Source organism: Lactuca saligna, chromosome 2 (genome assembly GCF_052625555.1).
Source record: "Lactuca saligna cultivar CGN05327 chromosome 2, ASM5262555v1, whole genome shotgun sequence".
Taxonomy (NCBI): Eukaryota; Viridiplantae; Streptophyta; class Magnoliopsida; order Asterales; family Asteraceae; genus Lactuca; species Lactuca saligna.
Window position 1 is genome coordinate 89,583,331 of NC_136418.1, and position 69,023 is coordinate 89,652,353.

Below are 69,023 nucleotides of genomic sequence, written 5' to 3' on the forward strand. Positions count from 1 at the left end.
AAAAGATAAGTTTAAGGGTATGAACTCACCTGTAGTGAGTGATTCGAATGAAAGATCGATATAGGATGCTAAGTATGTCAAGTGATGTCTTGAGCACAAACGGATACTATTAATCATATAATGACACATATATGTATATAATTAATGTATGTAACAACTAATCATGTATTGGAAACATCCCTAGGAACTAGGAATCACTCAAAATGGAGTTTATCAATGACCTATGATTGATTTAAGAGAGTTTACGGCCACACTACAAGTGTTCACAGCCATAAGGGTGTTTACGGCCAAGAGTACTTGACTTTAAGAAGGTTTTGCGGCCCTTACTTGAATCTATGAAGTGTTTGCGGCAATGTGATGAAGGGTTCACGGCCACCTCATGAGCTAAGAAGGGTTTACGGCCCCAAGAAGGGTTCACAACCGTAAACTCTTGAAGTTTATGCATTTTGGTCCTTGATTCATGCTAAAAGGCTATTTGTTTCATGAGGCTTCAAGAGTTTCTAGTGGGTTCCAAGAATATGGAAAGGATACTTATGATTTGGAAGCCTTTATGGGTTCACGGCCACCAAGAACAAGTATGTGTTCTTGGTGTTCTTGGTGAAAGATGATGATCTTGAAGATCTAAGCCAAAAATGATGAATTCATGGATGAAATTAGGGCTGTAAACGAACCAAACGAACACGAACAAGGTCTTGTTCATGTTCGTTCGTTTATGTTAGCCGAACAACAAACGAACACAAATGGATAAACGAACGAGATTTTCTTGTTCATGTTCGTTCGTTTAACAAATTACTTTGTTCATGTTCGTTCATTTATGTTCATGAACATGCTAAACGAACATAAACGAACAAAGATTTAAAAAAAAAAACACACACACACACAATTGAACATATATGAACATAAACGAACATATAATATAGCAATATAATAAAAAATAATTGAATATAGATTAATATAAATAAACTTAAACGAACCAACATAAACGAAAGTAAACAAACATCATAAACGAACGTTCACGAACATAAATGAACGAACGAGACCATTGTTCATGTTCGTTCATTTAACTAAACGAACGATAATTTTTGTTCATGTTCGTTCATTTATTAAATAAACGAACATAAACGAACTTCCCGCCGAATAGTTCACGAACGGTTCGCCGAACGTTTAGTTCATTTACAGCCCTAGATGAAATCAAAGGGTTTTACTAGATCAAGAAGGATATCAACTAATAAAGAAAGAATCACTTACAACTTTCAAGAGAAATGGAAGTGTTCTTGATGATACTTGAGAGAGAAATGAGTGTTCTTGACTTGAAGATGTGAGAAGGGAAGAAATAATAAAGGAAATTGATACTTAAGGGAAGGGGTTCACAACCAACATGGATTTAACGGCCGTAAACTCTATTTTGCGGCCGTGAACTCCTTGTGATGGAGTTTCCGGCTCGATTGCAACACATCAGACTTAAGTTAACACATCCCTAGACACAATCCTTGAATGTACTAGGCTTAGAATACTCAAACAGACCCTTAACAATGCTAAAAAGATAGCAGAAACACGTCCGACTTTTGATTGAATTGATTGGCTTTACAAGATACTTATAGTGATGTGTTTATTCATATAGAGTGATAAATGTTTACTTACGGTGACCGTGTATAAATATTATCGCGGCCATTGTTGACTTTTGGAGAAACAAATGTAATTAAGATGTAAGGATAAGTTATGTTTCCGAACATGTGTAATCGTTTATCATTACTATTGCTTATATACATCGACAAATAAAGAAATTAAGACGTCATAAAAATGATATATACTAAAATGTTATTTCATTTATTATGATTATTGATCACTTTTAGTGACATGTTTAATATTATATCGTGAATAATGTGAACGTTTACTCACTCACAAGCAATTAAACGGTGAGCATAAAATACTTACAGTGATGTGTTTTTTCATATAAAGTGATAAATTTTTACTTACGATAACCATTTATAAATATTACCGCGGCCAATGTTGACTTTTGGAGACACTAAAGTAATTAAGCTGTAAGGATAAGTTATATTTCCTAATATTTTTTATTCATTTATCATTACTATTGTTTACGTACACTGACATGTTTAAGTTATCACAATATATTTTTTATTATTTATATTGTAGAATGGTTTTTAAAATTTAATTGCACATATATTAGCCATCTTTCATTAGTATGAAGCGCAAAAACAGAAATATAAAATATACTGTAATAAAAAACTATTTTTAATAATAATAATTAAAAAGTTATTACATCAAAAACATACATACAAATATATAATGATTGTCACACCCCAAAACCAAGAACGGAGGAAACGTTCTGGGGTGGAGGACGTCATGTACAGTATCACAACAGTGTAAAATAGTAAACAAGCAACAACATCATCCATTGCATTATAAGTAAAGTTTTAATACATGTGTGTTCTTTCATTGTAATAAGACACCAAAAATATATAATCAAAATAAAAGACGAGTCTTGTCTGCTCCGTCTTCTCAAAACCTGGCCACCGTACCTGTCTACTGATGACCTGAGAATACAAGTTATTTTGAAAGAGAGTATCAGCTTTAAAGCTGGTGAATTCATAAGTATTTAAGTGTCATTGTCTTGCTTTGAAAACTTGTTTTTAAAAGTCATGTAAACCTTTAGATGATAATGTTGATATAAGTATGAAAAGCCCTAGAAAATCCCTTATTTTCTATTATTATGAAATGTAGTCTTCAAACAAGACCCGAATGTTTTGTAAGTAAAATGATAGTTTTTCCTTCTATTGACTAGTACTAAAGTACTTAGTCTAACTCATCGTTTATGTGAAAGTATCACAAAATAAAGAAAACAGGAAAATGTACTAATGTAAGTGTTGTCACTGGGTACTAGGACTAACACAACATCGCAATAAGAGAAACATAGAACCTAATGAACATACGAAGATTATCCAGAAAAAGTATTAATGTAAGTGTTATCACTGGGTACTAGGAGTAACACAACATCGCAATAAGAAAAAGGTATAACCTAATGAACATCCGAAGATTGTCCACTTGTCCTCTGTAGTAGCAGCAGGTAGGTGGGAGGGTTAGTCCCGATATCGATCTACCAAATATAAATAGTAACCTTAGACCTCCGTAGATGGTCATCGACCACTGGTGCTAATCAGTGGGATTCGGAATGGTTAGTCCCGCTTAGATATCCCATTGAACCAGGATAGGAAAGATAATTTACACAGAAAGTACTAATAAGTCATCCTTGCAAGTCGAGATACAAGTATCCAGGTAAGTGAATACAGGATAATGCATCTATGTAATAGTGTTCGTGTATGGTATTCATGTAAGTGTGTTCATGTATCAGGTAAGTATATGTAAACATATTCATGTATCAGGTAAGCATATGTATATATACTCATGTGTCAGGTAATGTACTGGTGTAGACTCATGAATGAATTGACTCTTGTGTGCTTCCTTGTAATAGGAATAATGTTTGATATCTTCAAATTATCCCTATGATAATTTACTGAAAGGTAATTGGTTGTTCAAGTAGTTTTATACACTCTTACTACTCAAGGGTGTGGGAAACTAAATGAAAGATGAAAACTATAACATCAATACATATATAAGAATATAAGTGTATATGCATAGTTTAGTTCAAGAATGAAAAATGGTTTTGTAAGACATCTAAGAGTTTTGAACAATAATTAACAATGACTTGATGTCATTTTAACAAACATTTCAAAAGTAATACATTTGATAACAAAGTATTTTTAAGATTTAAAACCATTTCATGCATCACATTTTGTAGTATGTGAAATTTGTTGCATGAAAACACAGTTATAAAATACATATACATGATTTAATAACACGTTGTTTTCTACTTGTATACCCCCCCCCCCATTAAAGCATTTAAAATCATTTAAAACATTGATTTAGGGGTATGAGCTCACCTGTAGATGGTGGTTTGGATGAACTGGACGGTGTAGGATTGTTAGGTGTCAAGTGAGGACTTGTACACACACTACGATCCTAATGAACATATAATCACACATATATGCACTCAATTAGTCTTAAATTACTAATTGATAATGTTAAGACATCCTAGAACATAATAAACACTTTATATAAGTGTTATAAGCCCTAAGGATTGCATCTAAGCTATTTTGGGATAAGGCACTTGGGTTTAGGGTTCCAAATGACCCTATACTTGAGTTTACTCTCCATATAACCTCACACATGCAGTTCACTCTCCATAAAACCTCACACATGGAGTTTACGGTTGTAAACTCTTGAGTTTACGGCCGTAAACTCCAAGACTTAATGTCCTTGGTTGTTTTGAGGTGTTAAATGATCCCTAGAAGTATTCCAACTTGGTGGTTTAATTCTTGGAAGAGTTTAGGGCATAGAAACACTCCTTTGAGGATTTTACGGCCCTAAGGCCATTTCCTTTGGAGTTTAATGCCGTAAACTCCCTTGGAATGATGTTTTTGATGCTTTCAAGTCCCTTGCACATGTGGTATAGGTCTTAGGCTTTTATCCCAAGCATATGAAGGCCTTAGGCACACTTTGGTGCCTTTGTTTGATGTTCACGGCCCAAGAACCTTATTAGGGCCGTGAACTCACTTTGAGGGGTGTTTTTGATGTGTTTTGGTCCTTGATTTAAGTGGAAACAATTCCTAGTAATTGTCTAAGGCTTTAGGTGCCTTAAAAGCACCCTCTGATCCAAGTTATTGGAGTTCACGGTCCAAGATCATCTTGGGCCGTGAACACCCATGTTTTTATGTTTCTTGGTTTTTTTCTTGTCCCTAACACACATATATATGAGTCTAAGGCAGTAGCATAACACAAGGGAAGGTCTAGGCATTGTTTCAGGAGTTTACCGCCCAAGAACACCTTGGGGAGTAAACTCCTAAATCTAGTTATTTAGCTATGTAATCTATGTTATGAACACATTTTAAGCTATATAACACTACTAGAGAGAGGTACTCACGATTTGGGATAAAAACCCGAAGATCCGTGAGAGAGAAAATGGCTTTTCTCTAGTTGAAAATGTGAATAATGAATGAAATTGGTTCAGAATTCTATTTATAGTCCTGAGATTTTTGGCAGAAAATATTTTATTCCCGAAATGATCTCTAATATAACAGAGTGTTGGAATAACAGTGTTGCACAAAACCCTAGTGTATCCACTCTCCTGATATTTCCTGAAGTGTAAACCCTAAATTACTCAAACTTATACGGAAAAGTCTGAAAGTTTACTGTGACTGATATAACTTCTATTGAAGTGATATTGTTTGTACATAATGGAAATTCTGGGTTGTCACAATTATAAACTTAACTCTACTTAAATTAAAATATGTGTTGCTCTCCTTAGCCTAGTTGTTGGGGAATAATTCATGGACTACTTTTAAACAGACTGTCTTTTCTTGGGCTTATGTATTTCATTATTTGCTTCAACTATATATATATATATATATATATATATATATATATATCAAGATCCTATAACAACATAAGTTAAAATAGGTGTTAAACATGCATTGAAGAAACATGCAAAATTAATGTATGTAATTAACTAATAAAATCCCATTAAAAATTTTTTATAGTGTTTAATTAATGAATATAAATATTAATATAACTTATGCAAATAAAGTATCTTTGGATCCAGGATTACAAAATGTTTTTCCCAAACCACAAAAGAACCTATTCCATATTCTTAAATGCTAACATACGTTTGTTATCTTCATTTGGTATACAGGCGGATGGCTTTATTGCTTCATCCACAGAAACTCTATAGTACCCATATGTCAATAGCTTTCCATATATTCTATGGTTTTCATCGGTAGAATACATTACAAAACTATTCACAACGACGTTTCTACATTGAGCCACTGGTAGTGAACATTTTATCATCTGCATCCACAGGCACATATTATTAATATTTGTATTAAAAATAAATTTTAATTACCTGACATGTATATATATATATATATATATATATATATATATATACATATATATATAAACTTTTGGAATATACATTCTTTGTCCAGTTGCTACAGTGTCTTGGGTTGAGGTGTTTCTATTCCTTTTTCAGTTGAATTCCCAGCTTGTGGCTCCTCACACGTAGCTGTAACATTTTCTTCACCCTCATTCAGACTTTCCCGAAAATAGTTTACCATGTTTAGTCTACGAAATTTAGTTAACAATATTGGAAAAGAATTGTACAAAACATATTACTGTATTAATTAACCTACATCGTGTTCGACCTGTTTGGGGGTATTTGAAATGTCGATTTACCCACAAAATTGTTTTTCCTTTTCTGGGATGTCAATATGCGATGAAAGCATTAATTAGCAACCCATTTTATTAACACTCACTTACTTACTTTTCCTGTAGGAGCCTTTTTTTGGAGTTGTAGTAGTAGTTATTAGAAATTCTGCATGATTAACGATAGGAGGAACTACCAACCTCATCAAATACTCAACTTGGCACCTCAGATCTTGATTTGCGTTTATTTGCTCATGTAGCCTTTGCTGAAGGACAAATTTTTTTTTTTTTTATTTTGATGAGGATTTGGCTCGAGGCAGACCCAATATTTGGTTGAACTGACTCCCGTGCCAACCCCTCTTACAAATCCACCATGATCTTTGTCAAAGACTAGTGAAAGGGCATATGTGGCTTGTTCAAGAGTGGTTTTTCCTTTATCAATTGCAGTTTCATGATTGATATAGAAAAAATGTATGTCAAATAAATATAGTATTAGGTGTGTTCTTTATTGGTTAGAATTAACAAACACCAAAACAAGATATATATATATATATATATATATATATATATATATAAAATATAGAAGCTGCTAGTTTGGCGATATATATACCAACTCTTTGGCAACAAGCTTTACTTCTTCCCAATCAAAACTTCCCTCTTTAATTGGGACATTAGATTGGGCGAATGTGGAAATTAGGTAAGAAGTTGGAGAATACAACTTTTTCCTTTTTGGTGCTTGAACCCTTTACGAAAGGGGAAGAGTTGAGGACAAGGTATTGTACAATTTATGCGATAATACTTGGTGTAAACACAAGAAATAACAACAAACTTTTGTTTATTTGTGTATTATAGCATAATACATTTATTTCTTTCTATTACAACATTGCACATATTTTTTTTTTCATATTAGGGCATTGTACTTTGACAATTACCTAACTACGGCATTGCACTTTCTTTATATATATATATATATATATATATATATATATATATATATATATATATATATATATATATATATATATATATATATATTAGAGTTAATGGTGAGGCAAATATTGTTGCAATAACTGCCACCAAGGAATATGGTAAGACAAATACCTAAAAAAACTACTGATTTTTTGTTTGTTACTGCAGTTCAGGTAAACCCAATAATAATAGATATCCGATTTTACCCTTGGGTTTGGAGCGACTTCAAGTGTTGCACAATTTTCTTTTCACCTGCTAGAATTTTGGGACTATAGTTATAATTAGATCATGCTTTGTTTCTTAAACTTCAAAGATGCAGTGTAGGAATTGTTTTATATATTTTTTAGCATTATACATGCCAAGAAATCTCAAACACAACAGGTAAGAGTTTGTTAACACATGCTCACCATGAACGCAATTAAAAATATTTGAATTTAGAACATTCAAATTGAATGTGTGGCCGGTACTATTCTAACCCCGCAAAGTGGGGATTCTTCACTAGTTTAATTGAAATGCGGAGATTGCATGTGTATATCAAACTTGTACATTATTATTTGCTATATATAAATTGGTGTGCCAATCGTATATGATACCTTAATGCTAAATTGGGAGCTTCATGTGACCATTAAATTCTTATGCTTCCTTATTAAAAGTTTAACTTATTGAAGAAGAAATTTATACGCATATGATTCTTGTATATGGTGCTTACAAGAAAATAAGTTTTGTTGTATATGCATGGCATGTGATTGGAGCAAGTAAGGAAAAGGAAAATTCAATACACTTCATGGCCTCTTCTTTGCAACAAACGTCATGATTACCAATATGAGATTCCAAATTCATATAAGGCTTGTACATCATGTTTAAAGAAAAATATATTTGTTTGGAAAAAGATTTATTACATTTGGTAAATAAAATGAAGTTGTGGGACTGTATATTTGTTTGGAAAAGGATTTATTATATTTGGAAAATAAAATGACGATGTGGGACTACATCTGCAATTATTATTGAACAATATATTTTTTTTGGATTTTTGGACTTTTGCCACTAAACTTTTTTATTATGGAGTTTTGCCACAAATTTTTTGGATATTTGTAGGCTTAATCCTTATAAGTTTGTAATTTACAAAAAATGTCGATGTGAAGTTTTTTTTTTTCAAAAACACTCCTTTAAATTTCTTAAGAAAAAACCTTGTCAGCATCCCTCACGAAACATGAGGGAACACTTTCAAGTTGTTACTAAACTAGGTGTGACAATCATGTATTACATGAGTTTATTTAAAAAAAAAAATATGAAATTTTAACCATTTGAAAAGTTTAAATTTAAAAGAAAAATAAGAAAAATTTTGAATTATTAAAATCAATGAGGCTTTAATGTATTGAATACATTACATATATAAACTCTTTCTAATAAATACCTTACATATATATTACCTTAAATATCAAATGTGGAATTTTAATTTAATAAAATGAAAAATACAATAAAATGACAAGTGGAAAATAGAAAATTCTAAAATTCTAAAAATGACGTCTGTCCAAATAAAGGAGAAGATGACATGTGGCAAAAAGTTCTTTATTTATTATGGAGAATTTCGAGTGTATAAGAAAATATCTTTTTTTATTATTATTTCTATTATCTTTTGTTTTTTAGCAATCACTATAATGACGCTTGTTAAGATCATATAATTTCATTTCTACTCACTACCCAAATTTAGCTTCAATAAGTTACATTTGCTTATTTAATATATAATCGTATATATGCTATGTGAAACAATGATTCAAATCAAAACATGTATTTTCTTAAATTATTAAATAAGTTATATGGGTATTGAAATCTAAACACAATTGTCCTCAACAAGTTCGTTTCAAGAATGTTAACTAGTTATTGCAAATTTTAATTTGTTCACCAATAAACCTTGTAAAGATTAATGATAAGACAAACATAACGTTGATAGTATTTATATATTATAAACCGATCAAATTTTAAACAATGGAATATGTAATACCAAAAGCATGAAATATAAATAAGTGATGGAAAAACAAGTACAACCTATGACTTGTTTTTTTTTTTTTAATCTTTATAGACAATTATTAATCAAGACACAACTGTAATAGGAGAAACTAATGCTTAACTGAATTAAAGCATAAGATTTACCATGATCCATCAACTACATTGTCACTGATTGTCACCAATGTTGATGTTGACTTACCATATATTGGTGATACCTCCTCATATTGCTTCACAAGGCCAACATTAGTTTGATCTATAAGGGAAACATGTGACAATCTAATGCATTCTAACTCAATTGAAACTTCTTTCATTGTTGGCCTATTTTTTCCATTGAAGTTCAAGCATCGCATTGCCAAATTAGCTATAGACAACAACTCGGTCCTAAAACCTTCCTTAACAATCATTGCATCAAAAACAGACATCGCACGACCTTCTTCCATGGCTAGCATAAAGTGTGTAGCTAAACTTCTATTTTCACCAAATCTAGTTAAGGAGATTGGCTTTTCTCTTGTCAAAAGTTCCAACAAAACAACTCCAAAACTATAGACATCACTTTTTTCAGTGAACTGGCTCGATTGAAAGTACTCTGGATCCAAATAACCAAAAGTCCCTTTAACTAATGTAGTCAAATGAGTTTGATCTATTGATACCAACCTTGAAGTACCAAAATCAGAAACTTTTGCTCGATACTTTTCATCCAAAAGTATATTAGTTGTCTTGATATCCCTATGGTATATCGGAATGGAGGTTGCTGAATGTAAGTAAGAAAGTGCTCCTGCGATCTCGGTAGCAATTTGTAATCTCATATATAAAGAGAATGAAAACTCATCAGTTTCATTTTGAATAAGGTCATATAAATTACCATTTGAGACGAACTCAGAGACAAGTAGTGGGACCTCGGTCTCTAGGCAACATCCTAATAATTTGACCACATTTCTATGGTTGACCTGTGAAAGAATGACTACCTCATTGATGAACTCTACTACTTGACTTTCATCAACCACCATTGATTTCTTGATTGCTACGATCCGTCCATCTGCTAACATACCTTTATATACAGTACCCTGACCACCTCGACCAAGAATTCTATTCTCATTAAAATGGTCAGTAGCCTTCTCCAATTCTTTAGAGGTGAAGAGTATGGTTTCATCAACATCAGTTGCTTGTTGTTGTTTAAGAAGGAGACCACCATTACGCTTAAAAAACCTTTGTTTCCTTCTCTTAGATTTAGTTTTCTTGATTATTTTGTATAATGCATAGCCGATCACCATTAGGAAAAGCAATCCCATGCTTATACTAACACCTAAAAGAAGAACATACAATACAATAATTAACATAAGTACCTAAACACATTCAACAATTAGCAGTATAGACTATTTAGTCTTTAAAACATAAATTTGATAGAATAGTTGCAAAGGTGTTAAATTTTGCAATATTTTGTGTCCAATGTGTTTGGAATATCCGAAGGTCATTAATCATGTGTTATGGAAGTGTGCCACTTCGGTGTTAGTTTGGGAGAGGGTTTTTCTTAGTTAGACTTTGAAGTCCCTTTGGTGGAAACTCTAGATGATGCGTTTGAATGGACTAAGCAGTTACATGTATGGGCTCTGAAAAAGAAAGTGTTAGAAGCTATTATGTGTGTGTTAATATGGGTCCAATAATGGTACAGGAATGATTTTGTGTTTGGCGTTTCTCCCGCGATGGAAGGTAGAGTTTTTGATATTGTAGTTGAGTATTTGTTTCTTTGAATTGCTAGTAGGACAAAAAAGTGTCGGTTAGTTGGAGTTTAAAATCCTCTTTTAGCTAGTTGATTTTAATTGGTTTGGTTTGCTAGTTGTTTGCTAGATTTTAATGAAGTATTTAGTTGTTCAAAAAAATTGATAGGATAACGAGTGTTCACAAAGTAAATATTTGGTGTTTTAAACTTTGTCATTGTTATGTTTGTTTGTTTTTTTTTAATAAAGATATATCAGTAATATAATTTACATTTTACAATAATAGCAAATATTTTATTGATTTTCTAAGCTTTATATCTATTTTTAACCTAAAGAGAAATAAAATAACCTTCTAATTTTTATTCAAACTATCTTCTTATGTATTTAAGATAATGACAAGTGTCATGCAATTTAATTTAACTTTGATTATAATGTTAAACTTGTAAACATATAATCATCTTAAATAAATAGAAAAAAATAAATAAAAACAAAAGATAATAAAAAATATATTTAATTTCTCTAACTTGAAATATCATAATCTTCTACCATTTCTTATTACCTTTTTGGAATATTTTGAATATATATATATATATATATATATATATATATATATATATATATATATATATATATATATATATATATATATATATATATTGGGTGTAGTAAAATTATTGGGTGTAGTGAAATTTCTTCATTTGTTACTACAACTTTTATCTTTGCTTTGTTATGTTTTTTATATTACTTATATTTCATAAAACTTAATGAATTTATTCATAATTATAAATTAAGGAATCAGAATCATATAATGTATCCTAAATACATATTAAATTCTACGTTTACCTTGCTATTTTTCATTTGACTAATTATTTTATTATTCGAGTAAATGATTTTTTTTTTAAATTATATAGCAAACCAAAAACATAAAATGTATCATAAAGAAATATAAACTCATAGGAAAATAATTTTATTAAGATTAATAATTAATTCAGTTTATATTACCTTGATACCTTTTTATAGTTTAAATGAAACTCGTTAAGTTTAAAAAAATAATAAATATTACAAAATATAAAGTAATAAACATGCGTTGAGTAATTTGAATTTAAAAACGAATTTACATTTTATCATAGTAAACAACACAAAATACATTAAGTTTATACTAAAATTCTAATTTAACACTGTTTTTTTTTATTTCAAATTTGTCAATATATTTTCTAATTTTTTATAACTCTGACAACTTAACCGGTCAACCCGTCGGGTACCTGCTAACATGACACGATGACGTGTCAGTTTGATAACGTGGCATGCTGACATTACATACCAACGTGTCAAAATTGATTTTTTTTCCACAAAAGATACTAAGTTTTCATTTTTTTTGTCGATTTTGATAGTAAGTTTAACTTTTTCTTTCAATTGACCATTTCCATTTGAAACCGCATAAATATTTTTAATACATTTTAAACCGTATATATATATATATATATATATATATATATATATATATATATATATATATATATATTCACTTAAAAATCATACTTTTGTATAAATAAAAGTTTTTTTTTTATTACACTCAAACCATAATAATATGTATAAATATGTATTAGTTATATGACAACCATATTTTATATTAAGTACACAAACTTAAAATGAGTTTGGTGGTTAGGAAGCATGTAGTCGATCAAGGCCCAGATGTTACGTTTGCAAAACGTGAAATTTTTACATCTTATTTGAAGCTTATGGTTAGTTTGGTTCTTATGATATAACTAATGCATATTTAGGCATAACATTATGCTTTGAATGTTTAAAAAAAAATGTATATAAATAAAAATATGGTTTTCAAACGAAAAATGTATTTATACGGTTGAAAATGTATATATATATATATATATATATATATATATATATATATATATATATATATATATATATATACGGTTTCAAATGGAAAATGGTAAACATTAAACAAAATTGGAAAAAATAATGTTCAATTTGGAACAAAAAAACTGAGTGTCCAAAAAAGAAAGAAAATTAAATTAAGTGTCAAAATCGAAAAAAATGAAAACTTAGTGTTTTTTATGAAAAAAAAAATTCAATTTTAACACATCAGCATGTTATGTCAGCATGACACGTCATCAAAATTGAAATGTCATCATGTCACCTCAGCTAGTAACCGGGATGACCGGTCCAGTGATCAAAATTGTAGAAAAATTGAAAAACAAAGTGTCAAATTTAAAACAAAAAAAAAAAAAAAAAATACACAATGTCAAATTAATTTTTAGTATAAACTTAGTGTTTTTTGTCCTATTTAGCCTACATTTTATAATTCCTATTCTATTTACAAACAAATAAAATTCAGCAAGTTTATCAAAAAATAACTAGGATATTGTTACTACGTGTAAGTTTTAAATTATATTAGCAATAGGGATGGCAAAAAAACCCGAAAAATTGGGGCGGGTCGGGTCACTCTTATCGGGTTTCGGGTCGGGTTTCAGGTCATTATCGGGTTTTTAGTTCGGGTTCGGGTCAGGGAGTGGGGTATGCATGCCCCGACCCGCCCCGACCCGAAAAATTATATATATATATATATATATATATATATATATATATATATATATATATATATATAAAATGAGATTTCATCCCTCTAACCCATTTCAGCCACCCGAAGACTCTAACCTTCAATCCCATCACGTATTCCCAATTTCTCACTATTGTGATGAATTTAGTTACGATATTAGACTTTAGTAATTTCTATTTGGTTCACTTATGTTAAGAATTTATTTGTATTTTAAGCATTTGTAAGGTTTTAATTTCTCAATTGTTTCATTGTAGTTTTCCTAATTTTTTCTGCCACCATTTTCGGGTCGGGTTTCGGGTCTATATCGGGTTTCGGGTTTCGGGTCGGGTTCGGGGATATTTTTAGCCCCGACGGGGCGCCCCGATAAGAAACCCGTCGGGTTTCGGGTCGGGTTCGGGGACAAATATAAATATCGGGTTCGGGTATGGGATATGCTGCCCCGCCCCGAACCCGCCCCGTTGCCATTCCTAATTAGCAATATATCGGAAGAAGAGCAAAATACATTTCTAATTTCTACAATTTTCACTTATAATTCCAACTCTTTTTGCAAGTATCAAGACGAATTCTAGAGAAGTTTTACAAGTATTGTGCTTCTATAAGAAGACTTATAATTGATAATTTTGAAATCAGTGTGTTTGAACGTTGGAAGGTTAAAACGATTATATATATATATATATATATATATATATATATATATATATATATATATATATATATATATATATATATATATGGAAAAGTGAATATACCTAACAACCTTATATAAGCTTAGGTACCTAACTCCATAATACTACATCGGTTTGTATCATATTTACATTGTAATTGTCTAAGGTTCTTAAACTTCAACCCCATAACTTTATTACTTCCAAAATCTTTGGACTTTCACCAATATCTTTCTTTTAAATAACGTATTTGTATTAAATACCGCCTGATAGGTTTCATATCCTACCGCTACAAATGAAATGACGTAGGAGAAATATAATGATGAATTTCCAATTTTTTTTTTGAAGTAAATCAAGTTTATGGATAAAGTTTAAGAACCTTTCATGATTGTAATGAAAATTTAATGCAAAATGACCTACTTTGATGAGGTTAGGTACCTAAGCTTATATAAGGTTGTTAGGTATATTCACTTTACCCATATATATATATATATATATATATATATATATATATATATATATATATATATATAAGGGTTCAATTGAGAAAAAAAAAATGTTGAGAATGAATGAATCATTCTAGCCACACATTTATTTTGCCGCAAAACACTTAGACGTACTGGCAGAATTTGAGACGGATACACATGTGTTTTTCCAACCAAACATATTTCTTTAAAGTATAGTAATCATTACCTTAATATACACAAAAATATATATTGTTTTTTATTTTTTTTATTTTTAGAATGCTATTTTCATCGAAAATTTATTTTAAATATATAAAAATTCATAATTTTTTATTTTCTATAAATAGACATTCATATTGATATATTTTTAAGAAAAAATAAAATAAAAATTTAGAGTTTCAGCTATCGTTATTCATAAGTGAATAAAAATGTATCAGATTTTTATTAAAGTATATTTGTTATTCATTTATGAATAAAACGCATGCTTAACTTTTTTACAGTTTAAGTATTGTTTATTTATGAATATAACACATTATAAAGTTTTGTTACATAAAATATTTTTTTTACATCATCTTTCGTCACATGTTGTATTTATATATGAATAAAATGTATATTAATTGTCGTAATATGTTATATTCATATAGTAATAAAACATTTTTAAGATTTTTGTTAAAGTTCATTTGTTATTCATATATAAATAAGTAGTATGTTAAAAAAAGATAAAGTGTTTTAAAAATATGAATTACTTATTTATATAGGAATAACAATTGAATTGTAACAAAATTATGATAAATGTGCTCTTCGTATATAAATATAACTTGTGAGGAAAGTCAATACAAGTTTTATTCATATGTAAATATAACATGTGACGAGAGTTGGTGTAAGTTGTAAAGAGTTTATTATATGTCATATTTATATATGAATGATACTTCATCTGTAAAAATAAAATTAATCATATTTTTTATTTATAATTGAATAACGAATGTGTCGTACTAAAAATATAATGCATTTTATTCACTTATGAATAACGATAGCTGAAAATATATATATAAAAAAATTATTTTATCTTAAAAGTATATATCAATATAGATGTCTATTTGTAGAGAAAAAAATCATGAATTTTGATATATTTATAATTATTTTTCGATAAAAATAGTTTCTTAAAAATAATAAAAAAAAAAACAAAAAAAACTGTGTTTTTATATATATTAAGGTAATAATTAGCATAGTTTAAGTAAGCATGTTTTGTTTGAAACACATCTGTATTCCTTTCACATTTCTGCTGGTAGGACGAAGGTTTTGCGGCAAAAATAAATGAGTGACTGAGAATGATTCCCCATTTTCAACCTTTTTTATTTTTTTCAATTGAACTTACCTATATATATATTAGCGATTTCATTGCTCACATAAAAGTCTAGTCATTAACTGAGATGATGAGATTGTTATGTTGGGTTATATAATATTATGTTTACCATAGTATGTGATATTATGATTTATTGTATATTTTTTTGGATATATAATAAATCCAACGAAGAGTGCAATAATTACATAAACTAGCAATAATTTTGTCATTTTTTAAATTTATAAGAAATTTCATATTATCTATCTAATCTTATTTAACTTAGTATATCCATCTCATCAACTCATTTTCCGCCAATTTTTCGGGAAACATACATTTTACTTATTCCATTGCTGACGTGGATACATAATCATAAATGAACCGATGAGATGTATCAAATTTTACGGTAAACATAACATTATATAACTCATAATATCCATCTTATTAACTCATTTAATGACTAGTAGTAGATGTCTAGGTTAAATATAAATTGGTAAAATGTATCTTACATAGAAAAATTGTCAAATCATCATTTAATTTTAGTTTGAGACGTATTCATAAATTATGGTAAAATAATGAGATTTTAATGGACGCGGGGAAGTAATAAAATCGAAAAACCTAAAAAAAAAAAAAAAAAAAAAAAACAGGTCAAATTGTCCTTTTTACCGGTAATTCATACTTTTTCGTAAATAAATTTCAGTTCGGTACTTATTCTTAAATTAATGTAAAATACAATGAATCTTAAGTGTATAATTGTTAATTACATAACTATATAAGGTTTGATACACATATAAAGTTAGCAAAATTTGATTTTTTTCTTCGGGTACTAAAATTTGAATTTTTTTCCAGCAAGTAATCTAAGGTGTGGTTGTTTCAAAATTCTAATGAACATTAACCCTCAAATTATTATTTTTCTTTGAATTTGAGCCAATATGTCATCCCAGATGGCTATACATAGTTTATGTAAATATGTGATCATTCTTTAATAAATAATATATAAGAAAATGCTGAACTAATTATTTTGAAATTTAACATGAAAAATATAGAAATTATTTAATATAATAGTAATACATGAAAGGTAGTTGATATTTAAAAATACGTGTTTAACAAACCTTGGTTAGTGAAGTGATTTTTATTTTTTTTACATTCAGGTACTTATTTTTTTTAAACAGCGGAACAGCACTTAACCTTTTCTTAAACAGATGAATGGTTGGGGTTATTGTTTATAAGCTATAATAAATAAATAAATGAGTTAGTAGTTGTTGAACCATGCCTAAACGAATTTGATGGGAAAGTAAGTAGAAAGGAATTTAAACGCATATAGTGGTTTAGAGAATAGCTTACCCAGAATGACACCTAAATTTCTCCCCTTATAAATATAACAACTTGTAGCCGAGTCCGCGTCAAGATTTAGCAGACAATACCCTCCATTAAGTTTACACTTTTTGCATTCTGGAGAAGTATTGCTGTCGTCTTGGGTATCTGTATACCACGAAAGTGTTATGGGAACGTAAGTGCTGTTCTTGTCAATTGGAAAGCCTGCTTTGAAGTATGAACTGTCCATCAGGAAGGCAGACCTACATATCTCGTCTCCAGCCGGCCCTTCCAAGCCTGTTACATTCAACCTAAACGTCTTGATATTCTGATGTTCTTTATAGTACCATCCACCATAATTACTATAAATCGTATCAGTACTATCAAACGTGGCTTGGCAACAACCAATGCCAAAGCAGTTGTTTCTATCGCTGACAGTATCATTACGACAAATCGTTGAACAACTAGCAACAATAGTCTTCTCCACCATCAAGTCAGCATTAATGCCACACCCCTCAACGAAGAGTTTGTTAGCAAAAGTGGAAATATAAAAGGGACTCTCGTTGCTTAGGACAGGAGTGCTATGCTGGACTGGTCTCACACAATCAAAAGTGGTGGAGACCTTAACAGTGACCGCTCCAGATCTGTAGCCGTCCTCTGAATTTACACTCAAGACCTCCGTGTTGTTGAGTGCAGACAGATACGGTGTCGAGGAGTTACAATCAATATTGTACCATTTGCTTAGAGAACAATTTGTTCCAATCCCGAAAGGGTATGGAATCGATATCTCTCCACACCTATCATTGCATCCTTTTTTGCTGATTCTCTCTGCTTTTGTTACTGTTGCTGTTAAAGAGATCAAGATAAGTAAATGTAAAACTTGAAAGAGCTGCATTCTGTTTACCAAAACGATAAAATGCATTGAAGCAAGAAAAATATAAGGATGGATATAAAAATCATAACCAAGTGAATTTATGTGCTCGAATGTGGTATCTGATTGGATTATTTAATGGAGAAATTTAATTCTAAGTTGACCTTGACTCAACGAAACCACCATTGCTCCAATTTTCTTCCCAAAACAAGGAATCAAAGTTTGTAGCAATAAACATATGCCAAGTGTAACACCCATATTTTCGACAACGATTAGCATGTTATATTTTACGACGTCAACCATACATATTACTATATAAAATTAGATGGGTTATAAAATAATACCTATTATATGATAATATTTTGTATTCCAATATTATATTGATTCGGAATTTCTCAAACATACATTTTATAACTTATTTTTTATATTATTTTGACCAAAAGATGTGTATAACTATAAGTAATCCTTTGTATACATTTGAAAATGATATTGATTTGTACACAGTACTTTACAACCATATGATTTAAATGATTATTGTGTAGGGATCATTGCTAATTTGATAAGCACATATATGTGTATTAATTAAAATGAATTAATCGTATCATATAATTTATTTTACTTTAGTTTTGTTTTTAACAAAAAGAACGGTATGTATACAATATAAAGATATATTTCACTACAAAAAAAAAATTATTTAGCGGCACATAAAAAGTGTCACTAAAAGCATGTTAAAAAATCAGCGGCACACATAATGAGTGTGTTTGGTACGGAACGTTTGGGGGCTTCTAGCTTCTAGCATTTGATAAAACGCTCCGTTTTGAACAAAAATAATGTTCGACACTACAAGCTTCTAGTGTTTAGTTTAAACAAAACGCTCCAAATTCAAATGCTACTCCATGTAGCGTTTAATGAAACGTCACAAGCTACCCGCTACAAGCTACCTACTACCAGCTAATTTTGCCGAACACGTCCAATAAGTACGATTAGAAACGTTCTTACTAAAACCATTTAGTAAGACTTTTTGTTTTTGCCGTTGCAGTTTTTAGGTTTTTAGTGACACTTTTTTATTTTTTACAATTGAAGAAATTTTTTTTGTGGCACATATTTTGTGTCATTGAATACGCATTTGATTGAAGAATTAATGCTACTTCTAGTTACACATTTTAAGATTTTAGTGACACTTTTATTTGCCTCAATACCAAAAAAAATACTTTGTGGCACTTTCTTATGTGTCACCATAGAATAAAAGTTTTTTGTGGCACATATTTTGTGCCATTAAAAGCTGGTGTGATTCAAAAAATACATGTTACTTTTAGGTTATTTATATCTACATATTTTCTATCTAGAATATAAAGTAAACTAAAAATTTTAATTGCCACACGTAGAAAATAATAAAAATTTCATTATTTATCATCGATATATTTTAAACTTTTTGAATCAAATATCGTAGTAAATGTCAAAATATGTCTAAATGTGGAACCAGTTATATGTTAAACATAGACTAACGAACAAAATTAAAAGAAAAAAAAAATACATGTTAGATTAATGTCTAAGTCCATAACTATTTTAGTATGTACTTAACCCGATTGTGAACATGGTCCTTTTGGGTTGCCTTCACACTGGTGACTAGACATGATGATTGTTGAGGAGAGAGGCTGGTTTATTATTAAAATTAATAAATTGGGGTATAAATATGATTTGCTAATATATTATATGAATAATATATTAAGTTGGAATCATATTATTAATTGGTATTTAATCAGAAATTAATTAGGAATTAATTTCAGGATTAAAGGAATTAATTAAAAGTACAGGGGCTATTTTGTAATTATTTGATAGTTGAGACTTTGGGCTATTGGATCACGTTTATTAAGGCTTGAACGAAAATCCTAGAAGGATCTAGGAGTTTTCGTCCAAGGGCTTAAGGAAAGGAGTCCATGGACTTGCTTAGGCCCTAAGCTAAGGGATTAGGGTTTCCACCTTAAAACCCTAGCTAGCCTCAAGTATAAATACCACCCTAAGGCACTAGAATTCGACTACTCCTTGGAGAAACCCTACTAGGGTCGAATTATAGAGCCTCTTGCCTCCCTTCCTCTCTCTTATATTCATCCTTTCACCCAAAGTGTGTTTGTGAGCCATTAGAGGTACTACACTTGTGGTATTTGCTTTCAAGAGCTAAGGAAATTCAAGGAACTAGTTGTTATTGCTATATAACAACAAAAGGTATGTATTCTATTCTCCTTTGTGGAATTCGAAAATCATAGGAGTATCCCAGGTTTCTTTTTGTATTCATAAAGTTGTATGTCTAATAGTGAGAACATAGATCCAATTAGGGTTGCATGCACACATAGGATTCTTTGTATAAAATCCATCAATACATGCTAGGGTGAATACCTCGTGCTATAACATACTTTAGAATCAATACTATCACTTCCCTCTCTAAAAACAAACGAAATTCAAAATAAAGTTAAATAAGGCAAACTATAGAAAATAATAATATAAGATGGAGCCCAAATAAACTATGTTTACAAGAACAAACCGAGGAAAAAAACACATAAAACTTATTACCATCATTATGATGACTTTTAGAAGATGACATCTGGTTGACTGAATTAGAGTTGCGCAGAACTGAAGAGTGCAGAACTCGAGAAGTGCTACCTGGCATCTAAAATAAATTAATGAAAACATTGGTCACTACTAGTTTGCTATAACTCTATTGTTCAAAAAATTACCAAAATATCAACTTTACTATATATACTATTAGTCTCCAACTCTACGTACCTTCTACTACACTTGTATGAACGAACCAAAAAATGCATTTAAGAAGATACATAGGTGCACCAAGAAGATTATTCATAATGAAAAGGTTGTATACGTCGAAAAAATGGTCATGCTTGATTAAAAAGTTGGTCCGATTAGAAATATGATAATGGACTAATTTTCATGTATATGTTTTTTTCTAATAGGGTAACTGAAAAGAGCAATGAAATATAGATGGTATATGTACCTCTATGTTCATATTGCTAAGAATTCCAAACAAGTTTGCATTTAGGATATGTTCTTGGATGATATCCGCCATAACGTCACCATAGTTTTTAGTTGTTCGACACTTGGATTCGTAGAAGAAAAAACAACCTTCTCTTTTACGGTCAGTATACTTCCAACGCATTAAATATACCCTTTTTATTTAATTTAAAGGTGATGGAGGGTTTGTGAGTACGTTGGGCATACAATTGGTACTTTCGGCGTACTCATTGCATGTGCACCATCGAGGTAATCTCAGCGTACGTAGGGCGTACTCAAGCCAGAGGAAAACCCTAATTTTTAGGGCTTTCACCCTATTTAAGCATCCTAATCCTTTCACCTTCCTTACCTTATCATGCTCATTACCCCTTTTATAGTCAACCTCTAAATCCTAGCCGTTTTTAGTGCATTTTGAGCTTACAAGAGCTTGTGAGTGTTCTTTTGTGATTTTGAAGAAGAAGGAAGGTTGAGGAGAAGCTAATGAAAGGAAAGAGCCAGTAGATCCAGATTTTGTGCATCACTTTCAGCCGTTTGGAGATATAAAGACTGGAACTTGTTCAATCTAAGCTTAGTTATAGATTTCGGGAAGAAAGTAGCATCTTTTGGTCCCATAACTTGGTCTTTTGATCCCTTAAGTCGACACTTTTTGCATTCTGGAGAAGTATTGCTGTCGTCTTGGGTATCTGTATACCACGAAAGTGTTATGGGAACGTAAGTGCTGTTCTTGTCAATTGGAAAGCCTGCTTTGAAGTATGAACTGTCCATCAGGAAGGCAGACCTACATATCTCGTCTCCAGCCGGCCCTTCCAAGCCTGTTACATTCAACCTAAACGTCTTGATATTCTGATGTTCTTTATAGTACCATCCACCATAATTACTATAAATCGTATCAGTACTATCAAACGTGGCTTGGCAACAACCAATGCCAAAGCAGTTGTTTCTATCGCTGACAGTATCATTACGACAAATCGTTGAACAACTAGCAACAATAGTCTTCTCCACCATCAAGTCAGCATTAATGCCACACCCCTCAACGAAGAGTTTGTTAGCCAAAGTGGAAATATAAAAGGGACTCTCGTTGCTTAGGACAGGAGTGCTATGCTGGACAGACCTCACGCAATCAAAAGTGGTGGAGACCTTAACAGTGACCGCTCCAGATCTGTAGCCGTCCTCTGAATTTACACTCAAGACCTCCGTGTTGTTGAGTGCAGACAGATACGGTGTCGAGGAGTTACAATCAATATTGTACCATTTGTTTAGTGAACAATTTGTTCCAATCCCGAAAGGGTATGGAATCGATATCTCTCCACACCTATCATTGCATCCTTTTTTGCTGATTCTCTCGGCTTTTGTTACTGTTGCTGTTAAAGAGATCAAGATAAGTAAATGCAAAACTTGAAGGAGCTGCATTCTGTTTAAAACGACGATTAAAGGCTTTGAAGCAAGAAAAAATATAAGGATAGGTATAACAATCATAACCATGTGAATTTCTGTGCTCGAATGCCGTGTCTATTGGATTACTTAATGGAGAAATTTAATCCTTAGCTGACCTTGAGTCAACGGGAACCACCGTTGCTCCCATTTTCTTCCAAAAAAACGAGTGGCTGAGATTGCAATCAAGTTTGTAGGTATAAGCCTATAAGGATTAATCAACGCGGGCCAAGTCCAGAAAAAACTTCCAACACGTTGATAAGATTTTGATGGCTATTTTGGCACTACTAGAAAATAGGAAGTTTTGCTACAGAGCTATGAAAAATTTTGGTAGTTAATTAGTTACAGAATCGCTACGGATTAGATACAGAATTAGATGCCTTAATATATTAACGGAATAGCTGATGGAATAGCTACTGATACTAGTCCGTAGCTAATCGGAATCCGTAGTTATTCCTTAGCTAATTAGCTACAGAATGGCTACGGAATATCTATATCTATGGATACTAATTCGTCGTGATTGCATATCTAATTAATTAGCTACGGAATAGCTATGACATAGCGACGAAAGAAAACAGCTATAAAATAGCTACGAAATAGCGACGGACTTATAATTTACATTATTATTATTGTTATTATTGTTAATCCGATTATTATTATTTTACATTATTCGACTCTTAAATTTTTTTTGGATCATTTTTCTTACATATTTAAGACACAAACAATTAAAAATCATACTGATAATACTATTAATAATAATATTTATATGTTCATAATACTATATAATAATTGTAACAAAATGTATTTAACACAAAAACAAACAATTAAACGAAAAAAACTACGTTTAACACATTAATAAGGTGAAACAATCTATGTTTATTTATAAATAATGAAAAATGATTGTAATAAAGGGACATATGTATATTTGTATGTGTATGCAGGGACGGTTTTAAGGGGTTCCCGGTGTGGCACCGGCAACCTATAACCTAAAACTATTTTTCTTGTTTCGGCAACACCTACTATATATTTCTGCGTCCGTCCCTACCATTTTTTGAAATTAATTCAAGTAAATTTTAACTTAGCAGCCCACATATGGACAAAAAGAATTTAAAAACAACACTTTTTAAACAACCATTGATTTTATATCATACCATTTTCTGAAACCAATTATTTTCTATATATACAAAACAACAAAAAACACTATTACATAAACATATTAAATACGTTTTGTAGAAGAAAAAAACGATTTATATAATACAAAATGATAAAACCTATATCTGTCATATGATTGCAATATCAAAAAAGTACCTAACAGTGGCATCCAACCAAACACGTTTCTTTCAACAAACATTGATTTAGTTTAACATAAGAGCAAAGGGAAGAAGGGGGAATACATGGCCTGGGTGACTTGTTTGAAAATTTTGGAATCCCTAGTAAATTGTTAAACCTACTGTCAAAGTAAATATATAATATGGAGATAGGGAATATGTGGTTGTTATCATGTGACAAATATTAGATATAGAATTCCAAAACTACATAGTACTAGCTTAAAAAACTAATGAGATATAATTGTAAATCTTCTTCCTAAAGTCATTTAACTATACTCTCTTTCTTATATACCAAGTGGATACCTAAAACAAAATTTGGTAATGTCATGATCAAACTTATAAAAACTCAATACAAACACTTTCTGGTTAATAATGGAATGTAGGGAAAATTGATTGTATTGAAGTAAGAGTATGAAAATATCACTTAATTCAACTTTAAACTTAGGCTTGGCTTTCCGATGAATGTTCAAATGGTTGATGAATAATAAACTAGTTTTGGGACATTACTAGTTTTGAAAAAAAATGTTGATTTTAACGTTTTGTGGAAATCTTATTCGGGGGGATTTTAAAAAGGAAATCAGCATAAAAGTCCCTATACCATATAGACCCCTTTCACTAAAAAAAAACCTCATTTTTTTTTTTTAATTCAAAACACAATAATTCTAATTTATATATCATTTTTTGATTTTTTTTTTAGTGATTCTCTTTAATAAATATCATTACTACAATCATAACAACCATTACTACAAAACTGGGATCTATCCACGTAAAAAAAAACCTGTAATTAAAGACATTTTATGTTAGTTTTTTTTAAGAACATGATAGGAAAGATCGTGCCATGGAAGATATGTTATGCTGTCATTGAATTGTAGTGAGTATAACTCATGAAAACCCGTTATTATAGGTCAAACCCATCATTATATGCTAGGGTGTTTTTGGAGATATATCTATCTTATATTAATAATCATCATGAATAATAAACTTATAGTGATGTTTTTTTTCCCTAGAGTCATAAATGTTCATTTACGGTCACCATTTATAAATATTATCGCGGCCATTGTACACTTTTGGAGACACAACTGTAATTAAGTTGTAAGGATCAATAAGCTATCTTTACTAACATGTTAATGGTTCATCATTACTGTCACACCCCCAAAGTGGAAACGTTCGGCGACGGAGGACGTCATGTACAGTATCATAAAAATGCACAATAGTAAACAAACAACAACACCATTCATTGCATTCATAATATAATTTAATACAAGTGTGTTCTGTGTATAGCTTGAAAGACACCAAAATATGAATCAAAATAAAAGATGAGTCTCGAATGTGCTTCGTCTTCTCAAAACCTGGTCCAGTGTACATGTTTACTGGTGACCTGAGAATACAAGTTATTTTGAAAGAGTAGATTAGTATTTAAGCTGGTGAGTTCATAAGTATTTTAGTGTCAATGTTTGTATAAGTTTGACGAAAGTGTTTGTAAGTGTTTGTTGTAAATGTTTGATGTAAATGTTTGTATCTCCTAGAAAATCCTATATGTTCTACTTTATAATGAAATGTAGCCTTCTACCAAGACCCGAATGTTCTGTATGTTTCTTTTGTAAAAGTGAGTGTTTTTCCCAAGTATGACTATCATTACCAGAAAATAGTTTACATTACCATTTATGTGAGAAGATCACTATATGAATGTAATGGGAAAATGAAGATGTACTATAGTATTGTATATAGTAACTATCGATGTACTAACTACGTTAAACCAATTGTTTAATTAAGGTAAAATGTGATGAGATTATAACCATACTTTATTGAATAGTAACACACGACGATCAAAGACGTCGAAATGGTATGACATTCGTTACCCGTGGACCTATAGGTCCCACTGTAGCTAGCAGCAAGGTGTAGGATGGTCAATCCCGTATAGATCTATACACAAACTCACGCTCTCCCTCTAGGAGACTCTGGTTACAAAACGTGACACAACATTATGTTGCCATGCCATTAAGTAGTGGCTCACATCAATGTTATATTGTTCTTGTATTAGTGTAGTATGTTCCTTCTGTTCTAGTGTATAGTATGTTCTTTCTGTTCTTGTGTATAGTATGTTCCCTCTGTTCTAGTGTCTAGTAAGTTCTTTCGTTATAGTGTATAGTATGTTTGAACTTACTCGTGTATGAACTGAATCTTGTAAGATTCATTGTTCTAGAAATGGTGAGTAGTAATCCTCTAAACTATACCTATTATAGTTTACTAGTAATGTTGTTTGAATGACTGATCATGTTTGTACACCTTTGCTACCCAGAGGTATTGAACTGATTAGAAGAACTTTTATAAATATACATACATATACATGAAATATAACTAAGATTCAAACAACACTCATGCAAACAACCGATCCCCTAAGTCTAGAACCAAACAAGGAACAGGAAATAAAGTGAGTTATCAGTCCTAAGCCCTTTCAACCTTATTTATATAACTATATCTATATAGACATGATTTTGACAATATATAACTTTAAAAGAGTTTTGTAAAACAATAAACAGTTTATGAAAAAGAGGTTTTACCATTTGAATGGTTTTTGATGACTTGATGGCAGTTGATAAAATGATTTGAAACAGTTTGTTTGATAAAAAAATTTTAAAGTATAAGAAATCCTCTTGTTTGATAGTTATAAATCACATGTGATTGATACTATAACTATAATGTTTTCTACTTGTATTCCCCCCATAAAAGCATTTAAAATCATTTAAAAGATAAGTTTAAGGGTATGAACTCACCTGTAGTGAGTGATTCGAATGAAAGATCGATATAGGATGCTAAGTATGTCAAGTGATGTCTTGAGCATAAACGGATACTATTAAGCATATAATGACACATATATGTATATAATTAATGTATGTAACAACTAATCATGTATTGGAAACATCCCTAGGAACTAGGAATCACTCAAAATGGAGTTTATCAATGACATATGATTGATTTAAGAGAGTTTACGGCCACACTACAAGTGTTCACAACCATAAGGGTGTTTACGGCCAAGAGTACTTGACTTTAAGAAGGTTTTGCGGCCCTTACTTGAATCTATGAAGTGTTTGCGGCAATGTGATGAAGGGTTCACGGCCACCTCATGAGCTAAGAAGGGTTTACGACCCCAAGAAGGGTTCACAACCGTAAACTCTTGAAGTTTATGCATTTTGGTCCTTGATTCATGCTAAAAGGCTATTTGTTCATGAGGCTTCAAGAGTTTCTAGTGGGTTCCAAGAATATGGAAAGGATACTTATGATTTGGAAGCCTTTATGGGTTCACGGCCACCAAGAACAAGTATGTGTTCTTGGTGTTCTTGGTGAAAGATGATGATCTTGAAGATCTAAGCCAAAAATGATGAATTCATGGATGAAATTAGGGCTGTAAACGAACCAAACGAACACGAACAAGGTCTTGTTCATGTTCGTTCGTTTATGTTAGCCGAACAACAAACGAACACAAATGGATAAACGAACGAGATTTTCTTGTTCATGTTCGTTCGTTTAACAAATTACTTTGTTCATGTTCGTTCATTTATGTTCATGAACATGCTAAACGAACATAAACGAACAAAGATTAAAAAAAAAAACACACACACACACAATTGAACATATATGAACATAAACGAACATATAATATAGCAATATAATAAAAAATAATTGAATATAGATGAATATAAATAAACTTAAACGAACCAACATAAACGAAAGTAAACAAACATCATAAACGAACGTTCACGAACATAAATGAACGAACGAGACCATTGTTCATGTTCGTTCATTTAATTAAACAAACGATAATTTTTGTTCATGTTCGTTCATTTATTAAATAAACGAACATAAACGAACTTCCCGCCGAATAGTTCACGAACGGTTCGCCGAACGTTCAGTTCATTTACAGCCCTAGATGAAATCAAAGGGTTTTACTAGATCAAGAAGGATATCAACTAATAAAGAAAGAATCACTTACAACTTTCAAGAGAAATGGAAGTGTTCTTGATGATACTTGAGAGAGAAATGAGTGTTCTTGACTTGAAGATGTGAGAAGTGAAGAAATAATAAAGGAAATTGATACTTAAGGGAAGGGGTTCACAACCAACATGGATTTAATGGCCGTAAACTCTATTTTGCGGCCGTGAACTCCTTGTGATGGAGTTTTCGGCTCGATTGCAACACATCAGACTTAAGTTAACACATCCCTAGACACAATCCTTGAATGTACTAGGCTTAGAACACTCAAACAGACCCTTAACAATGCTAAAAAGATAGCAGAAACAAGTCCGACTTTTGATTGAATTGATTGACTTTACAAGATACTTATAGTGATGTGTTTTTTCATATAGAGTGATAAATGTTTACTTATGGTGACCGTGTATAAAGATTATCGCGGCCATTGTTGACTTTTGGAGAAACAAATGTAATTAAGATGTAAGGATAAGTTATGTTTCCGAACATGTGTAATCGTTTATCATTACTATTGCTTATATACATCGACAAATAAAGAAATTAAGACGTCATAAAAATGATCTATACTAAAATGTTATTTCATTTATTATGATTATTGATCACTTTTAGTGACATGTTTAATATTATATCGTGAATAATGTGAACGTTTACTCACTCACAAGCAATTAAACGGTGAGCATAAAATACTTACAGTGATGTGTTTTTTCATATAAAGTGATAAATTTTTACTTACGATAACCATTTATAAATATTACCGCGGCCAATGTTGACTTTTGGAGACACTAAAGTAATTAAGTTGTAAGGATAAAGTAATTAAGTTGTAAGGATAAGTTATATTTCCTAATATTTTTTATTCATTTATCATTACTATTGTTTACGTACACTGACATGTTTAAGTTATCACAATATATTTTTTATTATTTATATTGTAGAATGGTTTTTAAAATTTAATTGCACATATATTGGCCATCTTTCATTAGTATGAAGCGCAAAAACAGAAATATAAAATATACTGTAATAAAAAACTATTTTTAATAATAATAATTAAAAAGTTATTACATCAAAAACATACATACAAATATATAATGATTGTCACACCCCAAAACCAAGAACGGAGGAAACGTTCTGGGGTGGAGGACGTCATGTACAGTATCACAACAGTGTAAAATAGTAAACAAGCAACAACATTATCCATTGCATTATAAGTAAAGTTTTAATACATGTGTGTTCTTTCATTGTAATAAGACACCAAAAATATATAATAAAAATAAAAGACGAGTCTTGTCTACTCTGTCTTCTCAAAACCTGGCCACCGTACCTATCTACTGATGACCTGAGAATACAAGTTATTTTGAAAGAGAGTATCAGCTTTAAAGCTGGTGAATTCATAAGTATTTAAGTGTCATTGTCTTGCTTTGAAAACTTGTTTTTAAAAGTCATGTAAACCTTTAAATGAGAATGTTGATATAAGTACGAAAAGCCCTAGAAAATCCCTTATTTTCTATTATTATGAAATGTAGTCTTCAAACAAGACCCGAATGTTTTGTAAGTAAAATGATAGTTTTTCCTTCTATTGACTAGTACTAAAGTACTTAGTCTAACTCATCGTTTATGTGAAAGTATCACAAAATAAAGAAAACAGGAAAATGTACTAATGTAAGTGTTGTCACTGGGTACTAGGACTAACACAACATCGCAATAAGAGAAACATATAACCTAATGAACATACGAAGATTATCCAGAAAAAGTATTAATGTAAGTGTTATCACTGGGTACTAGGAGTAACACAACATCGCAATAAGCAAAAGGTATAACCTAATGAACATCCGAAGATTGTCCACTTGTCCTCTGTAGTAGCAGCAGGTGGGTGGAAGGGTTAGTCCCGATATCGATCTACCAAATATAAATAGTAACCTTAGACCTCCGTAGATGGTCATCAACCACTGGTGCTAATCAGTGGGATTCGAAATGGTTAGTCCCGCCTAGATATCCCATTGAACCGGGATAGGAAAGATAATTTACACAGAAAGTACTAATAAGTTATCCTCGCAAGTCGAGATACAAGTATCCAGGTAAGTGAATACAGGATAATGCATCTATGTAATAGTGTTTGTGTATGGTATTCATGTAAGTGTGTTCATGTATCAGGTAAGTATATGTAAACATATTCATGTATCAGGTAAGCATATGTATATGTACTCATGTGTCAGGTAATGTACTGGTGTAGACTCATGAATGAATTGACTCTTGTGTGCTTCCTTGTACTAGGAATAATGTTTGATATCTTCAAATTATCCCTATGATAATTTACTGAAAGGTAGTTGGTTGTTCAAGTAGGTTTATACACTCTTACTACTCAAGGGTGTGGGAAACTAAATGAAAGATGAAAACTATAACATCAATACATATATAAGAATATAAGTGTATATGCATAGTTTAGTTCAAGAATGAAAAATGGTTTTGTAAGACATCTAAGAGTTTTGAACAATAATTAACAATGACTTGATGTCATTTTTACAAACATTTCAAAAGTAATACATTTGATAACAAAGTATTTTTAAGATTTAAAACCATTTCATGCATCACATTTTGTAGTATGTGAAATTTGTTGAATGAAAACACAGTTATAAAATACATATACATGATTTAATAACACGTTGTTTTCTACTTGTTTACCCCCCCCCCCCTTTAAAGCATTTAAAATCATTTAAAACATTGATTTAAGGGTATGAACTCACCTGTAGATGGTGGTTTGGATGAACTGGACGGTGTAGGATTGTTAGGTGTCAAGTGAGGACTTGTACACACACTACGATCCTAATGAACATATAATCACACCTATATGCACTCAATTAGTCTTAAATTACTAATTGATAATGTTAAGACATCCTAGAACACAATAAACACTTTATATAAGTGTTATAAGCCCTAAGGATTGCATGTAAGCTATTGTGGGATAAGGCACTTGGGTTTAGGGTTCCAAATGACCCTATACTTGAGTTTACTCTCCATATAACCTCACACATGCAGTTCACTCTCCATAAAACCTCACACATGGAGTTTACGGTTGTAAACTCTTGAGTTTACGGCCGTAAACTCCAAGACTTAATGTCCTTGGTTGTTTTGAGGTGTTAAATGATCCCTAGAAGTATTCCAACTTGGTGGTTTAATTCTTGGAAGAGTTTAGGGCATAGAAACACTCCTTTGAGGATTTTACGGCCCTAAGGCCATTTCCTTTGGAGTTTAATGTCGTAAACTCCCTTGGAATGATGTTTTTGATGCTTTCAAGTCCCTTGCACATGTGGTATAGGTCTTAGGCTTTTATCCCAAGCATATGAAGGCCTTAGGCACACTTTGGTGCCTTTGTTTGATGTTCATGACCCAAGAACCTTATTAGTGTAACAACCCGTTATTTCATGTCAGTAAAGATCGAGTCATGTAACCTCCTTGAGAAAGGAAATAGAATATGAAGTATTCAAAAACTCTATTTGGAGTACACTATGTGGTAGTTATCATCTTAAGGTTTCCAAACATATAAATAACACAAAAATCTGAGTTATAACGAAGAAGTTATGCTCATTATAAGTTTTCCGACAAAAACCAGCAATACAAAGTTACGTAAAAACGCAAAGTTTCAATAAAACATTTTCTGACCTTAGGTGTCTAAATGAAAGTGATAGATATCGTTAAACTACAAACATGCATAAAAAGAACGCTCAAATCGGACATCATATGAATAAGTTATGAATTTTTAAAGAAATTCCTTAAACACGTCACTTTAATAAATAAATAATAAAAATAATTTCGGAATTTGCCAACGGAATCTAAATGAAAGTTGTAGATCGTAGTCTCACCTTCGCGGGGATATAAAGAACGCCAAAAACGGAGTTCGTATGAGGGAGATATGAATTTTTGAAGTTTGATAATTAATTTATATATAATTTTTATTCAAAATTCGGTATTATCCGAAAAGGAGTCAGCCTAAGGCTATAGTACGCGCCGCGTACCCTAGTACGCCCCGCGTACTGAGAGGCCACGGCCTCGGATCGTCCACGTCGCACGATCCGGAGAACCCGACCCGCGTGCCAGTGACCCGTCCCATCCGACCCGCGAACCCAGGGATCCGTCCCATCCGAAGCCGAGGCAGTCGAGGCCTCGGTCATGCGTGACGTACGCGTACGCGCTGCATACTAGCGTACGCCCCGCGTACTAGCGTACGCCCCGCGTACTGAGGCAGACTAGCCTCTCTATAAATAGCATATGAAGGTTTCCAAAGAAAGGGCTCATTCTCTCTCATTTCTCTTGCGTTTTTCCTCGTTTTCCGTGCTCGTACTACCCCGAAGCCCTGGTCGCTTCGTACAAGATCCGAAGGTCGATTTTCTCCCGAGGAATCCTGAGATTTCCGAGAAAAATCCATTTCCCGAGACGAAACTCTGCCGTTTTTCCATCTCGCTATCTTCAAGTTGTCAAGTGAGTTCATACCCCTTTCTAACACACTTTAAATACATTTTTAAATACTTTTACACTCTTTTAGGGGGGGAATACAAGTAAACATACGGTTATTATCGTGTATGTTATAAAGTTTCACTTCACTTATATTATCAAATAAACCACTTGGAACTCATTACTATTATGGAAAACTCTTATCATACTTTGTGTGCATTAGACTTATACGAAACATATAATGATCTTTCATTGTTAAATCGTTTTATACATTCTAAAAACTTATGATTTTGCTTTATCAAACATTTTGAAAAAGGATAAACTTTGCATACAAAACTATCACTTTAATATAGACTTAATTGAGAATCCATGAGACGCATACATCTTCAAACGTTACTTTTCTTTATTAGAAAGTACTGCAGTAAGTCCTGTCTATAACCAGAATCTCCCGCGACGAGAACGTGTCAAATGTGTATAGATCTATACGGGAAGTCATGATCCCGCACCCTGACTGTTAGCTACAGTCCGTCTTTTGGGGTGACAGTTGTCATAGCACTGCGACGCCTGAAGAACGTCGTTACAGGCATATTATGTTTAGTATGGTTATAGAAACTCATCGGATATACAATTATTATGATATTCAGTTTTGATGAGCGAGTAGTTATTTAAACTATTCTTCATCCAACCGGTTCGATCTTCGCATAGTTTTATTATATATAAAACTATGACACACTTACGAGAAACGTCGGTTTCTTGCAAATTTTCGGTCTTAGAGACTGGCATTATGTGTGAGGAAAATAAGGGTTTTTCCTGCATACAAACCAAATAACTAATAGGAAAATAAGGGATTTTCCCGGTGCAATCATTTACAACTTATAACATGAACAACTATATACATCTCATACTTTTATAAGAAAATACGGGTTTTTCTTGGAAAACACAACAAATCATATTTCAACTATTAAGGAAAATATGGGATTTTCTGGAGCTAATGCTTTCATTTCCAACACCACAAATCACAACTCTTTGCATTTTGAAACGCTACGTTTACTGGAAAACATACACCCATTTTGGAATGGCATCCAATTTTTCTAAACTACTTATGGACTCACCAACTTAATTGTTGACACTTTTTCTTTGAAATAACTTGTATTCTCAGGAAATCGCTAAGCAGGTTGGGAATCAACTTTTGGGATTAACGCGCTGGCGTTAATTACTTCATTTTGAATGATGTTTATGTACCTTTATTTTGAACATGTAATGAATACAACTATGTAAACATCTTGCAAACTTATTATATATGGTGGTGTGTACTTTCCTTTCTATGAACTGTTATGATATTGAACATGATGTCCTCCGCCCCCGAACGTTTCCGCCATTCTGGTTTGGGGGTGTGACAATTAGGGCCGTGAACTCACTTTGAGGGGTGTTTTTGATGTGTTTTGGTCCTTGATTTAAGTGGAAACAATTCCTAGTAATTGTCTAAGGCTTTAGGTGCCTTAAAAGCACCCTCTGATCCAAGTTATTGGAGTTCACGGTCCAAGATCATCTTGGGCCGTGAACACCCATGTTTTTGTGTTTCTTGGTTGTTTCTTGTCCCTAACACACACACACACACACACACACATATATATATATATATATATATATATATGAGTCTAAGGCAGTAGCATAACACAAGGGAAGGTCTAGGCATTGTTTCAGGAGTTTACCGCCCAAGAACACCTTGGGGAGTAAACTCCTAAATCTAGTTATTTAGCTATGTAATCTATGTTATGAACACATTTTAAGCTATATAACACTACTAGAGAGAGGTACTCACGATTTAGGATAAAAACCCGAAGATCCGTGAGAGAGAAAATGGCTTTTCTCTAGTTGAAAATGTGAATAATGAATGAAATTGGTTCAGAATTCTATTTATAGTCCTGAGATTTTTGGCAGAAAATATTTTATTCCCGAAATGATCTCTAATATAATAGAGTGTTGGAATAACAGTGTTGCACAAAACCCTAGTGTATCCACTCTCCTGATATTTCCTGAAGTGTAAACCCTAAATTACTCAAACTTATACGGAAAAGTCTGAAAGTTTACTGTGACTGATATAACTTCTATTGAAGTGATATTGTTTGTACATAATGGAAATTCTGGGTTGTCACAATGATAAACTTAACTCTACTTAAATTAAAATATGTGTTGCTCTCCTTAGCCTAGTTGTTGGGGAATAATTCATGGACTACTTTTAAATGGACTGTCTTTTCTTGGGCTTATGTATTTCATTATTTGCTTCAAATATATATATATATGAAGATCCTATAACAACATAAGTTAAAATAGGTGTTAAACATGCATTGAAGAAACATGCAAAATTAATGTATGTAATTAACTAATAAAATCCCATTAAAAAATTTTATAATGTTTAATTAATGAATATAAATATTAATATAACTTATGCAAATAAAGTATCTTTGGATCCAGGATTACAAAATGTTTTTCCCAAACCACAAAAGAACCTATTCCATATTCTTAAATGTTAACATACGTTTGTTATCTTTGTTTGGTATACAGGCGGATGGCTTTATTGCTTCATCCACAGAAACTCTATAGTACCCATATGTCAATAGCTTTCCATATATTCTATGGTTTTCATCGGTAGAATACATTACAAAACTATTCACAACGACGTTGCTACATTGAGCCACTGGTAGTGAAAATTTTATCATCTGCATCCACAGGCACATATTATTAATATTTGTATTAAAAATAAATTTTAATTACCTGACATGTATATATATATATATATATATATATATATATATATATATATATATATAAACTTTTGGAATATACATTCTTTGTCCAGTTGCTACAGTGTCTTGGGTTGAGGTGTTTCTATTCCTTTTTCAGTTGAATTCCCAGCTTGTGGCTCCTCACACGTAGCTGTAACATTTTCTTCACCCTCATTCAGACTTTCCCGAAAATAGTTTACCATGTTTAGTCTATGAAATTTAGTTAACAATATTGGAAAAGAATTGTACAAAACATATTACTGTATTAATTAACCTACATCGTGTTCGACCTGTTTGGGGGTATTTGAAATGTCGATTTACCCACAAAATTGTTTTTCCTTTTCTGGGATGTCAATATGCGATGAAAGCATTAATTAGCAACCCATTTTATTAACACTCACTTACTTACTTTTCCTGTAGGAGCCTTTTTTTGGAGTTGTAGTAGTAGTTATTAGAAAGTCTGCATGATTAACGATAGGAGGAACTACCAACCTCATCAAATACTCAACTTGGCATCTCAAATCTTGATTTGCGTTTATTTGCTCATGTAGCCTTTGCTGAAGGACAATTTTTTTATTTTGATGAGGATTTGGCTCGAGGCAGACCCAATATTTGGTTGAACTGACTCCCGTGCCAACCTGTAGCACCTGGTTTCCGGTATGTGAATTTTATTTGAGCATTGCCCTAATTTAGCCTTAGACTCGGCGAGTCATAGGGTCCGACTCGCCGAGTAGGGACGAGACTCAGGACGCGTTTTAAGTAGGCGACTCGACGAGTCCATATCCTGGACTCGGCGAGTCACCGCTGCGGGATGAAACCCTAAGTTTCAAGGGTTTGCACCCTATTTAAACTCTCATTCCGCCCCAACTCGTCCGCATTCACCCCCAGAACTCCCCCTACATCGTTTTCCCTTGTTTCCTTGAGAGTTTGAGGTGTTCTTGGTGTGTTCTTGAAGGTTTTGAAGAGTAAGAGGAGTAGATCAAGAAGAGGAGAAGGAGATCAGCCATCCTTGTGTCATTTCAACATTTCCTTTGAGGTATAACCCGTTTTCCCCTTGATTCTATGCTTAAAACTTCATTTGGGTCCTTCTTGGTCAATTCCCCAAGTTTGTATGTGCATTATATGTCGTAATAAGGCGTTTGGCCTTTGGATCTATGCAAGATTGAGCTCCAGGAGCTCAGATCTGTTAGCTTTTTGGCCCCATGAGGCTTGTTAGCCCTAGATCTACCCTTTTGAGACATTTTGAGCCTTATAATCCATATTGGTGAATATCCACACGTAAAGTTGGAAACTTTACGTGTGATTCGTGTCCTAGAAGTCCAGATCTATGAATGGCATGGACTGGAACCGAGCAAATCGGTATATTTAAGGAGTGCATGGCGACGACTCGGCGAGTCGCATAGGTGACTCGGTGAGTCTGGTCGCGAGTCACCGAATGGGTCCCTTCTTCATGTGTCGAGTTGAGCCTTGAGTCACAGGGGGTGACTCGGTGAGTTGGGAGCTGAACTCACCCATGTTAGGACTCGGCGAGTCAATGCCCTGACTCGGCGAGTCCAAGGCAATCTTCATAGCTCAAGAACAGACTCGGCGAGTTGTTCATACAACTCGGCGAGTCTTAGCAGAAAGTGTTCATCGGATGAAGATGAACTCGACGAGTTGTTCATACAACTCGGCGAGTAGGATAAAGGTGTTGAATGACAGTTAGAAGGTGAACTCGTCGAGTCATAGCCCGACTCGACGAGTAGAACCAGGGACCCAGGACATTGGTTTGCTAGGGACTCGGCGAGTGGTGATCCACTCGGCGAGTCGGGTCAACTGAAAGTTGACTCCAGCTTTGGCTTAGAGTTAATCCAGGGGTAAAATGGTCATTTTACCTAAAGGACAGTTAGCAGTGTTTGATTGAGTATGTCGTGGAAATTGCAGCCGGAGGACTCCCGGAGCAGCAGCAGTCAGTTAGTTCCCGATCAGTTCAGCAGCTACTTTGAGGTGAGTTACCTTCCAGTAGCGGTGGGTCTAAGGCCACAATGCCGACCCACCAGTAGGAGTTGTATGATAGATGATTGTCTTTGTGATATCATCTAAGTTCGCTATTACCTGACATGTTATATGCTAGCATGATATGCTGTATGTGATAGTAGTAGAGTTTGGTTGTTCGGACCAAAGGGTAGTCAGACACCCCAGATACGTCTGACAGTGTGTGACGATATGTATGCATGCTGGCTTGTTATGTTATATGTGATCGTAGTAGTAGGGGTGAAATAGTCCCCGAGGATCGGTTGTTAGGACCGATGGGTAGTCAGCACCCCAGAATGGCTTGACACGGGTAAGACGGCACCCCAGAATGGCCGTATGGGTGGGTCGGCACCCCAGAATGGCCGTACCGGGTAGTCAGGCACCCCAGAATAGCCTGGCAGTATATATGTTATGTGTTTGTATGGTATGCGGTACGTTGGGGGAACTCACTAAGCTCTGTGCTTACGTTTACAGTTTTGTTTTCAGGTACCTCTGCATCGAAGGGAAAGGAGCCGGCGCGGTAGCGGCACGTCATACACACACTCTTCGGTTTCCGCATTTATGAGATTTACTGGGATTGTACTCTGATATTTTGATGGGATGTACGGTTTGGCTTTTGAGAACATGGTTGCAATGTGTTATGGTGTGAACAAACAATGTTTCTTTTTATTTAGACAATGTTTTTATTTATTAATGTTATCTAAAGTAATATCTTAAAAATGAAATTTTCGGACGAAAAAAAAAATTGGGTCGTTACAAGTTGGTATCAGAGCCCTGGTTTGAGGGATTCGGACACGCCTTCGGGAGTGTTTGGACTCAAATCGAGGGATTGAAAGATTTTTTCAAAAGAAATCGTTCTTTAAAACCCGGAAAAGAGTCACGAGAAAGAGTAAAGTGTGTGACGTGCGCGACCGGCCGAGCTCAAGTAAGTATTCCCCATAGTACCCATACAAGTTTATGTTATGTTTATCAGCTTTATGAATATTGCATGCTAGAATAGGCTAAGGATCTAGGAGTGATGCCTTATGTGCCTGTTTATTTGTTACAGCTTATTGAATAGTGCATGCTAGAATTGAGTAGACAGCAGTAGGGTAGCCTGTTTAGGTTATGCCTAATAGTATGAGCTTAGCATCCTATGTTAAGTGTCGTTTCTTGTTCTAAGAACAGTTTTGGCTTGAGTCTGTTTTTCCTTATCCGAATGCTGCTTGCTTCGTGCTCGGTGGGATTCTGAGTAATGGGAGTGAGCCACTAGGTAAACACGTCACACCACATGTAATCGGGGTTGAATAATCCCAAAGTGTTGGAACTGGCCCTATTGCGCAGCTCTTGTTTGAGTCCAACCATTGTAGGGACGGGCCTTTTACTTGAAGGATTATCTAATCCTCATCACAGGTGGTGGTGTTTAGGTGGTGGCTAACTGGCATTATGAGGAGACCTACAGCAGCTGAGGACCAGTTGTGTTGAACTTGAGTTCTCCCTAGGGCAAGCCTAGGGTGAGAATATCGGAGAGTAGCAGTAGTAGAAGGGAGTTGGTGGAGTCGAGGAATTCCTCGGAGAAGGTATGGATAGATGTGGAAGGTAGTATGGGCCCGTACTACTGAAAGCAGAGGATCCGTACCCGAGTCGAGGAAGGCCAAGACGAGACCAAGGAACCTGTAAGTAGTTGAGATCCCTCAGAAAGTAGCAGTACCACTAATGATTATTATTGATGTTTTGCAGAATGGTGGTACTTCGACCGAGACCGACAGATGGCGGGTCAGGAGAGGGGTCAGGTTCGGGATCTGGCACCGAGCCGATTGAGGAGAGGCTACGTGAGTTCATCACGTCGGAGATCACTAGGGGCATCCTTGAGTCGACCCCCATCATCTTTGGGTCGATCAAGGAAGGGATCGTGGAGATGATGGAGGATCGCCTACGGGCATTCAGGAGCGACTTGGCCTCTAGCCAGTCAGGATCTCGCACACTGTCCTTCAAGGACTTCAGGAGCAGTGGTGCGCCGGATTTCCATGGGGTGAAGGACCCCATTGTCGCCAGGCGGTGGATTGCGGATATCGAGTCCGCCCAGTTGATCAGCTTCTGCCCCGAGGGGTCGAAGGTGAGGTACGCAGCAGGGTGTTTACGGGACCGGGCCCGAGATTGGTGGGAGTCAGTGGGTGACTCGATGGGAGCCTCGGCTATCGAGGCAATGACCTGGTCGGACTTTGTGGCTAGGTTCAGGGCAGAGTTTGCGCCAGCGGTCGAGCTTCAGCAGCTGGCCAGGGAGTTCTTAGACATGAGGCAGACGACAGAGACCGTAGCGGAGATCACCGCCAAGTTTCGGGAGAGGGCTTTATTGGTGCCCCAGTATGCAGGTGACGAGGATATGAGGAGGACTCGTTACCATGATATGCTACGAGCTGACATTCGGGAGCATGTTAGCTTTTCGGCTTGCCCTACCCTGGACTCCATGATTGCCAGGGCTAGGGAGAGAGAGATAGATTTGGAGCACATCCGGAAACGGAAACTTGAGGATGGTCAGGCATCGGGGGCTTCGGGGAAGAAGCCTAAGGGATCAGATGGGAGGCCGAAAGGCCAGTCGGGACCGAGCCGCTGCAGGAGGTGCGGCAGGCCGCACGAGGGGGCGTGCAGGATGGGATCGTCAGGCTGCTACAAGTGCGGCAAGTATGGGCATATCAGCAGGGATTGCACTGCTCCTGCGACCATTATTCAGACATCGGAGTTGCTGTGTTTCCACTGCAACCAGAGGGGCCACAAGAAGGCCAATTGCCCCATGTTGACAGCTTCAGCGCCAGTGAAGGCGCCAGCTCCAGCGACCCTGCGGATCACGGATGGCCGTCAGGGCAAGGCAGAGGCTCCAGTGGTGAGGAGTCGGGCATTTCAGTTGACTGCCGAGGAGGCACGCGCCGCGCCCGATGTGGTGACGGGTATGATTCCTTCCTTCTATCTTTTATTTTACGTTGTTATGATATTGATATGTGCTCCGTGTGTATACATGTGTATTAGGATCGTTCCATGTGAACGGCATCCCGGTTCAGGTATTGTTCGACTCGGGTGCATCCCGATCGTTCGTTTCTCTTGCTCTTAGCAAGAGATTTCATGAGACTTCAGGCGAGTTAGATTGCCCGTTAGAGGTAGAGATTGCCGATGATCGATCGGTGCGAGCATCGATGGTGTTTCGAGATTGTGTCCTGCGACTGTTTGAGGAGTGTTACCTGGTAGACTTGGTTCCCATTCCATTGCGTAGGAACAAGGTGATTATTGGTATGGATTGGTTGAGCCCTAATGGGGCAGTGATAGATTGCGCACAGCAGCTAGTGCGAGTCAAGACCCCAAGCGGGGGAGAGTTAGTGATTCATGGAGAGCGGCCGCAGTGTGGACCCACTGTATGTTCAGCAGCGAGGGCTAGGCGCTACCTTCAGCAGGGATGCGCAGGTTATGTCGCGTACGTGATGGACACCCGGGAGGCGGGTAAGGCGACCGTGAGCGAGGTCCCGGTGGTTCGAGATTTTGCTGATGTTTTTCCGGAGGAACTACCTGGGATACCTCCGGAGCGACAGGTGGAGTTCAGGATTGACCTCGTTCCCGGTGCGGCTCCGATAGCCAAAGCACCGTATCGGTTGGCTCCTCCCGAGATGCAGGAGTTGTCTACGCAGCTGCAGGAGCTGCTGGACAAGGGATTTATTCGGCCGAGCAGTTCGCCCTGGGGAGCCCCGATTCTGTTTGTGAAGAAGAAGGATGGGTCGCATCGGATGTGTATAGATTATCGGGAGCTGAACAAGGTAACGGTGAAGAACCGTTACCCGCTTCCGAGGATTGATGACCTCTTTGACCAACTTCAGGGCGCATCTTGGTTCTCCAAGATTGATTTGCGTTCGGGTTATCATCAGATGAGGGTCAGGGAGGAGGATATGCAGAAGACCGCGTTTCGGACGCGCTATGGCCATTACGAGTTTGTGGTGATGCCGTTTGGGCTCACCAATGCTCCTGCCGCGTTCATGGACCTCATGAACCGTGTATGCAGACCGATGCTGGACCGGTCTGTGATAGTCTTTATCGATGATATCTTGGTTTATTCCAAGACCCGGGAGGAACATGAGGAGCATTTGAGAGAGGTGTTAGAGACCCTGAGGAGGGAGAGCTTGTATGCCAAGTTCTCCAAGTGTGAGTTTTGGTTGCGGGAGGTGCAATTTCTGGGGCACCTCGTCAACCAGAACGGGATTCTGGTCGATCCGGCCAAGGTCGAGGCCGTGATGAGATGGGAGGTTCCGAAGTCCCCATCTGAGATTCGGAGCTTCCTAGGATTGGCAGGCTACTATCGGAGGTTTATCCAGGATTTCTCCAAGATAGCCGTGCCCCTGACGCGGCTGACGAAGAAAGCCGTGGTCTTTCGGTGGGGACCCGAGCAGCAGGCTGCATTTGAGACGCTGAGACAGAGATTGTGTGAGGCACCGATCTTAGCCCTGCCAGAGGGCGTAGAGGATTTCGTGGTTTATTGTGATGCGTCCATTTCTGGGTTGGGCGCGGTGCTGATGCAAAGGGGGCATGTCATTGCTTACGCTTCGAGGCAGCTCAAGCCTCACGAGGCGAACTACCCGACGCACGATTTGGAGTTGGGGGCGGTGGTATTTGCCCTCAAGATTTGGCGACATTACCTCTATGGGGTCCGGTGTACCATCTACACGGACCACAAGAGCTTGAGGTACCTCATGGACCAGCCGAATCTGAACATGAGGCAGCGTCGGTGGTTGGATGTGGTGAAGGATTATGATTGCGAGATCCTTTACCACCCGGGAAAGGCCAATGTGGTGGCCGATGCGCTTAGCCGCAAGACGGCGCCGATCAGGGACGCCTGTTTGAGGATGACTGTGGTGACTCCCCTGTTGGAGCAGATTCGGGAAGCTCAACAGGAGGCTATCAAGGAGGAGCATCGGAAGAGCGAGCGTGTAGTAGGTCAGGTTTCCTCCTTCGATTATGATAGCCGAGGGTTATTGACACTACACCATAGGGTGTGGGTGCCGTATCACGGGGGCGTGCGCCAGATTTTGATGGAGGAGGCGCACAAGTCCCGATTCTCTATTCATCCCGGGGCGACGAAGATGTATAGGGATCTTCGTCTAGACTATTGGTGGCCCTGCATGAAGCGGGATGTGGCATGGTACGTCGAGCGGTGCTTGACCTGCAGGAAGGTCAAGGCCGAACATCAGAGGCCGCATGGCAAGATGCAGCCGTTGGACATTCCACTGTGGAAGTGGGAAGATATCACGATGGATTTTATCACGAAGCTTCCCAGGACCGCGCGTGGAGTGGATTCGATTTGGGTCATCGTGGATAGATTGACCAAGAGTGCTCACTTTATTCCAATTCCGGAGAGCATATCGGCCGAGAAATTGGCCGACATCTATATCAGGGAGATTGTGGCACGGCATGGGGTGCCAGTATCGGTGATCTCGGACAGGGATGTGCGTTTTACTTCCAGGTTTTGGAAGAGATTCCATGACGAATTGGGCACTCGTCTGCATTTCAGCACCGCCTTTCACCCGCAGACAGATGGACAGAGTGAGCGGACCATCCAGACTTTGGAGGACATGTTGCGGGCGTGTGTTCTGGATTTCGGTGGTAGCTGGGATACCTATCTTCCTTTGGCTGAGTTCTCCTACAACAACAGCTATCACGCGAGTATCGACCGCCCTCCCTTCGAGATGTTGTACGGACGGAGGTGTAGGACCCCGATATGCTGGGGTGAGGTTGGCCAGAGAGTTATGGGAAGCACCGAAGTGGTGCTCAAGACGACTGAGAGGATACAGCAGGTCCGGAGCAGGCTTCAGACTGCTCAGAGTCGACAGAAAAGTTATGCCGACAAGCGTCGATCCGATTTAGAGTTCCAGGTCGGGGATATGGTCCTCCTGAAGGTGTCGCCGTGGAAAGGCGTCATCCGATTCAGGAAGCGGGGCAAGTTGGGCCCGCGATTCATCGGACCGTTCAGGGTCTTAGCCCGGGTGGGCAAGGTAGCATATAGGCTGGATCTGCCAGCCGAGCTTAGCCAGATCCACAGCACTTTCCATGTTTCGCAGTTGCGGAAGTGCCTAGTGGACGATTCTGCAGTAGTGCCTTTGGAGGATATTCAGGTTGATGACAGCCTGAACTACATTGAGCGCCCAGTCGCAATCCTCGACAGGAAGTCGAAGGATTTAAGGAACAAGAGGGTGGAGCTAGTGAAGGTGCAATGGCAGCACCGCAAGGGTTCAGAGTGGACTTGGGAGCCGGTAGACGAGATGATGGAGCACTACCCCGAGCTGTTTCAGGATCAGGCAGCAGACTTCGAGGACGAAGTCTAAAATAAGTGGGGGAGATTTGTAGCACCTGGTTTCCGGTATGTGAATTTTATTTGAGCATTGCCCTAATTTAGCCTTAGACTCGGCGAGTCATAGGGTCCGACTCGCCGAGTAGGGACGAGACTCAGGACGCGTTTTAAGTAGGCGACTCGACGAGTCCATATCCTGGACTCGGCGAGTCACCGCTGCGGGATGAAACCCTAAGTTTTAAGGGTTTGCACCCTATTTAAACTCTCATTCCGCCCCAACTCGTCCCCATTCACCCCCAGAACTCCCCCTACATCGTTTTCCCTTGTTTCCTTGAGAGTTTGAGGTGTTCTTGGTGTGTTCTTGAAGGTTTTGAAGAGTAAGAGGAGTAGATCAAGAAGAGGAGAAGGAGATCAGCCATCCTTGTGTCATTTCAACATTTCCTTTGAGGTATAACCCGTTTTCCCCTTGATTCTATGCTTAAAACTTCATTTGGGTCCTTCTTGGTCAATTCCCCAAGTTTGTATGTGCATTATATGTCGTAATAAGGCGTTTGGCCTTTGGATCTATGCAAGATTGAGCTCCAGGAGCTCAGATCTGTTAGCTTTTTGGCCCCATGAGGCTTGTTAGCCCTAGATCTACCCTTTTGAGACATTTTGAGCCTTATAATCCATATTGGTGAATATCCACACGTAAAGTTGGAAACTTTACGTGTGATTCGTGTCCTAGAAGTCCAGATCTATGAATGGCATGGACTGGAACCGAGCAAATCGGTATATTTAAGGAGTGCATGGCGACGACTCGGCGAGTCGCATAGGTGACTCGGCGAGTCTGGTCGCGAGTCACCGAATGGGTCCCTTCTTCATGTGTCGAGTTGAGCCTTGAGTCACAGGGGGTGACTCGGTGAGTTGGGAGCTGAACTCACCCATGTTAGGACTCGGCGAGTCAATGCCCTGACTCGGCGAGTCCAAGGCAATCTTCATAGCTCAAGAACAGACTCGGCGAGTTGTTCATACAACTCGGCGAGTCTTAGCAGAAAGTGTTCATCGGATGAAGATGAACTCGACGAGTTGTTCATACAACTCGGCGAGTAGGATGAAGGTGTTGAATGACAGTTAGAAGGTGAACTCGTCGAGTCATAGCCCGACTCGACGAGTAGAACCAGGGACCCAGGACATTGGTTTGCTAGGGACTCGGCGAGTGGTGATCCACTCGGCGAGTCGGGTCAACTGAAAGTTGACTCCAGCTTTGGCTTAGAGTTAATCCAGGGGTAAAATGGTCATTTTACCTAAAGGACAGTTAGCAGTGTTTGATTGAGTATGTCGTGGAAATTGCAGCCGGAGGACTCCCGGAGCAGCAGCAGTCAGTTAGTTCCCGATCAGTTCAGCAGCTACTTTGAGGTGAGTTACCTTCCAGTAGCGGTGGGTCTAAGGCCACAATGCCGACCCACCAGTAGGAGTTGTATGATAGATGATTGTCTTTGTGATATCATCTAAGTTCGCTATTACCTGACATGTTATATGCTAGCATGATATGCTGTATGTGATAGTAGTAGAGTTTGGTTGTTCGGACCGAAGGGTAGTCAGACACCCCAGATACGTCTGACAGTATGTGACGATATGTATGCATGCTGGCTTGTTATGTTATATGTGATCGTAGTAGTAGGGGTGAAATAGTCCCCGAGGATCGGTTGTTAGGACCGATGGGTAGTCAGCACCCCAGAATGGCTTGACACGGGTAAGATGGCACCCCAGAATGGCCGTATGGGTAGGTCGGCACCCCAGAATGGCCGTACCGGGTAGTCAGGCACCCCAGAATAGCCTGGCAGTATATATGTTATGTGTTTGTATGGTATGCGGTACGTTGGGGGAACTCACTAAGCTCTATGCTTACGTTTACAGTTTTGTTTTCAGGTACCTCTGCATCGAAGGGGAAGGAGCCGGCGCGGTAGCGGCACGTCATACACACACTCTTCGGTTTCCGCATTTATGAGATTTACTGGGATTGTACTCTGATATTTTGATGGGATGTACGGTTTGGCTTTTGAGAACATGGTTGCAATGTGTTATGGTGTGAACAAACAATGTTTCTTTTTATTTAGACAATGTTTTTATTTATTAATGTTTTCTAAAGTAATATCTTAAAAATGAAATTTTCGGACGAAAAAAAAAATTGGGTCGTTACACAACCCCTCTTACAAATCCACCATGATCTTTGTCAAAGACTAGTGAAAGGGCATATGTGGCTTGTTCAAGAGTGGTTTTTCCTTCATCAATTGTAGTTTCATGATTGATATAGAAAAAATGTATGTCAAATAAATATAGTATTAGGTGTGTTCTTTATTGGTTAGAATTAACAAACACCAAAACCAGATATATATATATATATATATATATATATATATATATATATATATATATATATAGAAGCTGCTAGTTTGGCGATATATATACCAACTCTTTGGCAACAAGCTTTACTTCTTCCCGATCAAAACTTCCCTCTTTAATTGGGACATTAGATTGGGCGAATGTGGAAATTAGGTAAGAAGTTGGAGAATACAACTTTTTCCTTTTTGGTGCTCGAACCCATTACGAAAGGGAAGAGCTGAGGACAAGGTATTGTACAATTTATGCGATAATACTTGGTGTAAACACAAGAAATAACAACAAACTTTTGTTTATTTGTGTATTATAGCATAATACATTTATTTCTTTCTATATATATATATATATATATATATATATATATATATATATATATATATATATATATATATATATATATATATTAGAGTTAATGGTGAGGCAAATATTGTTGCAATAACTGCCACCAAGGAATATGGTAAGACAAATACCTAAAAAAACTACTGATTTTTTGTTTGTTACTGCAGTTCAGGTAAACCCAATAATAATAGATATCCGATTTTACCCTTGGGTTTGGAGCGACTTCAAGTGTTGCACAATTTTCTTTTCACCTGCTAGAATTTTGGGACTATAGTTATAATTAGATCATGCTTTGTTTCTTAAACTTCAAAGATGCAGTGTAGGAATTGTTTTATATATTTTTTAGCATTATACATGCCAAGAAATCTCAAACACAACAGGTAAGAGTTTGTTAACACATGCTCACCATGAACGCAATTAAAAATATTTGAATTTAGAACATTCAAGTTGAATGTGTGGCCGGTACTATTCTAAACCTGCAAAGTAGGGATTCTTCACTAGTTTAATTGAAATGTGGAGATTGCATGTGTATATCAAACTTGTACATTATTATTTGCTATATATAAATTGGTGTGCCAATCGTATATGATACCTTAATGCTAAATTGGGAGCTTCATGTGACCATTAAATTCTTATGCTTCCTTATTAAACGTTTAACTTATTGAAGAAGAAATTTATACGCATATGATTCTTGTATATGATGCTTACAAGAAAATAAGTTTTGTTGTATATGCATGGCATGTGATTGGAGCAAGTAAGGAAAAGGAAAATTCAATACACTTCATGGCCTCTTCTTTGCAACAAACGTCATGATTACCAATATGAGATTCCAAATTCATATAAGGCTTGTACATCATGTTTAAAGAAAAATATATTTGTTTGGAAAATGATTTATTACATTTGGTAAATAAAATGAAGTTGTGGGACTGTATATTTGTTTGGAAAAGGATTTATTATATTTGGAAAATAAAATGACGATGTGGGACTACATCTGCAATTATAATTGAACAATATATTTTTTTTGGATTTTTGGACTTTTGCCACTAAACTTTTTTATTATGGAGTTTTGCCACAAATTTTTTGGATATTTGTAGGCTTAATCCTTATAAGTTTGTAATTTACAAAAAATGTCGATGTGAAGTTTTTTTTTTTCAAAAACACTCCTTTAAATTTCTTAAGAAAAAACCTTGTCAGCATCCCTCACGAAACATGAGGGAACACTTTCAAGTTGTTACTAAACTAGGTGTGACAATCATGTATTACATGAGTTTATTTAAAAAAAATATATATGAAATTTTAACCATTTGAAAAGTTTAAATTTAAAAGAAAAATAAGAAAAATTTTGAATTATTAAAATCAATGAGGCTTTAATGTATTGAATACATTACATATATAATCTCTTTCTAATAAATACCTTACATATATATTACCTTAAATATCAAATGTGGAATTTTAATTTAATAAAATGAAAAATACAATAAAATGACAAGTGGAAATAGAAAATTCTAAAATTCTAAAAAATGACGTCTGTCCAAATAAAGAAGAAGAGGATATGTGACAAAAAGTTCTTTATTTATTATGGAGAATTTCGAGTGTATAAGAAAATATCTTTTTTTTATTATTATTTCTATTATCTTTTGTTTTTTAGCAATCACTATAATGACGCTTGTTAAGATCATATAATTTCATTTCTACTCACTACCCAACTTTAGCTTCAGTAAGCTACATTTGTTTATTTGATATATAATCGTATATATACTATGTGAAACAATGATTCAAATCAAAACATGTATTTTCTTAAATTATTAAATAAGTTATATGGGTATGAAATCTAAACACAATTGTCCTCAACAAGTTCGTTTCAAGAATTTTAACTAGTTGTTGCAAATTTTAATTTGTTCACCAATAAACCTTGTAAAGATTAATGATAAGACAAACATAACGTTGATAGTATTTATATATTATAAACCGATCAAATTTTAAACAATGGAATATGTAATACTAAAAGCATGAAATATAAATAAGTGACGGAAAAACAAGTACAACCTATGACTTGTTTTTTTTTTTTTTTTTTAATCTTTATAGACAATTATTAATCAAGACACAACTGTAATAGGAGAAACTAATGCTTAACTGAATTAAAGCATAAGATTTACCATGATCCATCAACTACATTGTCACTGATTGTCACCAATGTTGATGTTGACTTACCATATATTGGTGATACCTCCTCATATTGCTTCACAAGGCCAACATTAGTTTGATCTATAAGGGAAACATGTGACAATCTAATGCATTCTAACTCAATTGAAACTTCTTTCATTGTTGGCCTATTTTTTCCATTGAAGTTCAAGCATCGCATTGCCAAATTAGCTATAGACAACAACTCGGTCCTAAAACCTTCCTTAACAATCATTGCATCAAAAACAGACATCGCACGACCTTCTTCCATGGCTAGCATAAAGTGTGTAGCTAAACTTCTATTTTCACCAAATCTAGTTAAGGAGATTGGCTTTTCTCTTGTCAAAAGTTCCAACAAAACAACTCCAAAACTATAGACATCACTTTTTTCAGTGAACTGGCTCGATTGAAAGTACTCTGGATCCAAATAACCAAAAGTCCCTTTAACTAATGTAGTCAAATGAGTTTGATCTATTGATACCAACCTTGAAGTACCAAAATCAGAAACTTTTGCTCGATACTTTTCATCCAAAAGTATATTAGTTGTCTTGATATCCCTATGGTATATCGGAATGGAGGTTGCTGAATGTAAGTAAGAAAGTGCTCCTGCGATCTCGGTAGCAATTTGTAATCTCATATATAAAGAGAATGAAAACTCATCAGTTTCATTTTGAATAAGGTCATATAAATTACCATTTGAGACGAACTCAGAGACAAGTAGTGGGACCTCGGTCTCTAGGCAACATCCTAATAATTTGACCACATTTCTATGGTTGACCTGTGAAAGAATGACTACCTCATTGATGAACTCTACTACTTGACTTTCATCAACCACCATTGATTTCTTGATTGCTACGATCCGTCCATCTGCTAACATACCTTTATATACAGTACCCTGACCACCTCGACCAAGAATTCTATTCTCATTAAAATGGTCAGTAGCCTTCTCCAATTCTTTAGAGGTGAAGAGTATGGTTTCATCAACATCAGTTGCTTGTTGTTGTTTAAGAAGGAGACCACCATTACGCTTAAAAAACCTTTGTTTCCTTCTCTTAGATTTAGTTTTCTTGATTATTTTGTATAATGCATAGCCGATCACCATTAGGAAAAGCAATCCCATGCTTATACTAACACCTAAAAGAAGAACATACAATACAATAATTAACATAAGTACCTAAACACATTCAACAATTAGCAGTATAGACTATTTAGTCTTTAAAACATAAATTTGATAGAATAGTTGCAAAGGTGTTAAATTTTGCAATATTTTGTGTCCAATGTGTTTGGAATATCCGAAGGTCATTAATCATGTGTTATGGAAGTGTGCCACTTCGGTGTTAGTTTAGGAGAAGGTTTTTCTTAGTTAGACTTTGAAGTCCCTTTGGTGGAAACTCTAGATGATGCGTTTGAATGGACTAAGCAGTTACATGTATGGGCTCTGAAAAAGAAAGTGTTAGAAGCTATTATGTGTGTGTTAATATGGGTCCAATAATGGTACAGGAATGATTTTGTGTTTGGCGTTTCTCCCGCGATGGAAGGTAGAGTTTTTGATATTGTAGTTGAGTATTTGTTTCTTTGAATTTCTAGTAGGACAAAAAAGTGTCGGTTAGTTGGAGTTTAAAATCCTCTTTTAGCTAGTTGGTTTTAATTGGTTTGGTTTGCTAGTTGTTTGCTAGATTTTAATGAAGTATTTAGTTGTTCAAAAAAATTGATAGGATAACGAGTGTTCACAAAGTAAATATTTGGTGTTTTAAACTTTGTCATTGTTATGTTTGTTTTTTTTTAATAAAGATATATCAGTAATATAATTTACATTTTACAATAATAGCAAATATTTTATTGATTTTCTAAGCTTTATATCTATTTTTAACCTAAAGAGAAATAAAATAACCTTCTAATTTTTATTCAAACTATCTTCTTATGTATTTAAGATAATGACAAGTGTCATGCAATTTAATTTAACTTTGATTATAATGTTAAACTTGTAAACATATAATCATCTTAAATAAATAGAAAAAAATAAATAAAAACAAAAGATAATAAAAAATATATTTAATTTCTCTAACTTGAAATATCATAATCTTCTACCATTTCTTATTACCTTTTTGGAATATTTTGAATATATATATATATATATATATATATATATATATATATATATATATATATATATATATATATATATATATATTTATTGGGTGTAGTGAAATTTCTTCATTTGTTACTACAACTTTCATCTTTGCTTTGTTATGTTTTTTATATTACTTATATTTCATAAAACTTAATGAATTTTTCATAATTATAAATTAAGGAATCAGAATCATATAATGTATCCTAAATACATATTAAATTCTACGTTTACCTTGCTATTTTTCATTTTACTAATTATTTTATTATTCGAGTAAATGATTTTTTTTTTAAAATTATATAGCAAACCAAAAACATAAAATGTATCATAAAGAAATATAAACTCATAGGAAAATAATTTTATTAAGATTAATAATTAATTCAGTTTATATCACCTTGATACCTTTTTATAGTTTAAATGAAACTCGTTAAGTTTAAAAAAATAATAAATATTACAAAATATAAAGTAATAAACATGCGTTGAGTACTTTGAATTTAAACACGAATTTACATTTTATCATACATTTTAGGGTAAACAACACAAAATACATTAAGTTTACACTAAAATTCTAATTTGACACTGTTTTTTTTATTTCAAATTTGCCAATATATTTTCTAATTTTTTATAATTCTGACCACTTAACCGATCAACCCGTCGTGTACCTGCTAACATGACACGATGACGTGTCAGTTTGATAACGTGGCATGCTGACATTACATACCGACGTGTCAAAATTGATTTTTTTCCACAAAAGATACTAAGTTTTCATTTTTTTTGTCGATTTTGATAATAAGTTTAACTTTTTCTTTCAATTGACCATTTCCATTTGAAACCGCATAAATATTTTTAATACATTTTAAACCGTATAAATATATATATATATATATATATATATATATATATATATATATATATATATATATATATATATATATTTTCATTTAAAAATCATACTTTTGTATAAATAAAAGTTTTTTTTTTATTACACTCAAACCATAATAATATGTATAAATATGTATTAGTTATATGACAACCATATTTTATATTAAGTACACAAACTTAAAATGAGTTTGGTGGTTAGGAAGCATGTAGTCGATCAAGGCCCAGATGTTACGTTTGCAACCCGTGAAATTTTTACATCTTATTTGAAGCTTATGGTTAGTTTGGTTCTTATGATATAACTAATGCATATTTATGCATAACATTATGCTTTGAATGTTATAAAAAAAAAAATGTATATAAATAAAAATATGGTTTTCAAACGAAAAATGTATTTATAAGGTTTAAAATGTATATATATATATATATATATATATACACGGTTTCAAATGGAAAATGGTAAACATTAAACAAAATTGGAAAAAATGATGTTCAATTTGGAACAAAAAAACTGAGTGTCCAAAAAAGAAAGAAAATTAAATTAAGTGTCAAAATCGAAAAAAATGAAAACTTAGTGTTTTTTATGAAAAAAAAAATTCAATTTTGACACATCAGCATGTTATGTCAGCATGACACGTCATCAAAATTGAAATGTCATCATGTCACCTCAGCAAGTAACCGGGATGACCGGTCCAGTGATCAAAATTGTAGAAAAATTGAAAAATACACAATGTCAAATTAATTTTTAGTATAAACTTAGTGTTTTTTTGTCCTATTTAGCCTACATTTTATAATTCCTATTCTATTTACAAACAAATAAAATTCAGCAAGTTTATCAAAAAATAACTAGGATATTGTTACTACGTGTAAGTTTTAAATTATATTAGCAATATATCGGAAGAAGAGCAAAATACATTTCTAATTTCTACAATTTTCACTTATAATTCCAACTCTTTTTGCAAGTATCAAGACGAATTCTAGAGAAGTTTTACAAGTATTGTGTTTCTATAAGAAGACTTATAATTGATAATTCTGAAATCAGTGTGTTTGAACGTTGGAAGGTTAAAACGATTATATATATATATATATATATATATATATATATATATATATATATATATATATATATATATATATATATATATATATAAGGGTTCAATTGAGAAAAAAAAATGTTGAGAATGAATGAATCATTCTAGCCACACACTTATTTTGCCGCAAAACACTTAGACGTACCGGCAGAATTTGAGACGGATACACATGTGTTTTTCCAACCAAACATGTTTCTTTAAAGTATAGTAATCATTACCTTAATATATACAAAAACATATATTTTTTTTATTTTTTTTTATTTTTAGAATGCTATTTTCATCGAAAATTTATTTTAAATATATAAAAATTCATAATTTTTTATTCTCTATAAATAGACATTCATATTGATATATTTTTAAGATAAAATAAAATAAAAATTTAGAGTTTCAAATTTAAAGTTTCAGCTACCGTTATTCATAAGTGAATAAAAATGTATCAGATTTTTATTAAAGTATATTTGTTATTCATTTATGAATAAAACGCATGCTTAACTTTTTTACAGTTTAAGTATTGTTTATTTATGAATATAACACATTATAAAGTTTTGTTACATAAAATATTTTTTTTACATCATCTTTCGTCACATGTTGTATTTATATATGAATAAAATGTATATTAATTGTCGTAATATGTTATATTCATATAGTAATAAAACATTTTTAAGATTTTTGTTAAAGTTTATTTGTTATTCATATATAAATAAGTAGTATGTTAAAAAAAGATGAAGTGTTTTGAAAATATGAATTACTTATTCATATAGGAATAACAATTGAATTGTAACAAAATTATGATAAATGTGCTCTTCGTATATAAATATAACTTGTGAGGAAAGTCAATACAAGTTTTATTCGTATGTAAATATAACATGTGACGAGAGTTGGTGTAAGCTGTAAAGAGTTTATTATATGTCATATTTATATATGAATGATACTTCATCTGTAAAAAGAAAATTAATCATATTTTTTATTCATAATTGAATAACGAATGTATCGTACTAAAAATATAATGCATTTTATTCACTTATGAATAACGATAGCTGAAAATATATATAAAAAAATTATTTTATCTTAAAAGTATATATCAATATAGATGTCTATTTGTAGAGAATAAAAAATCATGAATTTTGATATATTTATAATCATTTTTCGATAAAAATAGTTTCTTAAAAATAATAATAAAAAAAAACAAAAAAAACTGTGTTTTTATATATATTAAGGTAATAATTAGCATAGTTTAAGTAAGCATGTTTTGTTTGAAAAACATCTGTATTCCTTTCACATTTTTGCTGGTAAGACGAAGGTTTTGCGGCAAAAATAAATGAGTGGCTGAGAATGATTCTCCATTTTCAATCTTTTTTATTTTCTTCAATTGAACTTAGCTATATATATATATATATATATATATATATATATATATATATATATATATATATATATATATTAGCGGTTTCATTGCTCACATAAAAGTCTAGTCATTAACTGAGATGATGAGATTGTTATGTTGGGTTATATAATATTATGTTTACCATAGTATGTGATATTATGATTTATTGTATATTTTTTTGGATATATAATAAATCCAACGAAGAGTGCAATAATTACATAAACTAGCAACAATTTTGTCATTTTTTAAATTTATAAGAAATTTCATATTATCTATCTAATCTTATTTAACTTAGTATATCCATCTCATCAACTCATTTTCCGCCAATTTTCCGGGAAACATACATTTTACTTATTCCATTGCTGACGTGGATACATAATCATAAATGAACCGATGAGATGTATCAAATTTTACGGTAAACATAACATTATATAACTTATAATATCCATCTTATCAACTCATTTAATGACTAGTAGTAGATGTCTAGGTTAAATATAAATTGGTAAAATGTATTTTACATAGAAAAATTGTCAAATCATCATTTAATTTTAGTTTGAGACGTATTCATAAATTATAGTAAAATAATGAGATTTTAATGGATGCGGGGAAGTAATAAAATCGAAAAACCTAAAAAAAAAAAAAAAAAAAAAAAAAAAAAAAAAAAAAAACAGGTCAAATTGTCCTTTTTACCGGTAATTCATATTTTTTCGTAAATAAATTTCAGTTCGGTACTTATTCTTAAATTAATGTAAAATACAATGAATCTTAAGTGTATAATTGTTAATTACATAACTATATAAGGTTTGATACACATATAAAGTTAGCAAAATTTGATTTTTTTCTTCGGGTACTAAAATTTGAATTTTTTTCCAGCAAGTAATCTAAGGTGTGGTTGTTTCAAAATTCTAATGAACATTAACCCTCAAATTATTATTTTTCTTTGAATTTGAGCCAATATGTCATCCCAGATGGCTATACATAGTTTATGTAAATATGTGATCATTCTTTAATAAATAATATATAAGAAAATGCTGAACTAATTATTTTGAAATTTAACATGAAAAATATAGAAATTATTTAATATAATAGTAATACATGAAAGGTAGTTGATATTTAAAAATACGTGTTTAACAAACCTTGGTTAGTGAAGTGATTTTTATTTTTTTTACATTCAGGTACTTATTTTTTTTAAACAGCGGAACAGCACTTAACCTTTTCTTAAACAGATGAATGGTTGGGGTTATTGTTTATAAGCTATAATAAATAAATAAATGGGTTAGTAGTTGTTGAACCATGCCTACACGAATTTGATGGGAGAGTAAGTAGAAAGGAATTTAAACTCATATAGTGTGTTAGAGAATAGCTTACCCAGAATGACACCTAAATTTCTCCCCTTATAAATATAACAACTTGTAGCCGAGTCCGCGTCAAGATTTAGCAGACAATACCCTCCATTAAGTTTACACTTTTTGCATTCTGGAGAAGTATTGCTGTCGTCTTGGGTATCTGTATACCACGAAAGTGTTATGGGAACGTAAGTGCTGTTCTTGTCAATTGGAAAGCCTGCTTTGAAGTATGAACTGTCCATCAGGAAGGCAGACCTACATATCTCGTCTCCAGCCGGCCCTTCCAAGCCTGTTACATTCAACCTAAACGTCTTGATATTCTGATGATCACTATAGTACCATCCACCATAACTACTATAAATCTTATCAGTACTATCAAACGTGGCTTGGCAACAACCAATGCCAAAGCAGTTGTTTCTATCGCTGACAGTATCATTACGACAAATCGTTGAACAACTAGCAACAATAGTCTTCTCCACCATCAAGTCAGCATTAATGCCACACCCCTCAACGAAGAGTTTGTTAGCAAAAGTGGAAATATAAAAGGGACTCTCGTTGCTTAGGACAGGAGTGCTATGCTGGACAGACCTCACGCAATCAAAAGTGGTGGAGACCTTAACAGTGACCGCTCCAGATCTGTAGCCGTCCTCTGAATTTACACTCAAGACCTCCGTGTTGTTGAGTGCAGACAGATACGGTGTCGAGGAGTTACAATCAATATTGTACCATTTGTTTAGTGAACAATTTGTTCCAATCCCGAAAGGGTATGGAATCGATATCTCTCCACACCTATCATTGCATCCTTTTTTGCTGATTCTCTCGGCTTTTGTTACTGTTGCTGTTAAAGAGATCAAGATAAGTAAATGCAAAACTTGAAGGAGCTGCATTCTGTTTAAAACGACGATTAAAGGCTTTGAAGCAAGAAAAAATATAAGGATAGGTATAACAATCATAACCATGTGAATTTCTGTGCTCGAATGCCGTGTCTATTGGATTACTTAATGGAGAAATTTAATCCTTAGCTGACCTTGAGTCAACGGGAACCACCGTTGCTCCCATTTTCTTCCAAAAAAACGAGTGGCTGAGATTGCAATCAAGTTTGTAGGTATAAGCCTATAAGGATTAATCAACGCGGGCCAAGTCCAGAAAAAACTTCCAACACGTTGATAAGATTTTGATGGCTATTTTGGCACTACTAGAAAATAGGAAGTTTTGCTACAGAGCTATGAAAAATTTTGGTAGTTAATTAGTTACAGAATCGCTACGGATTAGATGCAGAATTAGACGCCTTAATATATTAACGGAATAGCTACTGATACTAGTCCGTAGCTAATTAGCTACGGAATCCATAGCTATTCCTTAGCTAATTAGCTACAGAATGGCTACGGAATATCTATGGATACTAATTCGTCGTGATTGCGTAGCTAATTAATTAGATACGGAATAGCTATGACATAGCGACGAAAGAAAACAGCTATAAAATAGCTACGGACTTATAATTTACATTATTATTATTGTTATTATTGTTAATCCGATTATTATTATTTTACATTAACTCTTAAATTTTTTTTGGATCATTTTTCTTACATATTTAAGACACAAACAATTAAAAATCATACTAATAATACTATTAATAATAATATTTATATGTTCATAATACTATATAATAATTGTAACAAAATGTATTTAACACAAAAACAAACAATTAAACGAAAAAAACTACGTTTAACACATTAATAAGGTGAAACAATCTATGTTTATTTATAAATAATGAAAAATGATTATAATAAAGGGACATATGTATATTTGTATGTGTATGCAGGGATGGTTTTAAGGGGTTCCCAGTGTGGCACCGGCAACCTTTAACTTTTCTGACCATAGTGTAAAAAATTTCGATTTTTTGATTTTTTTTAAAACTATTTTTCTTGTTTCGGCAACACCTACTATGTATTTCTGCGTCCATCCCTACCATTTTTTGAAATTAATTCAAGTAAATTTTAACTTAGCAGCCCACATATGGACAAAAAGAATTTAAAAACAACACTTTTTAAGCAACCATTGATTTTATATCATACCATTTTCTGAAACCAATGATTTTCTATGTATACAAAACTACAAAAAACACTATTACATAAACATATTAAATACGTTTTGTAGAAGAAAAAAACGATTTATATAATACAAAATGATAAAACCTATTTCTGTCATATGATTGCAATATCAAAAAAGTACCTAACAGTGGCATCCAACCAAACACGTTTCTTTCAACAAACATTGATTTAGTTTAACATAAGAGCAAAGGGAAGAAGGGGAATACATGGCCTGGGTGACTTGTTTGAAAATTTTGGAATCCCTAGTAAATTGTTAAACCTACTGTCAAAGTAAATATATAATTTGGAGATAGGGAATATGTGGTTGTTATCATGTGACAAATATTAGATATAGAATTCCAAAACTACATAGTACTAGCTTAAAAAACTAATGAGATATAATTGTAAATCTTCTTCCTAAAGTCACTTAACTATACTCTCTTTCTTATATACCAAGTGGATACCTAAAACAAAATTTGGTAATGTCATGATCAAACTTATAAAAACTCAATACAAACACTTTCTGGTTAATAATGGAATGTAGGGAAAATTGATTGTATTGAAGTAAGTGTATGAAAATATCACTTAATTCAACTTTAAACTTAGGCTTGGCTTTCCGATGAATGTTCAAATGGTTGATGAATAATAAACTAGTTTTGGGACATTACTAGTTTTGAAAAAAAAATGTTGATTTTAACGTTTCGTGGAAATCTTATTCGGGGGGATTTTAAAAAGGAAATCAGCATAAAAGTCCCTATACCATATAGACCCCTTTCACTAAAAAAAAAAAACCTCATTTTTTTTTTTTAATTCAAAACACAATAATTCTAATTTATATATCATTTTTTGATTTTTTTTTTTGTGATTTTCTTTAATAAATATCATTACTACAATCATAACAACCATTACTACAAAACTGGGATCTATCCACGTAAAAAAAACCCTATAATTAAAGACATTTTATGTCAGTTTTTTTTAAGAACATGATAGGAAAGATCGTGCCATGGAAGATATGTTACGCTGTCATTAAATTGTAGTGAGTATAACTCATGAAAACCTGTTATTATAGGTCAAACCCATCATTATATGCTAGGGTGTTTTTGGAGATATATCTATCTTATATTAATAATCGTCATGAATAATAAACTTATAGTGATGTTTTTTTTCCCTAGAGTCATAAATGTTCATTTATGGTCACCATTTATAAATATTATCGCGGCCATTGTACACTTTTGGAGACACAACTGTAATTAAGTTGTAAGGATCAATAAGCTATCTTTACTAACATGTTAAGGGTTCATCATTACTGTCACACCCCCAAAGTGGAAACGTTCGGCGGCGGAGGACGTCATGTACAGTATCATAAAAATGCACAATAGTAAACAAACAACAACATCATTCATTGCATTCATAATATAATTTAATACAAGTGTGTTCTGTGTATAGTTTGAAAGACACCAAAATATGAATCAAAATAAAAGATGAGTCTCGAATGTGCTTCGTCTTCTCAAAACCTGGTCCAGTGTACATGTTTACTGGTGACCTGAGAATACAAGTTATTTTGAAAGAGTAGATTAGCATTTAAGCTGGTGAGTTCATAAGTATTTTAGTGTCAATGTTTGTATAAGTTTGACGAAAGTGTTTGTAAGTGTTTGATGTAAATGTTTGTATCTCCTAGAAAATCCTATATGTTCTACTTTATAATGAAATGTAGCCTTCTACCAAGACCCGAATGTTCTGTATGTTTCTTTTGTAAAAGTGAGTGTTTTTCCCAAGTATGACTATCATTACCAGAAAATAGTTTACATTACCTTTTATGTGAGAAGATCACTATATGAATGTAATGGGAAAATGAAGATGTACTATAGTATTGTATATAGTAACTATCGATGTACTAACTACATTAAACCAATTGTTTAATTAAGGTAAAATGTGATGAGATTATAACCATACTTTATTGAATAGTAACACACGACGATCAAAGACGTCGAAATGGTATGACATTCGTTACCCGTGGACCTATAGGTCCCACTGTAGCTAGCAGCAAGGTGTAGGATAGTCAATCCCGTATAGATCTATACACAAACTCACGCTCTCCCTCCAGGAGACTCTGGTTACAAAACGTGACACAACATTATGTTGCCATGCCATTAAGTAGTGGCTCACATCAATGTTATATTGTTCTTGTATTAGTGTAGTATGTTCCTTCTGTTCTAGTGTATAGTATGTTCTTTCTGTTCTTGTGTATAGTATGTTCCCTCTGTTCTAGTGTCTAGTAAGTTCTTTCGTTATAGTGTATAGTATGTTTGAACTTACTCGTGTATGAACTGAATCTTGTAAGATTCATTGTTCTAGAAATGGTGAGTAGTAATCCTCTAAACTATACCTATTATAGTTTACTAGTAATGTTGTTTGAATGAATGATCATGTTTGTACACCTTTGCTACCCAGAGGTATTGAACTGATTAGAAGAACTTTTATAAATATACATACATATACATGAAATATAACTAAGATTCAAACAACACTCATACAAACAACCGATCCCCTAAGTCTAGAACCAAAAAAGGAACAGGAAATAAAGTGAGTTATCAGTCCTAAGCCCTTTCAACCTTATTTATATAACTATATCTATATAGACATGATTTTGACAATATATAACTTTAAAAGAGTTTTGTAAAACAATAAACAGTTTATAAAAAAGAGGTTTTACCATTTGAATGGTTTTTGATGACTTGATGGCAGTTGATAAAATGATTTGAAACAGTTTGTTTGATAACAAAGTTTTAAAGTATAAGAAATCCTCTTGTTTGATAGTTATAAATCACATGTGATTGATACTATAGCTATAATGTTTTCTACTTGTATTCCCCCCATAAAAGCATTTAAAATCATTTAAAAGATAAGTTTAAGGGTATGAACTCACCTGTAGTGAGTGATTCGAATGAAAGATCGATATAGGATGCTAAGTATGTCAAGTGATGTCTTGAGCACAAACGGATACTATTAATCATATAATGACACATATATGTATATAATTAATGTATGTAACAACTAATCATGTATTGGAAACATCCCTAGGAACTAGGAATCACTCAAAATGGAGTTTATCATTGACATATGATTGATTTAAGAGAGTTTACGGCCATACTACAAGTGTTCACAGCCATAAGGGTGTTTACGACCAAGAGTACTTGACTTTAAGAAGGTTTTGCGGCCCTTACTTGAATCTATGAAGTGTTTGCGGCAATGTGATGAAGGGTTCACGGCCACCTCATGAGCTAAGAAGGGTTTACGGCCCCAAGAAGGGTTCACAACCGTAAACTCTTGAAGTTTATGCATTTTGGTCCTTGATTCATGCTAAAAGGCTATTTGTTTCATGAGGCTTCAAGAGTTTCTAGTGGGTTCCAAGAATATGGAAAGGATACTTATGATTTGGAAGCCTTTATGGGTTCACGGCCACCAAGAACAAGTATGTGTTCTTGGTGTTCTTGGTGAAAGATGATGATCTTGAAGATCTAAGCCAAAAATGATGAATTCATGGATGAAATTAGGGCTGTAAACGAACCAAACGAACACGAACAAGGTCTTGTTCATGTTCGTTCGTTTATGTTAGCCGAACAACAAACGAACACAAATGGATAAACGAACGAGATTTTCTTGTTCATGTTCGTTCGTTTAACAAATTACTTTGTTCATGTTCGTTCATTTATGTTCATGAACATGCTAAACGAACATAAACGAACAAAGATTTAAAAAAAAAAACACACACACACACAATTGAACATATATGAACATAAACGAACATATAATATAGCAATATAATAAAAAATAATTGAATATAGATTAATATAAATAAACTTAAACGAACCAACATAAACGAAAGTAAACAAACATCATAAACGAACGTTCACGAACATAAATGAACGAACGAGACCATTGTTCATGTTCGTTCATTTAACTAAACGAACGATAATTTTTGTTCATGTTCGTTCATTTATTAAATAAACGAACATAAACGAACTTCCCGCCGAATAGTTCACGAACGGTTCGCCGAACGTTCAGTTCATTTACAGCCCTAGATGAAATCAAAGGGTTTTACTAGATCAAGAAGGATATCAACTAATAAAGAAAGAATCACTTACAACTTTCAAGAGAAATGGAAGTGTTCTTGATGATACTTGAGAGAGAAATGAGTGTTCTTGACTTGAAGATGTGAGAAGGGAAGAAATAATAAAGGAAATTGATACTTAAGGGAAGGGGTTCACAACCAACATGGATTTAACGGCCGTAAACTCTATTTTGCGGCCGTGAACTCCTTGTGATGGAGTTTCCGGATCGATTGCAACACATCAGACTTAAGTTAACACATCCCTAGACACAATCCTTGAATGTACTAGGCTTAGAATACTCAAACAGACCCTTAACAATGCTAAAAAGATAGCAGAAACACGTCCGACTTTTGATTGAATTGATTGGCTTTACAAGATACTTATAGTGATGTGTTTTTTCATATAGAGTGATAAATGTTTACTTACGGTGACCGTGTATAAATATTATCGCGGCCATTGTTGACTTTTGGAGAAACAAATGTAATTAAGATGTAAGGATAAGTTATGTTTCCGAACATGTGTAATCGTTTATCATTACTATTGCTTATATACATCGACAAATAAAGAAATTAAGACGTCATAAAAATGATATATACTAAAATGTTATTTCATTTATTATGATTATTGATCACTTTTAGTGACATGTTTAATATTATATCGTGAATAATGTGAACGTTTACTCACTCACAAGCAATTAAACGGTGAGCATAAAATACTTACAGTGATGTGTTTTTTCATATAAAGTGATAAATTTTTACTTACGATAACCATTTATAAATATTACCGCGGCCAATGTTGACTTTTGGAGACACTAAAGTAATTAAGCTGTAAGGATAAGTTATATTTCCTAATATTTTTTATTCATTTATCATTACTATTGTTTACGTACACTGACATGTTTAAGTTATCACAATATATTTTTTATTATTTATATTGTAGAATGGTTTTTAAAATTTAATTGCACATATATTAGCCATGTTTCATTAGTATGAAGCGCAAAAACAGAAATATAAAATATACTGTAATAAAAAACTATTTTTAATAATAATAATTAAAAAGTTATTACATCAAAAACATACATACAAATATATAATGATTGTCACACCCCAAAACCAAGAACGGAGGAAACGTTCTGGGGTGGAGGACGTCATGTACAGTATCACAACAGTGTAAAATAGTAAACAAGCAACAACATCATCCATTGCATTATAAGTAAAGTTTTAATACATGTGTGTTCTTTCATTGTAATAAGACACCAAAAATATATAATCAAAATAAAAGACGAGTCTTGTCTGCTCCGTCTTCTCAAAACCTGGCCACCGTACCTGTCTACTGATGACCTGAGAATACAAGTTATTTTGAAAGAGAGTATCAGCTTTAAAGCTGGTGAATTCATAAGTATTTAAGTGTCATTGTCTTGCTTTGAAAACTTGTTTTTAAAAGTCATGTAAACCTTTAGATGATAATGTTGATATAAGTATGAAAAGCCCTAGAAAATCCCTTATTTTCTATTATTATGAAATGTAGTCTTCAAACAAGACCCGAATGTTTTGTAAGTAAAATGATAGTTTTTCCTTCTATTGACTAGTACTAAAGTACTTAGTCTAACTCATCGTTTATGTGAAAGTATCACAAAATAAAGAAAACAGGAAAATGTACTAATGTAAGTGTTGTCACTGGGTACTAGGACTAACACAACATCGCAATAAGAGAAACATATAACCTAATGAACATACGAAGATTATCCAGAAAAAGTATTAATGTAAGTGTTATCACTGGGTACTAGGAGTAACACAACATCGCAATAAGAAAAAGGTATAACCTAATGAACATCCGAAGATTGTCCACTTGTCCTCTGTAGTAGCAGCAGGTGGGTGGAAGGGTTAGTCCCGATATCGATCTACCAAATATAAATAGTAACCTTAGACCTCCGTAGATGGTCATCGACCACTGGTGCTAATCAGTGGGATTCGGAATGGTTAGTCCCGCTTAGATATCCCATTGAACCAGGATAGGAAAGATAATTTACACAGAAAGTACTAATAAGTCATCCTTGCAAGTCGAGATACAAGTATCCAGGTAAGTGAATACAGGATAATGCATCTATGTAATAGTGTTCGTGTATGGTATTCATGTAAGTGTGTTCATGTATCAGGTAAGTATATGTAAACATATTCATGTATCAGGTAAGCATATGTATATGTACTCATGTGTCAGGTAATGTACTGGTGTAGACTCATGAATGAATTGACTCTTGTGTGCTTCCTTGTAATAGGAATAATGTTTGATATCTTCAAATTATCCCTATGATAATTTACTGAAAGGTAATTGGTTGTTCAAGTAGTTTTATACACTCTTACTACTCAAGGGTGTGGGAAACTAAATGAAAGATGAAAACTATAACATCAATACATATATAAGAATATAAGTGTATATGCATAGTTTATTTCAAGAATGAAAAATGGTTTTGTAAGACATCTAAGAGTTTTGAACAATAATTAACAATGACTTGATGTCATTTTAACAAACATTTCAAAAGTAATACATTTGATAACAAAGTATTTTTAAGATTTAAAACCATTTCATGCATCACATTTTGTAGTATGTGAAATTTGTTGCATGAAAACACAGTTATAAAATACATATACATGATTTAATAACACGTTGTTTTCTACTTGTATACCCCCCCCCCCCATTAAAGCATTTAAAATCATTTAAAACATTGATTTAGGGGTATGAGCTCACCTGTAGATGGTGGTTTGGATGAACTGGACGGTGTAGGATTGTTAGGTGTCAAGTGAGGACTTGTACACACACTACGATCCTAATGAACATATAATCACACATATATGCACTTAATTAGTCTTAAATTACTAATTGATAATGTTAAGACATCCTAGAACATAATAAACACTTTATATAAGTGTTATAAGCCCTAAGGATTGCATCTAAGCTATTTTGGGATAAGGCACTTGGGTTTAGGGTTCCAAATGACCCTATACTTGAGTTTACTCTCCATATAACCTCACACATGCAGTTCACTCTCCATAAAACCTCACACATGGAGTTTACGGTTGTAAACTCTTGAGTTTACGGCCGTAAACTCCAAGACTTAATGTCCTTGGTTGTTTTGAGGTGTTAAATGATCCCTAGAAGTATTCCAACTTGGTGGTTTAATTCTTGGAAGAGTTTAGGGCATAGAAACACTCCTTTGAGGATTTTACGGCCCTAAGGCCATTTCCTTTGGAGTTTAATGCCGTAAACTCCCTTGGAATGATGTTTTTGATGCTTTCAAGTCCCTTGCACATGTGGTATAGGTCTTAGGCTTTTATCCCAAGCATATGAAGGCCTTAGGCACACTTTGGTGCCTTTGTTTGATGTTCACGGCCCAAGAACCTTATTAGGGCCGTGAACTCACTTTGAGGGGTGTTTTTGATGTGTTTTGGTCCTTGATTTAAGTGGAAACAATTCCTAGTAATTGTCTAAGGCTTTAGGTGCCTTAAAAGCACCCTCTGATCCAAGTTATTGGAGTTCACGGTCCAAGATCATCTTGGGCCGTGAACACCCATGTTTTTATGTTTCTTGGTTTTTTTCTTGTCCCTAACACACATATATATGAGTCTAAGGCAGTAGCATAACACAAGGGAAGGTCTAGGCATTGTTTCAGGAGTTTACCGCCCAAGAACACCTTGGGGAGTAAACTCCTAAATCTAGTTATTTAGCTATGTAATCTATGTTATGAACACATTTTAAGCTATATAACACTACTAGAGAGAGGTACTCACGATTTGGGATAAAAACCCGAAGATCCGTGAGAGAGAAAATGGCTTTTCTCTAGTTGAAAATGTGAATAATGAATGAAATTGGTGCAGAATTCTATTTATAGTCCTGAGATTTTTGGCAGAAAATATTTTATTCCCGAAATGATCTCTAATATAACAGAGTGTTGGAATAACAGTGTTGCACAAAACCCTAGTGTATCCACTCTCCTGATATTTCCTGAAGTGTAAACCCTAAATTACTCAAACTTATACGGAAAAGTCTGAAAGTTTACTGTGACTGATATAACTTCTATTGAAGTGATATTGTTTGTACATAATGGAAATTCTGGGTTGTCACAATGATAAACTTAACTCTACTTAAATTAAAATATGTGTTGCTCTCCTTAGCCTAGTTGTTGGGGAATAATTCATGGACTACTTTTAAACGGACTGTCTTTTCTTGGGCTTATGTATTTCATTATTTGCTTCAACTATATATATATATATATATATATATATATATATATATATATATATATATATATCAAGATCCTATAACAACATAAGTTAAAATAGGTGTTAAACATGCATTGAAGAAACATGCAAAATTAATGTATGTAATTAACTAATAAAATCCCATTAAAATTTTTTTATAGTGTTTAATTAATGAATATAAATATTAATATAACTTATGCAAATAAAGTATCTTTGGATCCAGGATTACAAAATGTTTTTCCCAAACCACAAAAGAACCTATTCCATTTTCTTAAATGCTAACATACGTTTGTTATCTTCATTTGGTATACAGGCGGATGGCTTTATTGCTTCATCCACAGAAACTCTATAGTACCCATATGTCAATAGCTTTCCATATATTCTATGGTTTTCATCGGTAGAATACATTACAAAACTATTCACAACGACGTTTCTACATTGAGCCACTGGTAGTGAACATTTTATCATCTGCATCCACAGGCACATATTATTAATATTTGTATTAAAAATAAATTTTAATTACCTGACATGTATATATATATATATATATATAAACTTTTGGAATATACATTCTTTGTCCAGTTGCTACAGTGTCTTGGGTTGAGGTGTTTCTATTCCTTTTTCAATTGAATTCCCAGCTTGTGGCTCCTCACACGTAGCTGTAACATTTTCTTCACCCTCATTCAGACTTTCCCGAAAATAGTTTACCATGTTTAGTCTACGAAATTTAGTTAACAATATTGGAAAAGAATTGTACAAAACATATTACTGTATTAATTAACCTACATCGTGTTCGACCTGTTTGGGGGTATTTGAAATGTCGATTTACCCACAAAATTGTTTTTCCTTTTCTGGGATGTCAATATGCGATGAAAGCATTAATTAGCAACCCATTTTATTAACACTCACTTACTTACTTTTCCTGTAGGAGCCTTTTTTTGGAGTTGTAGTAGTAGTTATTAGAAATTCTGCATGATTAACGATAGGAGGAACTACCAACCTCATCAAATACTCAACTTGGCACCTCAGATCTTGATTTGCGTTTATTTGCTCATGTAGCCTTTGCTGAAGGACAAATTTTTATTTTTTTTTATTTTGATGAGGATTTGGCTCGAGGCAGACCCAATATTTGGTTGAACTGACTCCCGTGCCAACCCCTCTTACAAATCCACCATGATCTTTGTCAAAGACTAGTGAAAGGGCATATGTGGCTTGTTCAAGAGTGGTTTTTCCTTCATCAATTGCAGTTTCATGATTGATATAGAAAAAATGTATGTCAAATAAATATAGTATTAGGTGTGTTCTTTATTGGTTAGAATTAACAAACACCAAAACAATATATATATATATATATATATATATATATATATATATATATATATATATATATATATATAAAATATAGAAGCTGCTAGTTTGGCGATATATATACCAACTCTTTGGCAACAAGCTTTACTTCTTCCCAATCAAAACTTCCCTCTTTAATTGGGACATTAGATTGGGCGAATGTGGAAATTAGGTAAGAAGTTGGAGAATACAACTTTTTCCTTTTTGGTGCTTGAACCCATTACGAAAGGGGAAGAGTTGAGGACAAGGTATTGTACAATTTATGCGATAATACTTGGTGTAAACACAAGAAATAACAACAAACTTTTGTTTATTTGTGTATTATAGCATAATACATTTATTTCTTTCTATTACAACATTGCACATATTTTTTTTTCATATTAGGGCATTGTACTTTGACAATTACCTAACTACGGCATTGCACTTTCTTTATATATATATATATATGTATATATATATATATATATATATATATATATTAGAGTTAATGGTGAGGCAAATATTGTTGTAATAACTGCCACCAAGGAATATGGTAAGACAAATACCTAAAAAAACTACTGATTTTTTGTTTGTTACTGCAGTTCAGGTAAACCCAATAATAATAGATATCCGATTTTACCCTTGGGTTTGGAGCGACTTCAAGTGTTGCACAATTTTCTTTTCACCTGCTAGAATTTTGGGACTATAGTTATAATTAGATCATGCTTTGTTTCTTAAACTTCAAAGATGCAGTGTAGGAATTGTTTTATATATTTTTTAGCATTATACATGCCAAGAAATCTCAAACACAACAGGTAAGAGTTTGTTAACACATGCTCACCATGAACGCAATTAAAAATATTTGAATTTAGAACATTCAAATTGAATGTGTGGCCGGTACTATTCTAACCCCGCAAAGTGGGGATTCTTCACTAGTTTAATTGAAATGCGGAGATTGCATGTGTATATCAAACTTGTACATTATTATTTGCTATATATAAATTGGTGTGCCAATCGTATATGATACCTTAATGCTAAATTGGGAGCTTCATGTGACCATTAAATTCTTATGCTTCCTTATTAAAAGTTTAACTTATTGAAGAAGAAATTTATACGCATATGATTCTTGTATATGGTGCTTACAAGAAAATAAGTTTTGTTGTATATGCATGGCATGTGATTGGAGCAAGTAAGGAAAAGGAAAATTCAATACACTTCATGGCCTCTTCTTTGCAACAAAGGTCATGATTACCAATATGAGATTCCAAATTCATATAAGGCTTGTACATCATGTTTAAAGAAAAATATATTTGTTTGGAAAAGGATTTATTACATTTGGTAAATAAAATGAAGTTGTGGGACTGTATATTTGTTTGGAAAAGGATTTATTATATTTGGAAAATAAAATGACGATGTGGGACTACATCTGCAATTATTATTGAACAATATATTTTTTTTGGATTTTTGGACTTTTGCCACTAAACTTTTTTATTATGGAGTTTTGCCACAAATTTTTTGGATATTTGTAGGCTTAATCCTTATAAGTTTGTAATTTACAAAAAATGTCGATGTGAAGTTTTTTTTTTTTCAAAAACACTCCTTTAAATTTCTTAAGAAAAAACCTTGTCAGCATCCCTCACGAAACATGAGGGAACACTTTCAAGTTGTTACTAAACTAGGTGTGACAATCATGTATTACATGAGTTTATTTAAAAAAAAATATGAAATTTTAACCATTTGAAAAGTTTAAATTTAAAAGAAAAATAAGAAAAATTTTGAATTATTAAAATCAATGAGGCTTTAATGTATTGAATACATTACATATATAAACTCTTTCTAATAAATACCTTACATATATATTACCTTAAATATCAAATGTGGAATTTTAATTTAATAAAATGAAAAATACAATAAAATGACAAGTGGAAAATAGAAAATTCAAAAATTGTAAAAAATGACGTCTGTCCAAATAAAGAAGAAGAGGACATGTGATAA

General features: G+C 33.7%; 3 protein-coding genes across 4 annotated transcripts; all 3 read right to left on the minus strand.

Moving 5' to 3' along the window:
• Window positions 1-9,240: 9,240 nt before the first annotated feature.
• On the minus strand, window positions 9,241-18,245 carry LOC145031153 (wall-associated receptor kinase-like 2). Its single transcript, XM_078979662.1, has 2 exons — window positions 17,361-18,245; window positions 9,241-10,558 (listed from the first exon to the last, which is right to left on the minus strand). Exons 1-2 carry the CDS (start codon window positions 18,223-18,225, stop codon window positions 9,396-9,398), a joined length of 2,028 nt encoding a protein of 675 aa, XP_078835788.1. The 5' UTR covers window positions 18,226-18,245; the 3' UTR covers window positions 9,241-9,395.
• A 2,333-nt stretch (window positions 18,246-20,578) lies between these two features.
• Window positions 20,579-22,782, minus strand: LOC145031154 (wall-associated receptor kinase-like 6). Of its 2 annotated transcripts, none has more exons than XM_078979663.1 (2): window positions 20,770-22,782; window positions 20,579-20,640 (listed from the first exon to the last, which is right to left on the minus strand). In XM_078979663.1, exon 1 carries the CDS (start codon window positions 22,705-22,707, stop codon window positions 21,703-21,705), a length of 1,005 nt encoding a protein of 334 aa, XP_078835789.1. In that variant the 5' UTR covers window positions 22,708-22,782; the 3' UTR covers window positions 20,579-20,640; window positions 20,770-21,702. The 2 variants fall into 2 exon arrangements, with proteins under 2 accessions (XP_078835789.1, XP_078835790.1); XM_078979664.1 differs by lacking the exon at window positions 20,579-20,640 and having other exon boundaries at window positions 20,689-20,866; window positions 21,209-22,782.
• Window positions 22,783-48,315: 25,533 nt separating this feature from the next.
• On the minus strand, window positions 48,316-56,278 carry LOC145031155 (wall-associated receptor kinase-like 2). The gene is made up of 2 exons (XM_078979665.1): window positions 55,267-56,278; window positions 48,316-49,550 (listed from the first exon to the last, which is right to left on the minus strand). The coding sequence occupies exons 1-2, from the start codon at window positions 56,201-56,203 to the stop codon at window positions 48,388-48,390; spliced, it is 2,100 nt and encodes a 699-aa protein (XP_078835791.1). The 5' UTR covers window positions 56,204-56,278; the 3' UTR covers window positions 48,316-48,387.
• Window positions 56,279-69,023: the final 12,745 nt, after the last annotated feature.

What these genes read in the sequence shown, in the direction of transcription:
- LOC145031155 (XM_078979665.1), bottom strand. Translation starts at nt 56,203, where the DNA reads ATGGTTATGATTGTTATACCTATCCTTATATTTTTTCTTGCTTCAAAG. An exon ending in AAATTTAGGTGTCATTCTGG is followed by an intron (nt 49,551 to 55,266) that starts GTAAGCTATTCT and finishes TTCTTCTTTTAG; the next exon opens with GTGTTAGTATAAGCATGGGA.
- LOC145031153 (XM_078979662.1), bottom strand. Translation starts at nt 18,225, where the DNA reads ATGCAGCTCTTTCAAGTTTTACATTTACTTATCTTGATCTCTTTAACA. An exon ending in AAATTTAGGTGTCATTCTGG is followed by an intron (nt 10,559 to 17,360) that starts GTAAGCTATTCT and finishes TTCTTCTTTTAG; the next exon opens with GTGTTAGTATAAGCATGGGA.
- LOC145031154 (XM_078979663.1), bottom strand. Translation starts at nt 22,707, where the DNA reads ATGGTTATGATTGTTATACCTATCCTTATATTTTTTCTTGCTTCAAAG.